Genomic DNA, 66,899 nt, shown 5'->3' with positions numbered 1-66,899 from the left:
GCCTGTATATTATCACCCTGTTTACTTAACTTATATACAGAGTACATCATGCACAATGCTGGGCTGGATGAAGCACAAGCTGGAATCAAGATTTGCTGGGAGAAATATCAATTACCTCAGATATACAAATGACACCACTCTTATGGCAGAAAGTGAAGAAGAACTAAAGAGCCTCTTGATGAAAGTGAAAGAGGAGAGTGAAAAAGTTGTCTTAAAGCTCAAAATTCAGAAAACTAAGATATTGGCATCCTGTCCCATCACTTCATAGCAAATAGATGGGGAAACAATGGAAACAGAGACTTTATTTTCTTGGGCTCCAAAATCACTGCAGATGGTGACTGCAGCCATGAAATTAAAAGACACTTGCTCCTTGAAAGAAAGGCTATGACCAACACAGACAGCATATTAAAAAGCAGAGACATTACTTTGCCAACAAAGGTCCGTCTAGTCAAGGCTATGGTTTTTCCAGTGGTCATGTGTGGATGTGAGAGTTGGACCATAAGGAAAGCTGAGTGCCAAAGAATTGATGTTTTTGAACTGTGGTGTTGGAGAAGACTCTTGAGAGTCCCTTGGACTGCAAGGGAATCAGTCCTAAATATTCATTTGAAGGACTGATGCTGAAGCTGAAACTCCAAAACTTTGGCCACTTGATGTAAAGAACTGACTCATTTGAAAAGACCCTGATGCTGGGAAAGACTGAAGGTGGAAGGAGAAGGGGATGACAGAGGATGAGTTGGTTGGATGCCATCATCGACTCTTGGACATGAGTTTGAGTAAGCTCCAAGAGTTGGTGATGGACAGGGAAGCCTGGCGTGCTGTGGTCCATCAGGGCGCAAAGAGTCGGACGTGGCTGAGCAACTAACATTTTCACTTTCATATGACTTCATTTTATTAATATTTTAATTACCTGTTTAAATGCCATACCTCCAAATACAATCAGATTCTGAAGAAATTATATTAGAAGTTAGGACTTCCAACATAGGAATTTTCAGGGAGTGGAAAGGGTAGGAATGGGGGGAGTGGAACACAGTTCAGCCCATAACTGAAATTTAATTTGGAGTGATCAGCAGCCTGGCCATTGCTGAAAACTCACGCAATTTCTTAGCCTTCAGGTAAGAGAGCCACTGGGCTTCCTGGGTGGCACAGTGGCAAGGAATCCGCCTGCCAACGCAGGAGACACAAGAGATGCAGGTTCAATTCCTGGGTTGGGAGGATCCCCTAGAGTAGGAAATAGCAACCCTCTCTAGTTTTCTTGTCTGAAGAATCCATGGATAGAGGAGCCTGGTAGGCTACCATCCATAGGGTTACAAAGAGTTGGACACGACTGAGTGAGCACACACTCAAGAGAGCCACTCCGGCCTTCAGGAAGGTGGGAGGAGGGGCTGAGACACCACGACAGCCCTGTGGGGGCTCCCGGCAGGGAGGGGAACGAGGTGCCAAGTGACACGCAGTGACCCCGGGCCTGGGGGAGGAAACATTTCAGGTTTTAGGTAAGTCATCCCCTCTCTGTGGTCAGATGCTGCTCTCCACCCTGGTCACACATTAGCATCACCTGGATGGTTGTAAGAAACCACGTGCATGTCTGGCCGTGCCCTCAGAGACTTAGGTTCCATGGACTCTGCAGAGCGACTTTGATCTCTTTTCAAAGCACGTGGGTGACTCTGAGGGACTGCCAAATCCCTGGGCTAAAGGATGTCCAAGCTCCCTTCCCGGTTCCAGCCATGATTCAAGCTGACTTGGGTTCTCCATTCCTGGGTCACCACATTCTCCATGACTTTCAGATCTTTTGAATATGCTTTCATTGAACAAAACATTATGATATAATTACCCTTTATATTTGCATAGCCCATTACTGTTTGAGGAAGTAATTTTATGAACATCAGCTCATTCAGTCCTCATGGCAACTCTTTGGGTAGGCAGCAGACATCACCAGTCCACCTTCCTTTTATTTTTCCCCAAATCACTTACCACCTTCCAACATGCCCTATCCCTGGCTTATTTATTTTTAGTGTTCTCCCCTCATATCAGAATGTCAGCTTCATCAAGACAGGGCTTGTTGTCTCTTTTATTCATTGCTGGCACATAGCAGGCACTCAGTAAATATTTGCATGGATGAATGAACCATAGAAGAGCAAACTAAACCCCAGAAAAGTTAGGAGATCTGCCTGAGGCCCCCCAGAAGGACGCGGAGTCGCTTCTTTGTGTGTGTATATTCCTTCTACTCCTGCTCTGGATTTCCTAGGGTGACTGTGATATTAGAGGGGACCAGGAGGTACCAGGGGAGAGCGAATCCAGCAGCAGAGAGAGATGCCGACGGGCTCGATGCTGCCAGGAAGTGCTCCTAGAATCCTAGATAACAAGACAGTTTCCTTGCCAAGGTGAGGAAAGGCAGCTTGCCCTGGCGGCCAAAGGGCTTCATTTACAGCCTCTCGTTTTCACTCTGGGAACAGAAAATTCTTCCCTGGCAACCAGTGAGATTGAATCATAGGGTTCCTAAAAATTATCATAAAAATGAGGAAGTTCTCAGGTGTGACATGGGCTGGCTGGTTAAAGGGACAGTCATGAGAGTCAAACTCACTGGAAGAAGCCTCAGATACAAAACAGCCCAATCTGCCATTTTAAGGATATATTTTTTAAATTTAATTTTATTTTTTAACTTTACAATATTGTATTGGTTTTGCCATATATCAAAATGAATCCGCCACAGGTATACATGTGTTCCCCATCCTGAACCCTCCTCCCTCCTCCCTCCCCATACCATCCCTCTGGGTCATCCCAGTGCACCAGCCCCAAGCATCCAGTATCGTGCATCGAACCTGGACTGGCGACTCGTTTCATATATATTATACATGTTTCAATGCCATTCTCCCAAATCATCCCACCCTCTCCCTCTCCCACAGAGTCCAAAAGACAGCTCAATTCTAGATGTCCAATCTGCCATTTTACAGACGTGAAAACAGAAGCCTCGAAAGACCAGGTGGCTTGCTGGGGGTTCCAGAAGCCTGGCTCAGTCTTGGTCACTCTCTCCTTTCTTCACCTTCCATCACCCAGATGCTCCCAGAACTCAAATGGGAATTAATCCAAATGCAGGACCACAGCTTGGGGGAATGGGTCCTGCCTCCTCTGGATCACATCTCTGGGTACCACAGAATACACTTTTTAAAAAATTTATCTATTTATTTGGCTGTGTCGTGTCTTAGCAGGGGCACGTGGGATTTTTGTTGCGTCATGGGATATTCACTGTGGCACGTGGACTCTTTAGTTGGGGCTCAGGCTCCAGAAGTTGCGGGATGAGGCCTCAGTGGTTGCAACTCCCAGGCTCTAGAGCACAGGGTCAGTAGGTGTGGCCCAGGGCATAGTTGCTCTGTGACCTCAGTTATGCAGATGATACCACCCTAGTGGCAAAAAGTGAAGAGGAAGTAAAAAAAATCTCTTGATGAAGGTGAATGAGGAGAGTGAAAAAGCTGGCTTAAAGCTCAATATTAAAAAACTAAGATCATGGCATCTTGTCCCATCATGACATGGCAAATGGGGAAAAATAAATGGGCAGGTTTTGTTTTCTTGGGCTCCAAAATCACTGCTGATGGTGACTGCAGCCATGAAATTAAAAGATGCTTGCTCATTGGAAGAAAAGCTATGACAAACCTAGACAGTGTATTAAAAAGCAGAAACGTTATTTTGCCGACAAAGGTCCATCTAGTCAAAGCTGTGGTTCTTCCAGTAGTCATGTATGGACATGAGAGCTGGTCCATAAAGGCTGAGCGCCAAAGAATTGGGTTCGAAATGTGGTGCTGGAGAAGACTCTTGAGAGTTCCTTGGACAGGAAGGAGATCAAACCAGTCAATCCTAAAGGAAATCAAACCTGAATATTCATTGGAAGGACTGATGCAGAAGCTGAAGTTCCATCTGATGCAAAGAGCAAACACATTCGAAAAGACCTTGATGCTTGAAAATTTGAGGGCAGGAGAAGGGGACAGCAGAGGATGGGATGGTTGGATGGCATCACTGACTCAATGGACATGAGTTTGAGCAAAGTTTGGGAAATAATGAGGACAAGGAAGCCTGGCATGCTGTAGTTCATAGGGTCACAAAGAGTCAGACACAACTTAGCAACTGAACAGCAACAAACGTGGGATCTTAGTTCCCAGACCAAGGACTGAACCCATGCCTCCTGCATTGCAAGGCAGATTCTTTACCACTGGGCCACCAGGGAAGTCCCCAAAGAGTACTATTTATATGGGCGACAGTCATATGGACAGTCACGCAGTGTGCACTGTAGATAGTTAAGAATCGTGGCTTCTGAGTCTTTCGGCCTTTGTTGCTGTCTTCATCCCCTTGGCTGAGAGGCAAGGCGTTGATTTCAGAATCAACGGGCCTGGGTATGTTTGCCTCCTCTTTTTTGTGTGCTGGCTGAGTCAGTGTGGACTTGGATGTCTCTGGATTCATGAATCTCTGTGCTTTGTCTCCCCTCGAAATTGCATTCTAATCCTCTGTGACATTTGTCTTGTTTCCCCAGCAACCATCTCAAAAGCCATAAATAGCAGATTAAGGCTTTGAGGGCAGAAGTGAGAGACTGCACAGTTCCAGCCAGGGGATAAAAACCCAGGTGCTCAAAGGCTGGTTTGCAGCAACACCCTCTGCTAACAAGAAAAGGAAGGTTAGCTCCATGCATTTGAGTACCTTCTATGTGGAAAGAGCAGTTTTTTTGTTCTTTTTAAATCTCCCAGAGCCTAAGGATCCATATGGTACATCTGAAACAGGGGTGGTTTGTTGGGTAATTTCATGAGCCATTTTCATTCACTTAGAAAACTGTTTAACATAAACACCATCTTCTCTACAGGGAAAAAAAGAACACGGAAAATCCCCATATTTTATTTACACTCTGCCAAACTCTTCAAATCTTCATCAGCACACGGACATTCATTTTATATACTTGTCGGGGTCTGCACGTGCTGTTTTTATTTTCTGTTTCTGCACTCATGCAAAAACGTACCCATATCTCCTGGGCTCTCAATATGCAGCTTTACTTCTGACACTTCTGGCCAGCAAATGTGTTTGGGGAAACGGGGCGGGGGAGGGGCAGGTAGTTTTCTTACACCAAGCAATTGTGTGACACCAGCAAATGCCCTACAATTTAACTCAGTTCTGACACTATCTCCCTGGAGATAGCATCTGACCCCACAGGTTAAGGGCTCAGTCCTACAAGACTGACTCTCACTGCAGATGCTAATTAATGGTCCAGATTATTACCTGTGCTTCTGATGACCTGGTGTAAATCAGAGGTTCCCAGGACCCTCTCCATGGGCTTGATTGATCTGGTACAATGGCTCACAGAACTCGGGCAAACTGTTTACTAACTAGGTTACCAGATTATTAGAAAGGATATTAAAAGATACGAATGAAAAGCCATATGTATAGATACACAAGGCGAGGTCCAGAAGGGTCCTGACCACAGAAGCTTCTGTCTCCATGGAGCCTGGGGGGCGCCACCCTCCCAGCATGTGAACGTAGTCTTCTTTGCCCACTGGGAAAGCTCTCCGAGCTTCTTTTGGGTTTTTTATGGAGGGTTCATTATCTAAACACAATTGATTAAATCTTGGCCACTGAAGATTGATTCGATCTCCAGCCCCTCTCCCCTCCCTGGATGTGTGTGTGGGGAGGGTGACACTAAAATTTTCAACACTTGGGGACTTCCCTGGTGGTCCAGTGTTTTAGGTCCAGACCCTAAAACTCCATGCAGGGTCCCCCGGTCTGATCCCTGGTCAGGGAACTAGATTCCACGTGTTGCAACTAAGAGTTTTGCATGCTGTAACTAAAGATCTCACATGGTGCAACGAAGATCAAACATCCTGCATGCCACATTAAGACTCGGTGCAGCCAAATAAACAAATACACAAGACAAATATTTTTTAAAAAATTCTAACCCTCTAATCACTCAGCTTGTCCAGCAACTAGCTCTCATCCTTAGGCTACTTGGAGGCCTTCCTAAAACCACCTGATCAACATAAACTCAGATGTGGTTGAAAGGGGTTTGTCGTGAATCACAGACGACACTCATTTCACTCTGAAGCTATTTTAGGAATTGAGGAGGAAAACCAAGTATTACAATGAAAGATGCCACTATTACCCTAATCACTCAAGAATCACAAGGTTTGGGGAGCTGTGAGCCAAAAACCATGGACGAATACTAAAATATATATTTCTTATTCTAAATCACAATTTCACACACACATGTCTCCACAGCTGGAAAGACCTGAGTCTTTTATACATCTGGCGCATCCATTACGAAGCACAATTGGCTTCGCATTCTCTTACCGTTTGGGATTGTGATCATTCTAGTTTTTACATGCAGAGTATCACTTGGTAGTCCATTTGCCTGCTGTGGCACCTGGGATGACCTGTTTGTGGTTTGCCCAAGGAATAAATCCAGGCCAGTGGGTCAGGCAGGTTCTGGACTGGGAGCTAGGGGACCTCTGCCTCTACCTGGGCACGTAGCCCCACCTCTCCAGGCTCTGTGGAGTAAGATCCAGGGACGACCTGAGGTTGCATCCAGCTTGGCAGAAGGAGGGGCAGCGATCCTGGTCATGGCAGCTCCATGCCATGCCTCCAGCTTCAGGGCATGAACTGACTTGGCAGCAGACAGACCACTACGTGGCCTTCTTTGAACCTTCCTCTCTGTCAGCAATTCTTGTCTGCCTGTCCTGCAGATTATATCTCAAATATGACCACTTCTTTCCTCTTCCACTGACACCCCCTGCTCCACACCACCCTCCTGCCTGTGCTCCCTTGATCTACTCTACTTGGGCAGCCAGGGTGATCTATTAAAAACGTAGGTTAGGGACTTCCCTGATGCTCCAGTGGTTAAGAATCTGCCTTCCAATTCAGGGGACACGGCTTTGATCCCTGGCCAGAGAACTTATATCCCATGGGGCAGTTAAGCCCACACACCACAATTAGAGAAGCCTGTGCACCACAGTGAAGACCCAGCACAGGCAAAAAAGAAAAAATAAACAAACAGGTTAGATCAGGCCACTGCCTTTCTTAACTCCCCATCCCATGGGTTTCATGGTTTGTGGAATGAAATCTGCAATGCAGGAGACCTGGGTTCGATCCTTGGATTGGAAAGATCTCCTGGAGAAGGGAAAGGCTACCCACTTCAGTATTCTGGCCTGGAGAATTCCATGGACTGATAGTCCATGGGGTCGCAAAGAGTCAGACATGACTGAGCGACTTTCACTTTCAAGACCTTAGAAGATCTGACCTCTGTCTGCCTCTGATCTCCTCCTGTCCACTCTGCCCTCCGCCCCTACTCCAGTCAACCATCTGACCTTGTGGGCTTTCCCTGCCTCCAGAACACTGCCCAGCCGCAGCTCCTCCTCCATCTACCTGCTTGTCCTTTCCATCTCAGCTCAGCTGTCTTCTCCCGGCAGATGGTGCTCACCCTTCCCTCTGTTTCTGAAGGAGTTCCTGCTGTCCCACCGATAATAATCAAAAACAGCATGGTACGTCTTTCAGGGGACTTTCCCAGACTGTCCTTCTCTTGTGTGACCATCTTTTGTGCTTCATGTCAGCTGTCCCCACAGCCCCTCTGGAAGGTGACGTCTACAGGATGAGGCAAGGCCCCCACTGATTCTGCCCCACCTTGCAGAGTGCCTGGCCTGTAGTGAACAGGAGGACTTAATAAATAAACTGAGAGAAGAAGTTTAGCTAGAGCCTTTTCATGCCTCTGCCTCGCTGAGCTTGGCTTGTGTGTCTGATCCTGGTCAACTCCTTATGAGGGAGGCTGGTGAGAGGAAGAGTTGTTACCAGACCGAACTTGAGTCTGCTCACGTGACACCAGCAGAGCCAATCTACGGACAACGGATTGTGCTGAGGGAAAGTACAGCACTATTATTGTGCTGGGCATCAATTATCGCAGGGCATCAAGCAAGGAGAACGGGCAGCTAGTATTCAAAAGACCTGAACTCCTCTGGCCTTTAGACAAGAGTTTTAAAAGTATTATAGCAATAGGGATAGGTCGCAGGGCACATGATCAGCTTATGGACATTCTTCTGATTGGCTGGTGGTGAGGTAACAGGGAGATGGTTTTTGAATCTCAAGCATCCACCTTCCACTTCCAACCAGTCTGGAGTCTGCATCCTTATGGTCAACATGTAATCACCAGTCACTCCAGTGAGTGGGGGTGGCTTAGTTTCTGCAGGACAATGCAAGGGTATGTGTCAGATTATCTACATGCCTTCAGGAGGAACTAGGAGTCCTTTGACTCTATTTTCTAATCGCTGACTACTTGAGTCTGCTGTTTGGAACTGGAGAAAGCCAAACAAGAAGTCAAGGACACAGAGGATCTTGTACCAGGCAAGGCTTTGCAGGGTCCTGCTGGGTTTCAGAGTTTCATCCCCAGATCCCTCATGGCAGGTGTGTGCAAAGCCATTCTGACATGGCAGGTGTCCTATGACTTGGCCGGCCTGGGTTAAAGGAGAAGCAGAGGGTGGGGTAGAGCCGTGGATGACAGAAGGCTGAAGATCATTGAATCCCTCAGAGGGGACTGTACCAGAGATGCTGAGGTCCCCTTGTGTCAGCATGTCCACCTCCCCAGCCCCTACCACTTAGCATAAAAATTCTTCCATTTATCTAGCATTTTATAAGCATTATCTCATTTTTAATTCTCACCACAACAATACTAGCGTAGGTATATTACCTTCATTCAACTGAAAGAAACTGAGTCTCAGGTTTAAAAAGGATTGGAACTTAAGACCATCTGACTTTAGAGCTCTTGACCCCCTGCACAACACAGCAAGAGCTTCTGGAAGCATCTTGAGGTGGCCTCATAGATCTCAGTTCTCAAGAACAGAGTGATTTTTCAGTGAACTCTCCCTGCCTTCTGCCTCTCCCATCACAGAGGAGCTCTCTGAAGCCAAAGACCCTGTTTCAAGTATTCACTGAAAAAGTAGAATCGCAGGTTGCTCTGACTTCCCATGTCCTGGGGCTACTCTTACCTTCTGAGATGGACAGCATCCTGTCTATGGAACGTGTCTCTTTCTCAATAAACCTGCTTTCACTTAAAAAAAAAAAAAGTAGAATGATAGAATTGCACTTTTTTTTAAATTGAAGTATAGTTAATGTATCAATATAAGTTACAGGTGTACAATATAGTGATTCACAGAATTTCACGTCTTAATCCTTTTTAATAAACATCACCAGAGTTTCCTATGAAAACACGTGGTTCTCTCTTAGTTCTCAGTCAACTTGGGAAGAAGTTATCAACGCTTTGACAGCATCTCATAGGCACCAGTGGCAAAGCAATAGGCCCCAAACCAAACACTTTCTAGAAATAATTTGAAAACACAGTGGGGAAACCTGACTGTACTCCTGGTTCTGTCATTCCCCTGCTATGTGACTGTGGGCAACTCAGTCTGCTGCCTGGGTTTCAGTTTTCTGTTTGTAAATGGGGACTCCCCTAAGATCTCTTCTCCTTTTCTATAAATATTGAGGGCCCATTGTGTGTCCATAATAGAGTGCTAGGCTTCATGGATCCAGCCACAAACCAGCCTGATGAAGGAGACTGCCAGATCCTACAGGGCAGAGCTTTTGAGACTCCCCAGCTGGCAAACCTCCCCCAAACCCTTCAGTCAGATTAGCATAATCCCAATTATTTCTTTATTTGGCCTCACCATGCAGCTTGGAGAGCTTAGTTCCCAGACCAGGGATGGAACACATGCTCCTTGCAGTGGAAGCGTGGAGTTCTGACCACCGGACTGCCAGGGAATTCCCCACACAATCCAACTTTAAAGACAGCTATACAGGTACATAGGCTGCGGTCCATGGGGTCGCTAAGAGTCAGACACGACTGAGCGACTTCACTTTCGCTTTTCACTTTCATGCATTGGAGAAGGAAATGGCAACCCACTCCAGTGTTCTTGCCTGGAGAATCCCAGGGACGGGGGAGCCTGGTGGGCTGCCATCTATGGGGTCGCACAGAGTCGGACATGACTGAAACGACTTAGCAGCAGCAGCAGCATACAGGTACAGCCACTACAGAGAATAGTATGGAGGTTCCTTAAAAAACTAAAAACGGAACTAGCATATGATCCAGCAATTGCACTTGTAGGCATAAACTCAGAGAAAATCATACTTGAGAAGGTACCTGCACCCTAGTGTTCATTGTAGCACCATTTACAATAGCCAGGACATGGAAGCAACCTAAATGTCCGTAACAGAGGACTGGATAAAGATAGAGCTCATATATTGCTCAGCCATTAAACAAGAAAAGAACAAAATTAATGCCATTTGCAGCAACATGGATGAACCTAGAGACTGTCACACTGAGTGAAGTCAGACTCAGAAAGACAAATATCATATGATTCAGCTTAATGCGTAATTTTAAAAAAAGGAGACTTTTTTGTAAATGAACTTATTTACAAACCACAAGTAAAGTCACAGATGTAGAGAACCAACCAAGGGGTAGGGGAATGGGGAGGGGTAAATTGGGAGATCGGAATTGACATATGCACACTACTATATATAAAATAGATGACACTATACAGATAAAGTAGATGACTAATGAGAATCTATTGTATAGAATAGGGAACTCTACTCAATACTCTGTAATGGCCTATATTCCAAAAGAATCTAAATAAAGGGCGGATATATCTATTTGTGTAATTGATCCACTTGGCTACATAAGTAAAATTAACACAACTTGGTAAATCAACTATACTCCAATAAAAAAAAATTTAAGGCCACAAATATTATTTTAAATAAAAAAGACACCTAACGAACTCCCTGCAGTTCACATCTAGCTAGCCTGGCATGTTTGTAAAGCTCCTTCTCCCGTTCGGCCCTGGCTGAAGTGGCCTTGGTGGACCGAGGGACTGGGCTGGGCGAACTGGAACCCCAAGAAGGGCCTGGACCGGGAGAAGCGTGAGGACACGGCCAGGAAGCGCCGCCCAGCCAGTGCCCCGAGCCTGGCGCCCCTGGGGCGGCCCCCAAGGCAGGGACCGAGGGGGCAACGGGGCCCCTCCCGGGATCACCTGCGCGCGATGAGGCGGGGCCGGGGGCGGGATCCCGGGGCAGCCGGAGCCCGGGCTGCTTCTGCGGCGCTGGCGGGAGGCGGAGCGGGGCGGCGGCCGGTGCGCGGGGCTCCCCCGAACAGGTAGGAGGAGCGGGAAGTGGGGGACCCCGAGTCTCCGGGGGCACGGGCGGTCCGGCTCGGGCGCGGCGGGTCACAGGCCACCTGCCGGCCTCGATCCTCGGAGGGGAGTCGGGAGAGGAAGGTGAGGGGTCCCCAAGTCCCACCCACCCCCCCTCCCCCTTCGTTGGAGGAAGTGCCTGGGGTCTGCTCCTGGAGGGCGGTGGGCTGTGGTCCGAGTGGAGAGGAAGGTCGGTTGTCTTTTTCGGGCTTTGGAAATGGGGACGGGGCACGCGTCGCAAGCTCGACCCTCACGGAGAAGCCTGCCTTTGGGGCGTGTTAACCCGAGCATCTGGCAGGCGAGTCGTTTCCTTGTCCCACCTCCCTCACTAAGCCTTTGGCGGAGGGGCCGAGACTCCCCGGAAGAAAAGAGACCCGGCCAGCCAGGAGGTTGAAATGATTTTAAAGCACTCAGGACCTCTGTTGGCTTCATCTGTGAAATGGGCATCTGGAAGGGTCGGCCCTGTGCGGAAGCCCCTCTTGGAGGAGTATCTACAATGAAAACTCACAGCTAGGAGGAAGAACCCAGGGTTCTAGTTCAGATCAGCCAACTCAGCAGCTCTGGAGAAAGGAGGCGGGGATACGTTCTGTGGTCTGGGTACCTGTCAGGAGGAGGACATGGGTGTGTCATATACTAGGCGGGCTTCCAAGAATCTAGGAATCCCTCTAGTCTGGGAGGAGAGTCGGGAAGTTTCCTTGGAGGAAGTGGGATTAAGTGGCGCTAGTGGTGAAGAATCGGCCTGCCAGTGCAGGAGCTGCGGGAGACATAGGTTCAGTCGCTGCATGGGGAAGATCCCCTGAAGAAGACTGCCTGGGAAATCCCATAGATGGAGGAGCCTGGCAGGCTACAGTCCATGGGGTCACAAAGAGTCAGACACGACTGAGTAACGAAACAACAGCCATGAAGAAAGAAAGCATAGTGCTAAGAGCTTCTGCTTTGGAATCAGTCAGCCTGGGCGTTGGAATCCCTGCTCTGCCCCTTAAGTAAGGGTTAGTCGCTCAGTCGTGCCCTACTCTCTGTGACCCTATGGACTGCAGCCCACCAGGCTCCTCTGTCCATGAGATTTTCCAGGCAAGGATACTGGAGTGGGTTGCCAGTTCCTTCTCCAGGGGATCTTCCCAACCCAGGGATGGAACCGCTGCAGGCAAAGTCTTTACCGACTGAGCTACAAGGGAGTCTTGGGCAGGACTTTGCATTTCTCTATTGTTTGCTTTACTCTGTAAACAAGGCAATTTCTTTGACAGATTGTCAGATCCTTATCTGACTATCTGACAAGTGCTTAGGACAAGGTCTGTATATTATAGGCACTCAGTAAAAATGAGCTATTAATTTCCACCAGACTGTAGCTTCCTGGAGTCAGGGGCCACGTCTCTTTGTTCACCATTATATGGTGCCCCATGGACAGAGGAGCCTGGCGGGCTCCAGTCCCTGGGGTCACAAAAGAGCCGGATACAACTTAGAGACTAAACAACAACAAAAACAGTAGGTCTCACCGCACATTTGTTGAATGAATGAACAGTAAGTGAGTATGTAGTACCACAGTTGGCGTGTGGCAAGTAGTCAATAAACAGTGAATTTAGAGATGGCCAGGCCCTAACAGATGGGTATGGATAGGAGACGGTGGTCTAGGTGGATGGAGCGGTGTAACAGATTAAGATAAGCCCAAAGCAACAGATTTGGGGCACCCCTTCTTGAGAGGGGCAAGGGAGTAACATGATAAGCTCAGCCAGAGCGCAGAGTAGGGGAAGGCACACAGAATGCTGGAATCCTGACCTGGTGGCTACATGGCAGTAGATGGAGCAGCTGGAACTCTAGGTAGGTCAGATGCCTTTCTCACATCCTCTAAGTGTCCATCCCCAAGTTGCAGGGGCCAGGGGTGCCAAGAGACAGCAAAGGACGGCGGGTGCCTGATGAGAACGGAAGAGGAAGCGGGAAAGGGGCTCCCGTGGCCCCTTCATGGCAGTGGGACCTTTCTCACCTGGTCCTGCCGTGTCCTGGCTGCTGGTGAGATAGCTGAAGGGGGCTGTGTGGGGCCAGGAGGGCCGACCCCCCCCCCCCCCCCCGCGTGTGCATGCTGAGCCAAGCTCATGGGGAGCTGGGCCAGGGGATCGTGCTGGGTCTCTGGGGAAATCTGCTCTGTGGGGAAAAGCTTATCCCCACAGCTTATCCCCACAGTCCTTTGTCTCCTCCTGTGGACCGTGGCCACTGCTGCCTCAGGCCGGGAGGGAGCTGTGTCCTCGAGGTGGAACCACTCTTAGCCAAGTGAGGAGCCTACAGCCTGTCTTACGTCCTGGCAGGCAGCCTGTTGAGGGTTCCATCTCCCTGCGGTGACTAGGAAAGCAGAGATCTGAACTGGAGGTGAGAGATTTGGGCAAACACATCAAGAGGACATGGGAAGCACTGTATCTCTCTCAAGAGCCAAGTTCAAAACATTTCCTCTTAGCACTTTCCATAATTGCTCATAATCATTGGATATCTGTGTTTCCCACTGACTTGTAAACTCAGGGAGTAAGCCTGCCGCCTTTCTCACCATATCCCTGCCTACAACAGTGCCCCTGCACATAGCAGGCATTCAGTGAATGTCTGTGGAATGCATGAACCCAGGCTGAGGACTGGGGCTCTTGGCTTTGAGAGGAGAGCTTTGATTTTCCAGAGAGAGCATCTCTTTACAGAAGTGATGTAGACACCCCAAATTCTCCCCTCCTAACCACCTCCTCACCGCCACCCTCATCTCCCATCCAATCCCTACCCCCTACCTTGAAAGGCATGTCCCCCATCACATCTTCTGAGCCTCTGCCTTCTCTCCTGCCACCATCAGGGTCTTTTCTCAGGGAAGAATCCCCTGCTGGTAGAATTTACACCTGAGGGACAGGCCTGGACACTGTGCTGCTTCTCCCAGCCGGATAGTCAGCCCTCTAAAGACCCCCTAGGCTCTGAGAGGAGGAAAGCAACATCCAGTCTGATCCCTATCCTGCAGGATCACAGGGTATAGGAGCTACAGTTCAATTCAGTTCAGTAGCTCTGTCATGTCTGTCTCTTTGTGACCCCATGGACTAAAGCATGCCAGGCCTCCCTGTCCATCACCAACTCCCGGAGTTTACTCAAACTCATGTCCATTGAGTTAGTGATGCCATCCAACCATCTCATCCTCTGTCATCCCCTACTCCTCCCACCTTCCATCTTTCCAAGCATCAGGGCCTTTTCAAATGAGTCAGTTCTTCACATTAGGTGGCCAAAGTATTGGAGTTTCAGCTTCAGCATCAGTCCTTCTGATGAATATTCAGGACTAATTTCCTTTAGGTTGGACTGGTTGGATCTCCTTGCAGTCCAAGGGACTCTCAAGAGTCTTCTCCAATCAGCTCAGTTCAGTTCAGTCGGTTAGTCATGTCCAACTCTTTTTGACCCCGTGAACTGCAGCACGCCAGGCCTCCCTGTCCATCACCAATTCCCAGAGTTCACTCAGACTTACATCCATCAAGTTGGTGATGCCATCCAGCCATCTCATCCTCTGTTGTCCCCTTCTCCTTCTGCCCCCAATCCCTCCCAGCATCAGAGTCTTTTCCAATGAGTCAACTCTTCGCATGAGGTGGCCAAAGTACTGGAGTTTCAGCTTTAGCATCATTCCTTCCAAAGAAATCCCAGGGCTGATCTCCTTCAGAATGGACTGGTTGGATCTCCTTGCAGTCCAAGGGACTCTCAAGAGTCTTCTCCAACACCACAGTTCAAAAGCATCAATTCTTCGGTGCTCAGCTTTCTTCACAGTCCAACTCTCACATCCATACATGACTACTGGAAAAACCATAGCCTTGACTAGACGGACCTTTGTTGGTTATTGATATTTCTCCCAGCAATCTTGATTCCAGCTTGTGCTTTTTCCAGCCCAGCGTTTCTCATGATGTACTCTGCATAGAAGTTAAATAAGCAGGGTGACAATATACAGCCTTGATACACTCCTTTTCCTATTTGGAACCAGTCTGTTGTTCCATGTCCAGTTCTAACTGTTGCTTCTTGACCTGCATACAGATTTCTCAGGAGGCAGGTCAGGTGGTCTGATATTCCCATCTCTTTCAGAATTTTCCACAGTTTATTGTGATCCACACAGTCAAAGGCTTTGGCATAGTCAATAAAGCAGAAATAGATGCTACAGGAACCCTTAAAGGTAATAGAGGGCTCCTTCAGGTGAGGAAACTGGAGTCCAGAAAGGATGAGATATACCCAGTGAAGAACTGTTAGGGGAGACTCAAGTCTCCTTATCCGAGTGCTTTGTCACTACAGTGATCTGGGAGATTCTCTGGGAATATGAATACTACAACACTTCCCTTTACTTTCCAGTCTTCCAATAAAATAGAATGGAAGGTTAAAAAAGGAAAGGTTAAGTGGATTTTAAGTTGCCCAGTAAACCCTTTTAATTAAAAAAAAGAAAAAAAAAAAACCTCATATATATTGAAAATAAAGACCCCAAGTTATATATGTTCAATTTACTTTTTAAAAGATATATGTTTGATATTGGAGAAAAATAATCCAAAGCAGGAATCTCTCTAACCTTGGCCAGGTATTGCTGGCCAAGCAGTGCCTGTGCTGGGGTGTACCCTGCAGGCTACCATGCCAGGGCCTCTGCAGGCAGCCCAGAATCAGTGGTGGGTTTGTTTCTCCTGGACTACCTCCAAGCACAGAGCGCACTGCCCTATCGGTTTCTGCATCTCCATCCATCCGGCCTCCTGATGCAGTCATTGGCATCTGGGTTTCTGATATCCCACTCTTTGCTTCGGGATCTGGCAGGGTGGATCCTGCTTTGTCTTTTTTCAAAGGAGTTCCTCATCAGGACGATAGGTCCTCCGTGGGCAGGAGGAGGCAGGAAGGGAGAAAGGGGACCAAGCCAAGGCCAGAGCCTGCCAGTCAGCAAGTCTCCGTGGATTCCTCAGCAGGGCTGGGTGTCAGTACAGTTGAGGGGTAGGACCAGAGCATGGCAGCTGGGCTGGAACCTCTCCTGTGGTTTGATGCTCCCGGGGCTGGTGGCTGTAGTTTGGCCTAAGGAAGGAAAAGGGGGTGTGCCGATCTCTAAAGACAGAAGAAGCCTGTTCTTCAGCCAGCTTCCAGGCCTGTGGTGAGGAGCCTCCTGCCTGGGCTGGACACTCCTGAGCAGTTGGGGCCCTCAGCAGGGCTGCCAGGTCCTATGGTACCCAGTGGGTGGCTCGAGGAGGTGGAGGGGGCAGGGTTGGAAGCTCCTGGCATGTCAGGGGTCCGTGCAGACCCTGGATGGCCAGGGCAGCCTCAGCCAGCAGGGAGAATGGGGCGCAGAGCAGGGAGGGAGGCCTCGGTTTTTGAGCTGTGGGATTTTGTTCAAGCCACATCACCTCCCTGAGCCTCGGTTTCCCAATTTATTAAAGGGGATGCTATCCAAGGCCCTTAACTTATAAAGATGAGTTTCCCTTCCCCTTCAGAGAAGCTTGTGTCTTGGTACCTACTGAGTCAGCTGTTCGGGCCAACGAGCATCAGGGTGTTTCACTTCTTCCACAGTTCACTCATCATTCATTCATTCACTCAGTCACTCACTCATTCGTCAAGACTAACACCTGCCTCTGGCCTGTGCTGAAAGTTCAGGGAGACCTCGTTTTCCTGCTGTGTGTCTAGTTTCTTGCAGAGCCCCCAGCACATGGGGCCTGGCCTTCTGCAGCTTCCATCTGTTCCTCCACCAGGGATCATCTCTTTCAGTCTGCTGTGCAATAAAAAGCAATAGTGTGGGGCTTCCCTGGCTGTCCAGTGGTTAAGTCACTGTGCTTCCAATGCAGGGGGCGTGGGTTTGATCCCTGGTTGGGGAACTAAGTTTCCACATGTCCCGTGGCACAGCCAAAAAAAATTAACCCTACGAGGACTTCCCTGGTGGTTCACAAGTGGTTAAGACTCCACTCTCCCAATGCAGGGGGCATGGGTTTGATCCTTGGTTGGGGAACTAAGATCCCACATGCTGCACTGCATGGCGGAAAAATAAATAAAATGAATAAAAAATTAAAAATGCAGTTGTGTAACTTGTTCCCTCAGCTGCTATCCCTGATCCCCTAACGCTCCTTCAGATATTCCTAAGGTTTTAGCCTTCAGGTCTCAGAGAGAGATAAATGGTCAGTGGTTAATTCCTGCTTGCTGAGGGTTTGCTGGGGCCCACACAGCACTAAATGCGCCACATGCCTCCGTCCCTTTCCCACCCACGGCAGCCCAGGAAGTGAGTGGTTTTCCCTCGCTCGCTGCCGAGGTTCACAGAGGGCTGGGTCACAGAGCTCACCCGGGATGCCATTTTGCCTTGGTGGGCCCCTTGCTCCATAAAAAACATTCAGTTATATTAATAACTGTATTGGTACATTAAAACATTTTCTTCATCCTAAAAGTTCCTGTTTTCTTCTGATTTTGAAAGAAATAAGAAACATTTTTATGTTTCCCAAAAGTCTTGTGAGCCCTGGGCACTTGGTCTCCTGGGTCCTGGAGAGATGCAGACCCTGAGGCTAGGCAGAAGCTAGGCTGAGATTCCAGGAAGTCCTAACCTCCTCCCTGTACTGCCCTTCAGCAATTAAGAAAAAAAAAAAAAGAACAGGCAAGAAACTGCAGAAAAGGGACTAGTTATCCAAACTCCTAATGCCTGTGGTGGTGTTAGTAGTTCTTTCTGGAAAATGTCACTTGGTTTATTTCCTCACCTCCCTCCCAACTCCTACCCCCTTTCTCACTATTTCTTGACCAAAACTTTTCCAAGAGCCAAGTCCACTCTGTCCTCTTTTGTGGAAACTGTAGATGCCCTACGTTGGTCTTCTCTCCAGTCTCAGACCTTAACGGTAACTGGTTTGCCCAGAGGACAAAAGAGGATTTATTTATTGTACAGAAGCAGCTCCATGTTCCTACCTAATCCCCAGAAACGATGTCATTGGTCATAGTAATAATAACAACAGCGATTCATATTTTTGAGAGCTCTCAGGGTGCTCGGCATTTGCTAATCATTTGTAATCACTTGGCATGAATTGTCTCCTGAAAACCTAACCCTATAGGAGAGTAGGGAGAAAATTGAGATATCTTGTCCGTCCTCCAGAAGAAAAGGTGGCAGAATGTGAATCTAGAATCAAGGTTGACAAATTTAGTTATCTTTAAGCATGAGGTATGTCAATTAAAGAAAAGCAAGATGATATTTTTTTCATCTCCATTTTGCAGATGAAGAAACTGAGGCTTAGAAAGACTAAGTGAGATGCTCGAAAGGCAGGACCAGGATGGGGACCTTAGTAGGGAACTAGGCTGAGTCTGTTAGTCTGCTATCAGAGCGTGAACCCCGCGAGGGCAGGGACCGTATCCCACGGTCTCCCCCATCATCTGGCACAGTGCCGTGGTACACACACTTACAGTGTGGAATGAGTGACTGACGTCTGCTCTGTTCTCTAAAGACACTTACCCGCTTTGGGTCCCTGCTCCTTGTCTTGGGACAGTCACTGCCTCCTGTCCCTGTAGTGCAGAAGTTGGCAGCTACAGCCCTGGGGGAGTCTGCTGTTGTTTTAGTCGCTAAGACATGTCCAACTGTTTTGTCACCCCATGGACTGCAACCCACCAGGCTCCTCTGTCCATTGGGTTTCCCAGGCAAGAATGCTGGAGTGGGTTGCTATTTCCTTCTCCAGGGGATCTTCTTGACCCAGGGATCGAATCTGAGTCTCCTGCATTGGCAGGAAAGTTCTTTACCACTGAGTCACCACGGAAGCCCCTGGAGCAGCTCAAAGCCCTGCTGAGATGAGGAATCAATCAAAACAGACCAAGGCTCAGGTATTCACTTGCCCATCAATGCCCTTCCAACCCCAGCCCCCACCCTAGTCTGTAGAATCCCTCCGAAGGAGTTGACCTCCTGCCAAGGCTGCTGCTCCCTGGAACTCAGAGATGAAGCCTGGCAGACACACAGGCAGCGTGCCAACCAGAAGAGAGTGGCTGAAGGAGTCTGTGTCTCTCTGCCCCCGGGCTCATTTTTTCTTTTCCAAGTGCCTCTGGCTCTTCCGCAGGGCATATTACCGGGCTGAGAGCAAGTATCCCCAGGGGAACCTGAATTCACTCACCAAAAAATTAGATGCCTAAGAAGTACAACTGTTATAAGAGACAGTAAATCAAGCAGCATATGTCATCTGAAGCAGAACGATTGAAGTAGATGGACCAAGATTTTGAAGTAAAGCATGATAATTTTATTATCTTTATTAAAAAGACAAGGGAAGACCTTTGTAGAATAATACAAGGACACGTCATAGGAGACAACCAAAGCACAAGATTAGCCATGAAACTTCCAGTTTTTGTTGGTTAACTGCTAAGGGGTGTCCCACTCTTTTGCTACCCCAGGGACTGCAGCCCCCCGGGGTCCTCTGTCAATGGGATTTTCTAGGCAAGAAGACTGGAATGGGTTGCCATTTCCTCCTCCAGGGGATCTTCCTGACCCAGGGATCAAACTGTGATGCCTGCTTGGCAGGCGGATTCTTTGCCCCTGTGCCACCAGGGAAGCCCATGGAAGATATACTACTTAAAATAAAGGACACACCTGGCAGAAGTCCTCGCCTCCCCTCTACTTAGCCTCAGGTCTAAGCACCACAGAGGAAAGCGCTCTGTTCTCACGTTCCGTAAACAGAACAGAGCTCTGCAATCCAGCCGGACCCTGTGCCCCAGCGACGAAAGAGACATTGCTGTCTCTCAGCCTGTTCCTTTCTCCACTTCTTCATTCAGAAATGCTTCACATTGCCTCATTATACGTTTTGGGCCAATATGGCTGTCAAATTAACTCTGAATCAGGCTCTGGCACAAAAGAAAAAAAAAACAAATTTATAGTGAAAAAAAAATAAAGGACACAATAGATGGTTAAAATATCAGGTTGGATACAACTGAATTAACATTTCCCAGCTGGTGCTAGTGGTAAAGAGCCTGCCTGCCAATGCAGGAGACATAAGAGACGCACGTGGGTTAGATCCCTGGGTCAGGAAGATCCCCTGGAGGAGGGCATGGCAATCCATGCCAGTATTCCCCTAGAGAATCCCATGGACAGAGAATCCTGGCCAGGCTATGGTCCATAGGGTCACAAAGAGTCAGACACAACTGAATTGACTTAGCATGCATGCATTCAGTAAAGAGGAAAATCAGATTGAGAACTGTCCCAGAAGGAAGCAGGAAAAAATAAAAAGATAACAAATGAAAAAGAAAATCAAAGAGAGACGGAGAGTAAAAGTAGGTGTCCTGAAAGGAGAGAAGACAAAAAATGCAGAATAAGGAAGAACTTAAGAAATAATAGAGATTAAATGTTTCAGGATTAAAGGAAAATGAATGAAATCAGACTGAAAGGACTCATGGAGTCGCCAACAGCAGAAAAATCCACACAAAATATCGTGATAAAATTGAAAATCTGAAAGACAAAGAGGAAAGGCAGAGAGAAATAGCCTCCCTTACAAAGTGCCAAGATTTAGACTGATGTTATACATCTCAATAACAACACTTGATCAAGGAAGTCAAAGAATAATGTTATTATAAGAATTGAAAGAAGACAGCCCTTTCAATCCAGAATTTTAAAGGCAGCCAAATCGTCATTCAAACATGAGGTCATACTAAAAATATTCTTAGACAAATAAAGCCTTAGAAGGTGGAACACACAAAGACCCACATTGAAAATACTCTGAAGGAACTACTTAAATAATAAAAGAAACAAACCCAGGAGCTGCTGCAGGAGCTGTCGGAAGTCAGGGGTCAATGCAAGAAACAGAAATAGAAATCAGCATTATTGGTAGGAAGGGATTTTATGCACCCGATTCTTTTAAAATATTGGAAAGGCCAGAGGCTTCCAAAACACTGCAGACTGGAGAGCTCTGGCACCTGCCATAGTCAGGAAGGCGAAGGAATCATGAAGCTTCGTGGAACTACTGAATTTAAGGATACATGACCACGGTCATGTGATCCAGGGATCCAGACGCTGGTCTGCTGTAACTACCTGGATTCTGAATCTCAGAGTCTGGCTACAACACTCACTCCATCTTTTTAAACAGAAGACCTGCCTTGGGACCAGACAATTTGGGAGGTAACACTGTCCAGCTAGAATGACATTGATCTGTTTCATCTAATTTATTTTGTTGCTTTCTATTGATGGCAAGTTTTCCATTTTCAGAAATAATAAAACATTTCTGTTTACAGGTTATTTTTTAATGTTTTAAAAGAAAAGTCGGTCCAGGGATCTCAAGCCATCATAATTGGTGCAAACAATTATTATAAGTAGTCAGAGGTGGAAGAGGTATCCTGGGGAGGAGAAGACAGTCGGGTGTCATGACCAAGGAAGGTTTAGATTGGGGTAGCATTGGGAAGACGGCACTGGAGGAAAGGCCAATGTGCTGATTGTCTGTCCCTGTGTAACCAGCTGCTCCAAGACTTAGTGGCCTGATAGCTCTAAGGTTGAGCGGACTCAGTGGAGAGGTCCTCACTTGGGGTCTGACACGTGGTTTCTGCCTGACATTCACGTCTCAAGGCTCAGCTGGTCTGGGTGTCTATGGTGGCTCACTCACGTGGTGGCTTAGTGACACGTGGCTGTCAGTTGAGAGCACAGCTGGGGCTGTCAACTAGCACATCTACCCATGGCCTCTGCACAAGCCTGGGGCTTCTCAGAGCATGTCAGCTGGGTTCCAAGAAGGAGCGAGCATTTTTAGAGGCAGGAAGCAGAAGCCTCCCTGAAGGGCTTTAACCCCAACAGCCAGTATCACTTCTGCCATATCCTAGGGGTCCCAGCAGTCATGGGGCCCACCTAGATTCAAGGGAGTAGAGAAACAGACTCCATCTCTTCAGTGGGGAGATAACTGTGCAGCTAGTAATAGCTTCCCAGTGTGGGAGGCACAGGTGAGGCATGGGTGAGTTTAGGGAGACAGGAAGTCACTCATTCCCTGCCTAGGGTTGGGAAGAAAGGGAGGAGACAGGTGCTGGTGGATAAAACTGGAAAAGGTTCATGGAAGACTTTGGTTGATAAGACAGAGAATGATGGTTTTATTCTGTGACCAGACAGAAGTAGATGGATAGTACTGGAATAAAAGAGAGACACCATGCAGAAGGCCAAGGTCTCAGCAATTTTTTCTCCAACAAAGGATCCCTAGGGGAGACAGTAGTAGCTTCTGTTTCTTTACAGTAGAATATCCCAGCAGCATGAAGGAGTGGAAAATACACACACACACACACACACACACACACACACACACACTGCCCTCAGTCCACTAAGCACTTGTTAGACAATTATTGTATGGCAAGTGCATGGCCAGACCAGGCACTGTGGAAAGAAGTCTATGATTCAGAAACCACTGGGCTGTCCTGCAAATTCTGCTATTTCTACATTCATTCTATAGCTTCTATTCTCCTCTTGGACTCTTCATTGCCCCTAAATCCTTTGCAAGGACAATGAAAAAGCAAAAAGATAGGACACTGAAAGATGAACTCTCCAGGTGGGTAGGTGCCCAATATACTAACACCCGGTTGAGGATATGACTGGTGATACAAGTAAAGTCTGATGCTGTAAAGAGCAATATTGCATAGAAATCTGGAATGCTAGGTGCATGAATCAAGGCAAATTGGAAGTGGTCAAACAGGAGATGGCAAGAGTGAACATCAACATTTTAGGAATCAGTGAACTAAAATGGACTGGAATGGGTGAATTTAATTCAGATGACCATTATATCTACTACTGTGGGCAGGAATTCCTTAGAAGAAATGGAGTAGCCTTCATAGTGAACGTAAGAGTCTGAAATGCAGTACTTGGATGCAATCTCAAAAATGACAGAATGATGTCTGTTCATTTCCAAGGCAAACCATTCAATATCACAGTCATCCAAGTCTATGCCCCAACCAGTAACGCTGAAGAAGCTGAAGTTGAATGGTTCTATGAAGACTACAAGACCTTCTAGAACTAACACCCAAAAAAGATGTCCTTTTCATTATAGGGAACTGGAATGCAAAAGTGGGAGAAGGCAATGGCATCCCACTCCAGTACTCTTGCCTGGAAAATCCCATGGACGGAGGAGCCTGGTAGGCTGCAGTCCATGGGGTCGCTAAGAGTCGGACACGACTGAGCGACTTCACTTTCACTTTTCACTTTCATTGGAGGAGGAAATGGCAACCCACTCCAGTGTTCTTGCCTGGAGACGGCAGGGCCTGGTGGGCTGCCATCTATGGGGTCGCACAGAGTCAGACACGACTGAAGTGACAGGCAAATTTGGCTTTGGAGTACAAAATGAAGCAGGTCAAAGGCTAACTGAGTTTTGCCAAGAGAACACAATAGTCATAGTAAACACCCTCTTCCAACAACACAAGAGAAGACTCCACACATGGACGTCATCAGATAGTCAATACTGATTTCGGACTGATTATATTCTTTGCAGCCAAAGATGGAGAAGCTCTATACAGTCAGCAAAAACAAGACCGGGAGCTGACTGTGGCTCAGATCATGAACTCCTTATTGCCAAATTCAAACTTAAATTGAAGAAAGTAGGGAAAACCACTAGACCATTCAGGTATGACCTAAATCAAATCTCTTATGATTATACAATGGAAGTGACAAATAGATTCAAGGGATTAGATCTGATAGATAGAGTGCCTAAAGAACTATGGACAGAGGTTCGTGACATTGTACAGAAGACAGGGATCAACACCATCCTCAAGAAAAAGAAATGTAAAAAGGCAAAATGGTTGTCTGAGGAGGCCTTAGAAATAGCTGAGAAGAGAAGCGAAAGGCAAAGGACAAAAGGAAAGATACACCTATTTGAGTGCAGAGTTCCAGAGAATAGCAAGGAGAGATAAGAAAGCCTTCATCAGTGATCAGTGCAAAGAAATAGAGGAAAGCAATAGAATGGGAAAGACTAGAGATCTCTTCAAGAAAATTAGAGATATCAAGGGAACATTTCATGCAAAGATGGGCTCAATAAAGGATAGAAATGGTATGGACCTAACATAAGCAGAAGATATTAAGAAGAGGTGGAAAGAATACACAGAAGAACTGTACAAAAAAGACCTTCATGACCCAGATAATCATGATGGTGTGATCACTCACCTAGAGCCAGACATCCTGGAATGCAAAGTCAAGTGGGCCTTAGGAAACATCACTATGAACAAAGCTAGTGGAGGTGATGGAATTCCAGTTGAGCTACTTCAAATCCTAAAAGATGATGCTGTGAAAGTGCTGCACTCAATATGCCAGCAAATTTGGAAAACTCAGCAGTGGCCACAGGACTGGAAAAGGTCAGTTTTCATTCCAATCCCAAAGAAAGGCAATGCCAAAGAATGCTCAAACTACCACACAATTGCACTCATCTCACACGCTAGCAAAGCAATGCTCAAAATTCTCCAAGCCAGGCTTCAACAGTACATGAACTATGAGCTTCCAGATGTTCAAGCTGGTTTTAGAAAAGGCAGAGGAACCAGAGATCAAATTGCCAACATCTGTTGGATCATCAAAAAAGCAAGACAATTCCAGAAAAACATCTACTTCTGCTTTATTGACTATGCCAAAGCCTTTGACTACGTGGATTACAATGAACTGTGAAAAATTCTGAAAGAGATGGGAATACCAGACCACCTGACCTGCCTCCTAAGAAATCTGTATGCAGGTCAAGAAGCAACAGTTAGAACTGGACATGGAACAACAGACTGGTTCCAAATAGGGAAAGGAGTACGTCAAGGCTGTATATTGTCACCCTGCTTATTTAACTTATATGCAGAGTACATCATGCGAAATGCCGGACTGAATGAAGCACAAGCTGGAATCAAGATTTGCTGGGAGAAATATCAATAACCTCAGATATGCAGATGACACCACCCTTAAGGCAGAGATTGAAGAACTAAAGAGCCTCTTGATGAAAGTGAAAGAGGAGAGTGAAAAAGTTGGCCTAAACTTCAACATTCAGAAAACGAAGATCATGGCATCTGGTCCCATCACCTCATGGCAAATAGATGGGGAAAGAGTGAGAGACTTTATTTTGGGGGGCTCCAAAATCACTGCAGATGGTGACGGCAGCCATGAAATGAAAAGATGCTTTCTCCTTGGAAGAAAAGCTGTGACCAACCTAGACAGCATATTAAAAAGCAAAGACATTATGCCAACAAAGGTCCTTCTGGTCAAAGCTGTGGTTTTTCCAGTAGTCATGTATGGATGTAAGAGTTGGACTATAAAGAAAGCTGAGCATCGAAGAATTGATGCTTTTGAACTATGGTGTTGGAGAAGACTTGAGAGTCCCTTGGACTGCAAGGTGATCCAAGAAGTCCATCCTAAGGGAAATCAGTCCTGAATATTCATTGGAAGGACTGATGCTGAAGCTGAAACTCCAAAACTTTGGACACCTGATGTGAAAACTGGCTCATTTGAAAAGACCCTGATGCTGGGAAAGATTGAAAGCCGGAGGAGAAGGGGACAACAGAGGATGAGATGGTTGGATGGCATCACCAACTCGACAGAAATGAGTTTGAGTGAACTCCGGGAGTTGGTGATGGACAGGGAGGCCTGGTGTGCTGCAGTCCAGGGGTCACAAAGAGTCAGACACAACTGAGCGACTGAACTGAACTGAGGACAAGTGTCCTGAGTTTTGACTAAAAAATTGTGGTACAAGTGCAAGTACAATTATTTAACCTTATTGTATAAATAAATCAGGCATTTATGAGGGTTTTGCATGCATAAGGCATTTAGCAGTGCTTTTCAAGCCTCTAGGAGAGTGACTGATGCTTGTTTTCCAGTCGCTAAGTCATGTCTGACTCTTTGTGACCCCATGGACTGCAGCATGCCAGTCTCTTCTGTCCTTCACTGTCTCCCGGAGTTTGCTCAAATTCATGTCCATTGAGTTGGTGATGTTATCTAACCATCTCATCCTCTGCCGCCCCCTTCTCCTGTTGCCTTCAGTTTTTCCCAGCGTCAGGGTCTTTTCCAATGCATTGGCCTTCGCATCAGGTGGCCAAAGTATTGGAGCTTCAGCCTGAGGCATAGTGGACTAATAATAATAAGTACTAGTTTCCTCCTCCAGGATCTGTCCAAAGTCTCCCCCGGATCTCAAGTAGGTCAGTCTTTTCTGAGAATTCCCAGCACCTCTCAGGTACTTTGCTTATAGCACTTATCACATGAAAGTCTTATAATTAGCAAACAGGTCTGTCTTCCCTTCTATTTTAGGACCTCCTTGGGAAATGAATTCATCCACGCATAGAGGCTGCATGGAAGACATGAGTCCGATTATTATTAGCAATGATTATCTCATTTGATTATTGCAACCAGGAAAAAGACAGGAATCACCAAGTCTAGTTTACAGAGGAGGAAACAGGCTCAGAGAGCTTAAGTCACAAGCCTAAAGACACTCAGGTCAGAATTCAAGCCCATTGTTGTTCAGTTATCAAGTCGTGTCTGACTCTTTACAACCCCATGGACTGCAGCGTGCCAGGCTTCCCTGTCCCTCACCCTGTTCCGGAGTTTGCCCAAGGTCATGTCCATTGCATCCGGATGCCATCCAACCATCTCACCCCTGTCTCCCTCTTCCCTTCAAGCCCATGTCTAACTCTAACCCCCCACCTCTGTCACCTTCACCACACCACCATGTCAAAGAGAGGAGAGGACTTTCCAGGAGAGAGACAAATCCTATGGGGTTGTGGGGGACTCAGTAGTCCAAGGTTAGGGGCATGTCGGTGCCAAGGGGGAATGGGGGACCAGACAGGAGAGAGACGGGAAGAGCTTCGAATGCCAGGCCTGGATGCAGGGAGCAGTCTGGAAAGACCTGCCCGAGGGTCCCAGCATTCCCCAGATCACACCGTGATCTCTCCTCCCAGCTCACTAGTCGCCTGATGTCCACGCCCTCCCAGTCAGGACTGGGCCTGGAACACAGGTCTCCTGACTCGCAGCCCTGAACTCACCTCCCCCTAGTCGCCTGATGTCCACGTCCTCCCGGTCAGGACTGGGCCTGGAACACAGGTCTCCTGACTCGCAGCCCTGAACTCACCTCCCCCAGCTTCCTCCTTGTCATGGCCTCCCTTTCAGGCTGTGGTGTTTGCTCAGAGCCCAAGCCCGGGGCAGAGAGCAGAGAAATATTTATTTATGTCACCACCAACCCTGCCTCCTGGAGGCCCCCAAGGGCTCCCTCACAGAGAAGTTCAGTTATGTAACCCCAAGTTGACACAGCAGGAAGGAGAAGGACATAAATTATAATTACTCATTTTTCCGCAGTCTTGGACGCTCTTTGGATAGCTTGACACTTTGGATACCTCCCTTCTTCCTCATCGAACTGACCTGGGGCCTCCAGGGGGAACTTGGTGGTTCTCAGCCGATTTTAGCCTCAATTGGGGTGAGCCTGGGGCTTTGAGGAGACCTTCCTAGAGGCTGGGGAAGGGAGAGAAATGAGATCTCAAAGGGCTGCTTTATTCCGAGCACTCTGCCAGGGGCTTTATATTCATAACCTCGTTTTTGCCTCATGAAGAAGGTCCTGTTTATTACCTCCATGGAGCGGGAAAGGGATGGAGGCTCAGACAGGTTCAGTAACTTCCCAAAGGGCGCCCAGCAGAGCCAGGTCAGGAGCTCTGAGGCTCCTAGTTTTCAAACAGCTCACGTGGAATCTGCAATGTAGGGATTCTGGAGAGATTAAAGTGTGCTAGCATCTGCCTGTGCAGGAAATTCTTCCCTAGCTTAATCCCCAAACATCCCTCACATTCACTCTCCACTGTGACCTTCCCTGAACACTCAGCTCCTTTGTGCTGGGACCCTCACAGCCCCACCCGGCTCACTGCCCCACCCACCTCCCCAGTCTCACACTTCCCTTTCTAAAGTGTTCATCCTCACCCCCATCTCCCAGTCTTCATGCCCACTGTTCTTCCCAGCCACAATGTCCCTCCTCCTTTCTCCACCTGACAAAATCCTAGCAAAATAATAATAATAATGCACCTTCATAGAGCAGAAGGTGTGGAGTGGAGTGGTTAAAAGAATGAACTCTGAAAAGAGTTAAAAGAATGAAACTCCAGCTAGTTAAATCACTTTTGCTGGCTGTGTGACCTCAGGCAAGTTAGTTAACCTTTGTGCACTACAGTTTCTTCACTTGTAAGATGGAGATAGTGATACCCAGCTGACCTGGAAGAAGGAGAAAAAATGGGATGAAATGAGTTCTAAAAATAAAAAAGATACAAATAAAAGCTTCTTTGTGAATTCCTTAGAAAAGTTCTTGGCACAGAGTAAGTGATCAAATGCTCTTTCTGATGGTCAGCCCTTTGAAATGTGGAGCAGACTCTGAAGTCGTGTTGCTTGAGTTCACATCCCACCTTGGTTGGTGACCTTAGACCAGTTAGTTAATCTCTCTGGGTCGTGGTTTCCTCTGTAAAAAAATTTCAACAGCAATGTGCTTTCCACTTAGGGTGGAGGAGACAGTCAAATAGACTTACAGTGCCAGAGGATTTGGCACTTAGTGACAGGTAAATACGGGGAGCCCTTGTTTAATTAAAACCTTGTTTAATGTTAATTAATGTTAGCTTCCCTGGTGGCTCAGATGGTAAAGAATCTGCCTGCCATGCAGGAGACCCGGGTTTGATCCCTAGGTTGGGAAGATGCCCTGGAGAATGGAATGGCAACCCACTCCAGTATTCCTGCCCGGAGAATTCCATGGACAAAGCAGTCCATGGGGTCGCAGAGTCAGACACGACTGAGTGACTAACACTTGTTTAATGACCACATGGCGCCACTCAGCTTTTCCCTCCCTGTGCAGCTTGCCCTGTTCTCTGGTCCCCTGCTCAGCACCCTCTCCCACACTGAGCTCCATAGCATTCACAGCCTGTCTGTGTCTTACTGTCTCATTACTGGTGCCCACTTGTGGTGGAAAGACTCAAGGCCTATGACCTGTGCTCGGTCCTTACTGGATGCTTTGGTTCAGCCAGAAGCTATTAAACCCCTAGTGCTGTGAGGGTGCACAGCATGGGAATTTGAAGTGATGCTTGGGTTAAAGTATCAGAAGTGCCAGGAGGTGAGGAGAGAGTGCTCTGGCATATGCAAAGTTCCCGTGGCCACAACAGGACAGAGTGACAGAGCAGAACTCAGACAGGGAGGCGACTGGAGGGGTCTGCAGAATCCAGATCCTGTACAGAGGACTTGCTGACCATCGTAAAATTCTAGTGTGAAGTAGACTTGGGGTTTTTAAAGATCACTGCAGCTGCTGTGGAGGACTGCAGGGACGCAGAGCAGAGGCAGTCCTGGCCCGCTGGGCAGCAGTGGCAGCATACAGGTGAGAGAAGACAGAAGCCTGGACCCCAGCAGGGATAGGGATGCTGGAGGAGGTTAGTTAGGAGATGTGTAGGAAATGAAGGTAGATCTGAAAGGGCTTGGTGATGAGGGTGGCAGACTGCTGACAGGCAATGACTTTAGTGGGTTTCTGGCCTCAGAGGCTACGTGGATGGCAGTGACATTTCCTGCCACGGGGAACTCTGGGAGAGACTAGATTCTGTGAATCGCTGGGGCATGACAGAGCCCAAGACACTGCCCAGGCCTTCAAGAGGGGGAAGGCAGACATATAATGGTGATGGTGGTGACCACAGTGGCTAATTGAGTGCGGATGTGAACCCAGTGGTCCGACCCCAGAACCTTTGTTATAACACCCTGCACCATTTGGCCAACAGGCCATCATCTTATTTTCCTTTTGTTTTTTTTCCTTTTGGCTGCCCTGGGTCTTTGTTGTGGCACAAGGGCTTAGTTGCCCTGAAGCATGTGGGATCTTTTCTTTTAATTAATTAATTTATTTATTTTAATTGGAGGATAATTACTTTACAATACTATGATGGTTTTTGCCATACATCGACATGAATCAGCCATGGATGCACATGTGTCCCCCCATCCTGAGCCTCCCCCCCACCTCCCTCCCCACCCCATCCCTCTGGGTTGTCCCAGAGCGCCGGTTTTGAGTGCCCAGATTCATGCATCGAACTTGCACTGGTCATCTATGTTACATGTGGTAATGTACATGTTTCAATGCTATTCTCTCAAACCATCCCACCCTTGCCTTCTCCTACAGGGTCCACAAGTCTGTTCCTTAACATCTGTGTTTCTTTTGTTGCCTTGCATATAGGATTGTCATTACTGTCTTTCTAAATTCCGTACGTATGCATTAATATACAGTGTTTGTGTTCCTCTTTCTGACTTCACTCTGTATAATAGGCTCCAGTTTCATCCACCTCATTAGAACTGACTCAAATGTGTTCCTTTATAGCTGAGTAATATTGCATTGTGTATATGTACCACAACTTCCTCATCCATTGATGGACATCTGGGTTGCTTCCATGTCCTGGCTATTGTAAACAGTGCCGCAGTGAACACTGGGGTACATGTGTCTCTTTCAATTCTGGTTTCCTCAGTGTGTGTGCCCAGCAGGGGGATTGCTGGGCCATATGGCAGTTCTGTTCCCAGTTTTTTAAGGAATCACCACTCTGTTTTCCATAGTGGCTGTACCAGTTTGCATTCCCGCATGTGGGATCTTAATTCCCAGATCAGGGATGGAACCCAAGTCCCCTGCATTGGAAGGTGGATTCTTGACCACCAGGAAAGTCCCATCTTCATTATCTAAGTGCCTACTAAGTGCCAAGGACTGTACTAGGCACTGGGATGTCATCTCTGAACAACAAAGACAAGTGCCTGCTCTCACAGATCTTAGGGTCTGGAGGGTTGGATGGGTCACAAATGAGATAGTTTCTGCTGGTGGTTGATCTAAGAAGATTGAAGAGGGTAAGTGAGACGGTTCCAGGGGTTGGGGGAAGGGGGCATCTTAGAGTGATCTTAGACGTTTAAACTGACACAATGGTAAAAGTGCAGAGTCACGGTTAATAGTTCAGAACCCCAGCAGGGACTGGGGGTAGGAGTGAACAAACTGCATGAGGTAATTCTTTTTTAACCGAAACATTTGACTTAAGTGCTTAAAGTGTTGGAAGGTTTGGGTTTTGAAGTATAAATAGGAATTCACCAGGTAGACAGGATTAAGAAGTCATTTTACAGAAAAGCATGAATATGAGCAGCAGCAAGTAACCCTATGGGATATATGTGTGTGTTGTTCAGTCATTCAGTTGTGTCAGTCTTTGCAATCCCATGGACTGCAACATGCCAGGCTTCCCTGTCCTTCACCATCTCCCAGAGCTTGCTCAAACTCACGTCCCTTGAGTCAGTGATGCCATCCAATCATCTCATCCTCTGTGGTCTCCTTGTCTTCCTGCCTTCAATCTTTCCCAGCATCAGGGTCTTTTCTAATGAGTCAACTCTTCGAATCAGGTATTGGAGTTCAGCTTGGAACTATTCTTGTATAGTTGAAAGTTGTATTGTTGAAAGTATTGGAGCTTCAGCTGCAGCATCAGTCCTTCCAATGGATATTCAGGGTTGATTTCCTTTAGGATTGACTTGTTTGAGCTCCTTGCAGTCCAAGGAACTCTCAGTAGTGTGTAGGATACAAGTATAGTTCATAAGCTCCATGTGAGCAAATGCCAGGCCTATATTCTTTCCTCATTGCCTCTAGTGTTTAGCATATGGTGAGTCGGACATGACTGAAACGACTTAGCAGCAGCAGCACTGAATGAATACATGCATGAAGAAATGAACAAATGGGGACTCCCCTGGTGGTCCACTGGTTAAGACTCACATTTTCACTGCCAAGGTCCCAGGTTCAATCCCTGGTTGGGGAACTAACAACCAATGTGGCATCGCCAAAGAAAGAAGGAAAAAAAAGGAGCCAATGAATAAGCTAATGTGGGTAGGAGAGGCAGCAAAGAAAGGACAGAATATAAATAAGTGTAGTTCAGTACATTATGAGCCACATACGTAATTTTAAATGTGGCCACATTAAAAAAGTAAAAAGAAACAGATTAAATTTTGATAATATATTTTATTTGACCCAATATATGCGAAGGGCCTATGACTCACTGGGGAAGACTGAAGGCAAAAGGAGAAAGGGGTGACAGAGGATGAGATGGTTAGATAGCATCACCGACTCAATGGACATGAATTTGCGCAAACTCCGGGAGATGGTGAAGGACAGGGGAGCCTGGTGTACTGCAGTCCATGGGGTCCGAAGCGTGGGACACGAGTTAGCGACTGAACAGCAACAACAATCCCAATATTAGCAAACGTCTAATCAATATTTTTTTTAACTTACTAAGATAAGCAAGATATAAATTACTTAGCTCTTTTATTATGTGCTAAAGTCTTTGATGTCCCACGGGTATGTTACACATATAACACATCTCAATTCAGACCGGCCACATTTCAAGGACTCCACAGCCGCCTGAAGCCAGCGGCTACCACATGTCTGAGCACGGGTCTACATGCTGAGGGGTTTGGACTTCATTCATCTTAGCTGGTGAGATGTCACTCAAGGTCTAAGCAGAGGTGACCAGAGTCAGATTTGTTTCTAGAAAGCTTGCTCTCTGGGGTGGCCGTGAAGCTGATGATTTTTTCTTTTATCCTGGTTGTACTATGTGGCATGTAGGATCTCAGTTCCTTGACCAGGGATCAAACCCATGCCCCCTGCATTGGGAGCAAAAGAGTCTTAACCCCTGGACAGCCAGGGAAGTCCCTAGCTGATGGTTTTTGAGTGGAGTGAGCCCTCTCCAGCCTGTCCGCTCTGGGTAGAAAGGTCACACTCAGGGTGTACCCCATTCCCCTGGCTGCCGTGTGACTGGGTGGAGACAGGCGCCCTGCTCCCAGCAGAAATCTCCCTCCTCTGGCGAACGTCAGAGCCGGAGCCCCCAGCCTGCAATCCTCCTCGGTGACTCTGAGCTCCTCTTTCAGGGGCGGTGCTCCCTGAACACACGGGATCTGCCGCGGTGTGTGCGGAAACAGGTGCGGCCCTCCACAGTTCAGAGAAAATAAAGTGCCTACAGGCGTGTCTGGCAGTAGCCCTGCCTGGCTGAGTTTCTTGCCGGCTCAAGAAATCAACACAGAGGCAAAAGCTGGCACGCTGGCCCTGCCTCCTTCCCCTGCTCTGCCCACCACCCCCAGGAGGTGTCCCTGGCACACTCAACCCCTGACACACCTCTCACACCCTTCCTGGCACTGCTCTCCTGCTCATTTTCGTATTTTCTTGGACCCCAGGCTCACACTGCCTTGCCACGTTCTGCACACCCTCCAAGCCTCTTCCCTGTTCCCGTTGAGTCTTCACAGATGGCGGGGTAGGTACCGGGAGGCCCCTGGTTTGGGAAGTTGAAGACTGGATGCTTACCCTGCTCTGTGACTTTGGGTGAATTGCTTGACGTCTCTGAGCCTCAGTTTCCTTGGGTATCAAGCAGAATGGGTGTGACGAGGGGTAAAGGAGATCATGAATGTGAAGCCCCAAGTACAGTGCTAGACACAGCTGCTGCTGCTGCTGCTGCTAAGTCGCTTCAGTCGTGTCTGACTCTGTGCGACCCCATAGATGGCAGCCCACCAGGCTCCCCCGTCCCTGGGATTCTCCAGGCAAGAACACTGGAGTGGGTTGCCGTTTCCTTCTCCAATGCATGAAAGTGAATAGTGAAAGTGAAGTCGTTCAGTCGCGTCCGACTCTTAGCGACCCCATAGACTGCAGCCTACCAGGCTCCTCCATCCATGGGATTTTCCAGGCAAGAGTACTGGATGGGTTGCCATTGCTTTCTCCGGCTAGACACAGTTCAGTTCAGTTCAGTCGCTCAGTCGTGTCCGACTCTTTGCGACCCCATGAATCGCAGCACACCAGGCCTCCCTGTCCATCACCAACTCCCGGAGTTCACTCAGACTCACGTCCATCGAGTCAGTGATGCCATCTAGCCATCCCACCCTCTGTTGTCCCCTTCTCCTCCTGCCCCCAATCCCTCCCAGCATCAGAGTCTTTTCCAATGAGTCAACACAGAGGTGGTCCCAAAAGGGACGAGTGGTGATTGTGAGTGTTAAGTGCCCATCACCCCAACCCCAGCTCCTTGAAAGCCAGGCTGACCTACACACCCAGGGCCTCTGGACTCTCCCTGCTGCCACACCTGCTGAGCTCCTGGGACCCGACAGCCATGGGCAACAAGGCTCATATTGCTTTGAAACAAAGATAATGGCAAAAACAAACGCCCACAGGCTCAGCTCTGGGGGGTGGGGGGTAGGCGTCAGTGACCCACTAGAGCTGCTTCAGAGATGGCACTGGGGGCCCTTCCTGGGACAGGGCAGCCCGGCCAGGACCCTGACCCAATACCAGGCCGACTTACCCACTGGGCAGAGCAGATACAAGGCCATCTAAATGTTTTAATTTCTTTTAAAATCGGGAGGGGGGTGGGAATCCATTTTAGGGTGGAAACAGCCTGCAGAAGCTACACCGCAGCCCTGACCACATCTTCATTCATTCAACCGCATATCCTGGGCAGGGTACTTCCTGTTGGTTCTTATTTGATCCTTATGATCTTGTCTGGCGGCACACATATCATTTTTCTCCCTGAGATGAGGAAGATGAGGCTCCTGGAGGGTAAATAAGTTGCCTCCAACTTAGATGTGACAGAGGTGGGATTTGAACCCAGGTCCCCCTGAGTCCAAATGCTTTTCTTCCCTAGACCACGCCCTTTGCAAGTTCATCATCTTATTTGATTTACAGCATAAGGTGGGATAATCAGTCCCAAGTTTTTTGGGGGTTTTTTGGACTGCACCATTCAGCTTATGGGATCTTAGTTCCCTGATCAGGGATCAAACCCACACCCTCAGCAGTGAAAGTGTAGACGCCTCACCACTGGACTGCCAGGGAATTTTCAACCCCATTTTATTTTCTAAGATTTTTTTTAATGTTGACCATTTTTAAAGTCTTTATTGAATGTGTTACAATATTGCTTCTGTTTTATGTTCTGTTTTTTGTCCACAAGTCATGAGGGATCTTAGTTCCTCTACCGGGCATCCAACCCACACCTCCACCAGAGAAGTCATCTGACCCCATATGAAAGCGGAGGAAACTGAGGCCTGAGGCGAAGGGGACCCCTTGCTCACCGGGTCCTTTCCTCGTAGTCAGTGAGGGTGGGGAACGAGCCCCCGATCCCACGCCCCTCCCTACGTACGGCCCCTGTCTGGTCCAAAGCCCTTTCCTGCACCCCCACGGTGCCCACCCGCTGCCCTCACTGTGGGCACCCTGTCCACGTGGCTCGCCTGCCTTTCTTCCCGCCTCCCTCTTCCTGTCCAGTTTCCCAGCCCTTAGAGGAGCTGCCTACATCCCACCTCCTACCAAAGCTGCCACCTGAGAGGGAGGGAGAGGAGAGCACGAAGGTTCAGATGCAAACCTGGGTCCCCCAGACAAATGCCCCTCTGTATCTTGGGGCCCGTGGTGACTGGCTGCGGGCCAGCGCTCCCTGCGGGCGGGCGGCTTGAATGGCCAGGATTGTTCCCGCACCTCCTGTCCCTGTCTGCTGCCCAGCGCCTGCCAGGCCCCCCCGCACAGACAGGAAAGGGGAGGGCCGTTCCTTCTGGAATGGAAGGTGTGGGAGGCAGGCGAGCCGTGGGGAGGGTGTGGGGGGTGCTGTGTCCTGAACCAAACTGGGGAGGCAGGAGAGTCGCAGGATGGAGGGAGCGTGAGAGGGAAGTCACCGTCCCAGCCTGAGCTCTCTGCAGGAGAGCAAACTGAGGTGCAGACAGGACAGGTGACTTGCCCAAGGTCGCACAGCACGGCAGTAACAGAGGTAAGACTCGAACCCTGGACGCCTAACTTCCAGCCCAGGGTCCCTGCCCTCCCACGTCAGGCCTCACGCTGGGGTTTGGGTGGTGAGCCTGCTGAGCCGGTGAGGTGGTGAGCGCCATAGGCTGGGACACTGAGCTGCAAAGGAAGAACGTCACGTAGCGGCTGCACAGCACCAGGTTTCCTCTCGTTCTGTAGTCACGTGCAGATGCTGCAGACAGCGTTCATCCTTAACTCCTTCATGACAAAGACTCGGAGGTTAGCCAAGCCCTTGCAAAAGGTGGAGGAGAGACCATGCATCAAAGGCAGACCTCTGAAAAGTCAACATCAGGGATAACCTCAGATGATTGGATTTTGTAGGACGGCACTGGCCTGGGTTCTTAAATAAGAAGCAGCTAGCTAGGGGCATTGGAGGTCAGGGCACCTGGTTCTGAAGAGACTTGGGTTTGGTTTCTTCTCTGCACTCCCAAGCCCAATTTATTTTCCTTCAGAGGTTCACAGTGGCCTGCCCACGGTCTACACACTGTTACATCTCTGTGTTCTTGCTTCAGTGGCAGCAATGAAAAGTAACTCAGAAGCCTCAGTTGGTGTGTTTTAGAAACGTGGCAGTTACCAGGCAGGGTGGCTGAGGGCAAAGCTGAGGGGGGAACACTGGTCCAGGTGGGACTTAAGTGCACTCACCGGCCAGGGTTCCTTTGGGTTGTCTTTGGTTCTTGCTATTGTTGTTACTGATCTTGTCTTGAACGAATCAGAAAGGAGTTCTGGAAAGAGTACCCAGTGAACGACCAACGCACCTTCCTGTCTGTGTGCCCTGGGCCCCTCGCTGGCCCCTAGCTTTCTCGTTTGTCAGGAGAGTTTTCAGAGTGGCTTCCACCAAATCCACTGATCATGGGCGCTGCCTCCTAGGATCACCACAGAAGGTGTGGGGAATCAGGGAAAGAAACCTTGTGGGAAGAGGAGTGGAAGGGAGGTGACTTTTGGAGGAGCTGGATTTTCCATCATAAGTTCATCCCCCAAACTCTCCCGCAGAAGAGTGGATCTCCTTTCACTCTGAACAAACACATAGAAAATCGACCAGTTTCACTTTTTTCTTGACTGGCAGAATTCTCCTGCACCTCCCTCCTCCTCCTAGTCAGACTGGCTACCCCTGGCATCATCTGGGCGCCCCCTGGTCCCTGGGTCCTTTGAGTGTCTCATGCAGTTCACGCCTCCGCCTTCACGGGGCAAATCCTCCAGGAAAAGGTGCATGAGGCGGGCTGGATTTTTTGTGTGAAGCTTCTTCTGCCCCTAAATGTTGTTCTTCTACCCTTCCACTCAATATTTAGTTTGGCTTCTGTCCACTTCTAGGCTGGAGATAATTTTCCCTTAGAATTTTGGAGAGTTAGCTCAGAGCTTCAGGACTGCTGCTGTCAAATCCATGGACATTCATCTGAGTGTTGGTTCATCTGGTTTCATCTGAGTGTTGATCCTTTTCTGGATATTTGACCTTGCTATTTTTTATAATTGATAGATGTGTGGGACATTCTCTTTACACCCTGCATTCTGGGAGGTAATGATGATGAGCCCCGTTGTGCGTCTTTTTTATTCACTTTTCTGGTGAGTCCACAGTCTTCTCATTCTGAAAATTCATGTCATTCATTTCTGGGAAATTTCCAGGTATTCTTTGGTAATTGCTTCCCCTTGATTTTTGTTCCACTTAATCACTTCTGACATTCTTATCATTAGAATGTTGGACCTCCTGGAGTAATTTGTTTTTGCCTCTTTTCTCTCTCAGTCTTTTTTGGTTCCACTTTATGAGACATTTCCTCAGCTGTCTTCGAATGCTTCTATTAAACTTTTACTTTTGTCATATTTTAAATTCCTAGCACTCTTTCTTGTTCTTAGAATATTCTTTTCTTATAGTATTCTGTTCTTGAGCCTCAGTCTCTTCCCCAGACCGGGGATCGAACCTGTGTCCCCAGCATTGGCAGGTGGATTCCTATCCACTGCTCTACCAGGAAAGTCCAAATTTGTGTTATAAGTTGTAATTTTGTTATGGCAGCCGTAGGAAACAAGCATCCTAGCTCCGCTATATACTAGCACTGAGACCCTGGATGGGTCACTTAACCTTTCTGAACCTCAGGGCTTTTTTATCTGGAAAATAGTGATAATGTAGGTGAGAAGATACATACAAGTGTTTAGCGTGGTAACTGACACATGGTAGTCACTTGCTAAATGACAGCTGCTGTGTTTGTGGCCACCACCATCATCACCCTCATCCTTGATGTTACCGGTGGTCTACCCACAGATGTCAGTACAGATGGGACCTTTCCTGTTTGTCTAGACCTTTTTGAATAGAAAGGCTAGGAAGCTGTTATGAGACAAGCCTATAGCTCTCCTCCAGTAGTTCTCAGCCAGGGGCGATTTTGCCTCCCAGAAGACACTGGAAAACGTCTGGAGACATTTTTTGTTGTCGTAGGTGGAGGATGCTACTGGCATCTGGTTGTAAAGGCCAGTCCCACAATGCACAAGATGCCTCCACAACAAAGAATGCTGTGGCCCAAGGGTACACAGTGCCAAGGCTGAGAAACCCTGCCATTCTCTGAGTTCTGTGGTACCTCCTGGGCTCAAAGTATCAACACGTAGTGTATCGCTGTTCGCACTGTTTGCGACGCCAGTTGTCTCGCTGTATCTCACTTACGCGAATGGTTCGTTGAACCCCGGTAGACAAGGTGCAAGCGGGGAAGCTGGAGGAAAACTCAAGGAGCTGTAGGAATTGCTGATGGGTTTATTCTCTCCTGGCTGGCACCGCGGCCGAGGCAGCACACACGCTACATTCTCTTTTCTCCTGGCTGACCCCACGGACACAGCTGAGTCGCCGCCGTTTTCTAGGCGGAGCTCACGCAGGCCTACTGCACAAAGTAGCACGTGACCAAGTATCTCGTGATGCGCATGCGCAGTGCTTTAATGCGCTCAGCTGTTACACAGTCATTATTTACAAAACGTGGGGTGAGAGAGCCTGAACATGCCATCTTGGCTAATTTCCTCTCTCCCCCCACGTAGTAAAAATACTAAGAGTCCTGCCCCAGCAGGGCCACTGACCCTCTGAGTAGCCCCAGAAAAATCGCTTACCTCCTGGAAGACTAGGCAGCCACTCCAGTTTGGAAGTAGATCTGAATTTAAGATTGAGCATCTCACTCATTTGCTGTAAGACTTTAGGCAAGTCCCTTAACCTCTCTGAGCCTCCATTCCTTTTCAGGAGAGTGGAGATAAAAGACCCACCTTGTCATGTTGATTAAGTGAGAAAACACGTGAATGCATAGCGCCTGACACTTCATTAGCATCCCCTTAAATGTTAGTTTCCTTTCCTTCCTGATCAGAATGTTGGGGTCGAATTATTTTCCTCTGACATATTCACATAGAGCCATCAACTCTTTACCCTTGTGCCTTTTTTCCCTTGGGGACAGTGGGACACCTGGAGATTTATATAGAAGCTCAGGTATATTTGAGGACCCTTGGAAGTTGGGTCCTTGGCTTGAGCCCAAAGACTGAGGGGTAAATGGAAGGCATAGGTCACATTCCGGCTCTCAGTCAGTCTCAACCAGGACGCCCACTGGTCTCCTCCTCCCACTGACTCCTGGCACACCCTATGCCTCCCATTTGGCACCAGGCATAAGTCCGCCTTGTGACCACTCTCGTCTGGATTTCCATCTGTAACTTTGTACATGGAACTTAGACTTGCAGGTCTTGGGTGGGAAGCTCCTTGCGGCATCTTTCTATATAATGTGGGCCACAAAAATCAGAAACACAGGATGTTCAAGCCTGAAATTGACAGGTGGGTAAAAAAAACTTAATAGATGTGGTAAACCTAGAACCCAGACTTCCAGATCCACAGGCCACTGCCTTTTCCAAAGGACTTCAATGTGATGTTAATCAGCTACCTCTCTATGATCAAGGCTGGACCAGGCAAGAGGGGGATAACCCCCCACTAACTACTGATAGAAGGAAATTTTCTTAAAAGAAATGTTCTCATCCTCTTTGCCTGAGCTGTAGAGACATGATCCCCATGGCCCCTCTTTGAATCATCTCAGAGCTGTGTACATGGTGGATGCTGGGTGAATGAATGACGGAAAGTGGACAGAACAGGTGGGAGAATGAGTGTGTGCACAGTGGGTGGGGGGGGTGGGTGGATGAGTGGATGGGAGGATGGAAGAGTAGATGGATAAATGGAACAAGAAATGGGCTTCCTAATTTCTGAGAACCAACAGCAAGGAACATATTCAGTATGTAATTGTGGGGGGGGGGACTAAATTCAAGGTAGCATTATGCCAACTCAGCCTCACCTTTGGGACCTCTGACACACAAGGGGACAGAGCCAAGTACAGGCAGAGCAATTAGAGTGGGGTGAGATGATATGGAACCCAACAGGAATGGAGGGTGTAGGAGGGAGCCAGTCTGGATTCAGGCAGACTGGGATCACCATGTACTCAACAAAGCATTTGGAGGTTCCTATAACACCAGGCTATGGTAATTTAGGTTTAAAGTCTCCTCTGTGTTGGAAACAATTAAATCATACTAAGGATAATCAGTCTAGTAACACTAGAAAACTGGGCTATGTGCCTTATAGACAGTGTTGCCAATATATAATTTCCCTGGAAGATAAGATTCTACAGAGTAGACTAAGTCAGATGACCTGAGATATACTGGGCTACATCTAATAGAAGCTCTTAACTTAAGTCTTACTTGTGATTTTACTAATACTGCTGGCTATGTTATTTGTTGCAGAAGGAAATGGTAACCCGCTCCAGTATCCTTGCCTGAAAAGTCTCATGGACAGAGGAGCCTGGTGGGCTGCAGTCCATGGGGTCGCAAAGAGCTGGGCACAACTGAGCGACTAACACTTACGAACTTACTAAAGGGTCCAATATGCAATCTGCTGCCATGTCAAACCCCTCTGTAGAGTTCTCCTCGTTTTATTACAGTCCCAACTACCTTCCAGGAAGGATTCCTGCCTTCCATCCTGACTTGTACACACTGTCTTCCCTCATCCAATATCCCCCGAGTCGATAGCTACAAAGAAAGATGAGCTTTAGGAAGACACAGGTTCTTGAGATCAGCTATGAATGGCTGGTCCATACCCTAGAACCACAGGTTGGAAAGGCCGTTAGACATCGTCTCCAAATTAGGCCATTTTGCAGGTGGGAAAATCAAGGTCTAGGGAAGACGATGACTTTCCAAAGTGTTATGGCAAGTGAGTAGCAAAAGGAAACCATGTCTCCTGATTCTCACCCCAGATTAAGAATTCTTTAATGCTTTTTCCCGGCACACCCAGCAGCCCCCAGGCCCTACCAGTCCTATTAGGACTTTTGCCTGCTTGGGGTTGGTTTCACTCTTTCCTCTGTCTCTGCCCTCGGTGGAGATGGAGGAGAAGGTCAGTGTTCTGGATGTTCTGCTGAGTCTCTCCTCAGATCCCCTCCTTGGGATATCAGCCTTTACAGTCTGGCTCCCTGACTTCTTTGTTCATACTTGAACTCGACCAAGCACAGCAAACACTACATCAGGTGGAGAACTGGGGGCTCCAAGAAGGGCAGGGTGAACACAGACTGGGAGACAGGAGGGGAAAGAGAAGAGGAGCTAGGATGAGCGTTCACCGATCACCCACCATCCAGCAGGCACTGTTCATTGTTCCGTTGCTCAGTATCTGACTCTTTGCAACCCCATGGACTGCAGCACACCAGGCTTCCCTGTCCTTCACTATCTCCTGGAGTTTGCTCAAAGTCATGTCCATGGAGTCAGTGATGCCATCCAACCAACTCATCCTCTGTCACCCCCTTCTCCTCCTGCAGGCACTGTGCTGGGCAGTTATAACATCTCATTTATTCTCAGAACCCCACAAGATAGGAAATGTTTTATAAATGAGACTGTTTTTCCTGTTTTATAAATGAGAATGCTGAGGCCTAGAGAAGTGGTTTGGCTTGTAGAGCTGGTCAGCCGGGATCCCAAGATTAAAACCCAGGACTCCCTGACCCCAAAGCCCCTGCCAGGTCCGGAGCTCCCAGACCACGTGCTTTGTCACAGTAACATCAAGAGTTCTCGAACCACCAGCAGGAGCTGGAGTTTCTCTCCTAAGGGCCCAATCAACAAGGTCAAGGCTAACAGGAATCAGTGCAAAGTCCTGCACATAAGTTCAAAAAGACAATTGCCTAAGAGTGTCCTGGAGGTCTGGTTACTAGACCGCAGCTCATCATAGGATCGTCACCAAGTGTAATACAGCTGTCATTGCCTTCTAGTTCCAAAGGTCTCTGAGTGTAGAAAGTCCTAGGCTTTGACAGAACATAAACAAGCACAAGATAAATGAAGAAAAGGTTTGGGGGTGGTGTCCCAGCAGGGTGTGTGGAGCAGTGGGCTGTGGCTGCCTGAAAAGCTAAGGAGCTATTTGTTTGCATTAATCCAGTGTAATATAAATAGTTTTGTGCCCAGTCCCTGTGCTAAATGTATCACATGTTTTATCTCATTTAATTCTCACATGACCCCGTGGAGCCTATAATTCTTATTTTGGATCAGAAAACTAAGAAGTGAAGAAAGTTGACCAAGATCACGCAGCTAGTAAATAACTGAATTCAAGCTCAGGTCTGATCACTGTCAAGAAAAATGTCATTCTGGACAGTTCAGGTCCCCTTTGGAGTCAAGCATCCGCTTTGGGGTATTTTATTTAAGGAAGGTACTGACACATAGAGAAATGAGGAACCTATTCATGAGGGGTACTAAAGACTGTTTGAAGAAGCTGAGAATATTTATCCTGGAGAATAAAATCCTCAGAGAACATATAGTTGCTGTTTTCAAGGGCAGAAAGCATCTCGACTTAGAAACAGGTTGGATTCACGGGACATTTGTACGTGCTCAGTCATGTCTAACACTTTGCAACCCCATGGACTATAAGCCACCAGGCTCCTCTGTCCATGGAATTTTCCAGGCAACAATACCGGGGCAGGCAACCATTTCCTATGCCAGGGGATCTATCAAACCCAGGGACTGAGGCCCCCGTCACCTGCATTGGCAGGCGAGTCTTTGCCACTGAGCCACCTGGGAAGCCCAACTGGACGTCTACCGATGATTTGTTGGTTAAGGTCAGAGGAGCATACTAAGCCGACTGCTGTTGCCGCCTACTGGTAGAAGGTGAAAATGACATGCTGATTTCAGCTACCATCACTGTTCCATTCATAGAACTTTAACTTTTTGTACGTGTAAGGGCTTTTAAACATGACCATTGTCATGTGTAAGAGGTAATATAGGTTACTTCTGTGGGAAGAGAATTAGGACCAATGGGTTAAAATCACAAGGGAAGAGATTTTGGTTCCAAAATGAAAGTTACTTTTCTGACAATTAAACCATACCACTAACCTAAGGGACAGCTTGGGAGTAGTTAGGTTTTTGTGGAAGAAACCAAGTCATGCTGAATCTCCCATCTCTCAGATGAATGAGAGAAATCAATCCCAGTGTCTTGGCGGGTCTCAGGCATTCATGGCTTCCCGATTCTGAGTTACAGTTGGCCATTTGGGTAGCGGTCTGCCAGGCTTGATAGCATCTGGGTTTTCTTATCCAGGGAGGAACATCTAGGCTAGGCCAGACAGAGGAGGATACCGTGGAGGCAGAGCGGAAGGGAGAGGGATATTCTGGACAGGTGGGGTCTGGCAACATTGATCCTCAAGTTATGACCTTATGGACTTGCCTGGTGGCTCAGACGGTAAAGCGTCTGCCTAAAGTATGGGAGACCCGGGTTCAATCCCTGGGTCGGGAAGAGATTCTGGAGAAGGAAATGGCAACCCACTCCAGTGTTCTTGCCTGGAAAATCCCACGGACGGAGGAGCCTGGTGGGCTACAGTCCATGGGGTTGCAGAGAGTTGGACATGACTGAGCCACTTCACTCACTATGACCTTATACCTGACCAAGGAACAGAAAAGGATGGTTCAGTGAGTAAATGGTCATGACTCTCCATCTCTTCCCAAACTGACCTCCCACATGCAACCATGTGTAAACAACCCTAGGAAACAACAGCTCCTTGTAGATTCTGTAAATATGATTAAGGCTCTGCTGGAGACAAAGGTTCAGAGTATAGGCAAGGTCAGGGACCAGTCTGGGTCAGGGTTAGATTAAGAGCTCTGCCCTCTCTTCCACAGCCTGTGAGGGCCTTCTCATCAAAGCCCTACATTGATTTGGCCCCCAGATGCTGGCCATTGCACCTTGTGCATTGTCTGGGGACCAGTCTAGTGAGAGTTTATGGAGACGGGGCGGTGAAATTAGACAAACCCTAGCTTGAATCCTAGCATAGCTACATATTAGCCTTGTGAAGTTAGATTGATGTCTTCTCTGATCTGAGTCTCAGTTTCCCCATCTGTAGAATGGGCACAGTGACTGTATTCTAATCAGACAGATATGAGGATTCAATGAGACCTCTCACATAGATCACTGAGTACAGTGCCTGGGGCACATGGTAAATTATTATTAAATTAACCTCTGTCCATAAAGTTCAGCCTCACCTCCCTGTACACTCCCCCATTTTCTGTGGCCATGGGCCCTGGTCATGGACATACTTGACACTGACATCTCCCTGCTGGACCTCACTTGGTTAACAAGAATCACAGGGGCCCCACACATAAAAACACCCACACCCTTGGCTATCAACACTCCACCACCCTCCCTCCCACCTTCTCTGATGTGGTAGGAACAGAGATGTAATTGAGAGCCCTTGGCCCTTAGATGAGGCAAGATATGCTCTGGGATTACTCATTCTTCTCTCAGAAAGAGGAGCAGCCGGGACCATCCAAAAGGGAGTCCCTCCTGGAACCCAGCACCCAGGAGGTCACCCTGAAAGGCCTGCGGAGGAGCCTGTGCCCTGGTGGCCCTAGACGGCTCCGTCACCGGTCAGTATGTGTCTGTGTGCACGTGTGCGGGTTCCTGCAGTGACTGGTCTTGAGCCCCTGCCCCCACCCCCGGTGTGTGCCAGGGTCGGGTGGTGCAGAGGGAAGGATACAGGCTTCGAAGTTTGCAGTGCTGGGTTCATTTGCCAAGCCTGCAGCACTCAGGCCATAAAGTCTCAGGGTCCTTGTTTGAAACAAGGGGAAGGAAGACCTAGTTTACATGGCATTTGCTAATGAAATCAGAGGATGGATAAAAATATCTGGCACAGGGTCTTCACACATGGCGGACGCTCAGATGATGGCTTCCGTCAATTCTGTGCTTGTTGGTTTAACGGGGAATGAGTCCACGACAGGGTTTAGTTTATCTAGTGATTATGCCATCTCTCTCTCCTTAGGTGACCCTTGGTCAACGGCCACGTATTTGCCTCTTTTTTCTATTTTTAAAAGGAACTGTGGGTAATTCCCTAGTGGTCTAGTGGTTAGGACTCGGTGCTTTCACTGTCATGGGCCTGGGTTCAATCCCCGACTGGGGAACTTAGATCCTGCAAGCCGCAAGGTGCAGCCAAAAAAAAGGGGGGAAATTGTGAGAAAGCATTACTGGTGAGTGTTCTCAGCTTGATATTGGTGGAGACAGAAGCAGAGAGTTTAGGCAATGCATATTAAAAGTCTTTATGTGCCAAGATAGCGGTGTGTGTTGCGGGAGGGAGCAGTTCCGCTACCTCTCCCTGGGAGTAGGAGTTGGGGGTGGAAGGTTGGGGAAGACTTTTATTCCATGTTCTCTTGTTGGTCCATACTTGTTTTTATAAAAAGAATTTTTTTTTTCCTGTTTTGAGCCCCTGTCTCTAATTAGTTTGGACTTCCCTGGTGGCTCAGATGGTAAAATCGTCTGCCTACAAAGTGGGAGACCTGGGTTCGATCCCTGGGTCAGGAAGATCCCCTGGAGAAGGAAATGGCAACCTACTCCTGTACTCTTGCCTGGAAAATCCCATGGATGGAGGAGCCTGGTAGGCTACAGTCCACGTGGTCGCCAAGAGTCGGACACAACTGAGCGACTTCACTTTCACTTTATCTAATTAGTTCAGCCAATATTCACTAATACCCGCTGAAATCCTAAGGGATACCCCTTATTGAGCACTTAAAAGCACTTTCCATACTTAACCTTGAACCCTCAGTTCCCTTGGGAAAAGCTGCCTCCTTTTACAAACAGCAAACCCAGCTAGGAGAAGTTCAACCACTCACCCAGGTCCTTCCACCCACAAAGGTGAGGAAAGCCAGACTCTTTTTATCTGAAGGAGGCAGAAAGATGTGGGAAAAAAGCCAAAAGCAGTCTCAAGGGCCTGACAATGAATGCAGAAAGTTGGCTGCCAGACCCAGAACGGAGGCACGGGCCGTGGCAGTGCATCTTTGCTGAGCGCTGCTGTGGGAGAGCAGAGGGCAGGAGGGTGGATTCCGTCTGGCAGGAAGTCTTCCTGGAGGTGACCGGGCTGAATCTGGAAGCTTCCTTTTGGAGGGGTAGTGGGCAGCAGAGCATGGCTGGCAACCCAGGCCTGTTTAAGGTGGACTGGAGACAGGAAGCTCAGCCAGGCCAGAAGGTTGGCCAGTGTGGGGATGTCAGATAGCGCCACAGAGGGGTCCTTCAGGGAGCCTGAGTCATCCAAGTCCTGAGTATCTGGTTCGGGGGAGGAAGGGACAGACAAAGCGGGGCTTGGGTCTGTGACTGAGGCAGGACTTCAAGACTTAAAGGAAGGCAGAGACGGGGAAGGCAGAGCCCATCCTGTGGATCAGCAGGCCCAGCCACACGGGGTCATTCTGTGGTTGAGAATGGGAGGGCTGGCTGGGAACGGGTCGTAGCCACCAGAGCCACCAGCCCGGCTGCAGGTGACCCCAATGGAGGGGGTGCTGGCCCCTGTTTCCATCACGAGCTGGCACAGGTAGGAGACCTGGGGCGAGCCAAAGCCTGTAGCCACAGCTCAGAGACAGCAAAGACCGGGAGTGATGTGGGAGGACGGAGTGGCCCATTGTCCCAACGATTTGACAGAGGTTGGTGTGGGGAGCCAGGAGGCTGAAAAGGAGGTTGGAAACAGCCAGTGAAGGGCTTTCACTTCCAGACATTCAGGTGTGGGTACTGGGGAGATGGCTTGTTTTTTGAGCCTGGGAATGCCATGATCAAACCCAGGGTCTCTCACGCTCACCAGAATGCGAGCTTCTGGAGGCAAGGAGTTGGCCTTTGGGCCAAGTTCCACGTCTCCCTAGCTGGGGGACCATGGTCGAGTCACTCAGCCACACCGAGCCTCAGTTAGTTTCCCAGCAGAAAAATGCAATGATTGAGAGCATTAAATGAGCTGACAGATGCCACATGTGAGGGCACCGACAGCAGCCTTGTGCAAAGAAGATGCCCTCTTTGCTTGGAGGGTTTTGCGAAACCAGCTGCCTCTCACCCCACCCCCAGCCCAAACCATGCCCATCCTTCAAGGCCCATTCAAATTAATCGTCTTGAAGTCACTCTTCACAACCCAATAGCTCATCTCACTGACTGCTTATATCATACATCATAGTTAGTTTTTTTAGCTGCTTCCCCCCACCCCCAGCTTACATTGTAAAGATTTTGAAACCGGGAGCAGCATCTCAGGCATTGTTGTAGGGTGGTCAGAGTCTCACTAGCATGGGCAACAGATGCCCTGGGTTCAGTTCTCCTGGGTAACTTGGGGCTCCATGTGGTATGGGGGGCTTCAGTTTCATCAGTAAAATGGCAACAATAACCTTCCTCACACATTCTCCAGAAGATCAATTTAGATACTCGGTGTGAAACATAGTTAGGAGGAGTTGAATAAATATTGTTGAATAAATTGAAACTGCTTTGAAAAATGGAATCTTTAAAAATGTCAAACCTTATTTTTAACTCTCCATTGTTCATTGTTCAGTTGCTAAGTTGTGTCCCACTCTTAGCAACCCCATGGACTGCAGAACACCAGCCTTCCCTGTCCTCCACTATTTCCCGGAGTTTGCTCATGTTCAGATCCATTGAATCGTGTTGCTATCCAACCATCTCATCCTGCCGGCTTCTCTTTTTATCTTCAATCTTTCCCAGCATCAGGGTCTTTTCCAATGAGTTGGAACTCCCATGCTGCTGCTGCTGTCGCTAAGCCGTTTCAGTTGTGTCCGACTCTGTGTGACCCCATAGACGGCAGCCCACCAGGCTCCCCCGTCCCTGGGATTCTCCAGGAAAGAACACTGGAGTGGGTTGCCATTTCCTTCTCCAATGCATAAAAATGAAAAGTGAAAGTGAAGTGCTCAGCTATGTCTGACTCTTCAAGACCCCATGGACTGCACCCTACCAGGCTCCTCCGTCCATGGGATTTTCTAGGCAAGAGTACTGGAGTGGGTTGCCGTTGCCTTCTCCGTGGACCCCCATAGTATATAGTAAAAGGCCTGATGTTTACTTGCTGCTAAGAGAAACTTGCCAACAAAGGTCTGTCTAGTCAAGGCTATGGTTTTTCCAGTAGTCATGTATGGATGTGAGAGCTGGACTATAAAGAAAGCTGAGCGCCGAAGAATTGATTCTTTTGAACTGTGGTGTTAGAGAAGACTCTTGAGAGTCCCTTAGACTGCAAGGAGATCCAACCAGTCCATCCTAAAGGAAATCAGTCCTGAATATTCATTGGAAGGACTGATGCTGAAGCTGAAACTCCAACACTTTGGCCACCTGATGCGAAGAGCTGACTCATTGGAAAAGAGCAGGATGCCGGGAAAGATTGAAGGTGGGAGGAGAAGGGGACGACAGAGGATGAGATGGCTGGATGGCATCACCAAATCGATAGACCTGAGTTTGAGTAAACTCTGGGAGTTGGTGATGGACAGGGAGGCCTGGCGTGCTGTGATTCATGGGGTTGCAAAGAGTCGAACACAACTGAGCAACTGAACTGAACTAACTGAAGAGAAACTACATGCTTAAATATTTTCTCCAGTCACCCAGATGAAGACCAAAAGAGGCATCATACAGGGATTATAAAATAACTGGTTTTAACCAAAATTTCATCTTCCTTCTCAGCACATCGAGATGACCACAGCCACCCCTTTGGCGGGTAACACCATCTTCTCATTGAACATGACCACCAGAGGAGAAGACTTTCTGTACAAGAGTAAGTCAACTTGGCTTGGCGGCCAGGGGATCGAGGGTGGGACAGAGTTTGTCTTTAGCTCCTGCTGTCAAGGTCAAGAGCGTGGCCTCTGCAGACAAAGTGCTTGGGTCTCAATAATGCCATTTGCCAACTGCGTGAACCTGAGCACGTGACTTCACTGCTCTGGGCTCGTTTCATCATCTGTGCTGCTGCTGTTGTTTAGTTGCTAACTCGTGTCTGACTCTTTTGTGACCCCATGGACCATAGCCCGCCAGGCTCCTCTGTCCATGGGATTTCCCAGGGGAGAATACTGGAGTGGGTTGCCATTTCCTTCCCCAGGGAATCTTTCTGACCCAAGGATCAAACCCAAGTCTCCTTCATTGGCTGCTGCTGCTGCTAAGTCACTTCAGTCGTGTCCGACTCTGTGCGACCCCATAGACGGCAGCCTACCAGGCACCCCCGTCCCTGGGATTCTCCAGGCAAGAACACTGGAGTGGGTTGCCATTTCCTTCTCCAATGCATGAAAGTGAAAAGTGAAAGTGAAGTTGCTCAGTCGTGTCCGACTCTTAGCGACCCCATGGACTGCAGCCTACCAGGCTCCTCCGTCCATGGGATTTTCCAGGCAAGAGTACTGGAGTGGGTTGCCATTGCCTTCTTCCCTGCATTGGCAGGCAGATTCTTTAACACTGAGCCACCAGGGAAGCCCTTCCTCATCTATACTATGGGAGGATTAATGATCTGCCACATAGGTAGGTGTGAGGACTACAAGTGCTAATCCGTTTGAAGAACTTAGAATAGCCTCCATGCCCATGAAACACGTTGTTTGGTCACTAGGTCGTGGCCTGATGGACTGTAGCTCACCAGGCTCCTCTGTCCATGGGATTTCCCAGTCAAGGATACTGTAGTGGATTGCCATTTCCTTCTCCAGGGGATCTTCCTGACCCAGGGATCGAACCCATATCTCCTGCATTGGCAGGTGGATTCTTTACCCCTGAGCCACCAGGGAAGCCCACCTAAGTACTTAATGAGTATTATTATTATTATTACTACTACTATTACTTTTATTTTCATTATGGAGTTTGGGGGCTTAGAGGGCAATGGAAACTTGAATCTCTTGTAAGATAGCCCTGGATGGGACTTCCCTGGTGGTCCAGTGCTTAAAAATCCACCTTCCAATGCAGGTGATGGGGTCCAGTCCCTGGCCAAAGAACTAAGATTCCACATGCCACAGGGCAACCTAAGCTCACATGCCACAATTGAGATGTAATGCAGCCAAATAAATAAATAAATATTTTAAAAAATGGCCCTGTGCAAGTCACCTTAACATGCAACTACTTTCATATTTTCTTTGGAAAGCGAAAACATCCTGTCAATTTACAAAGAAGTTAATGAATGTAGGTGGGAAGAGCTAGTCCTGGGGAGACCTTTGCCAGGAACAAGAGGCCCCCAGAAGGAGAAAAGTGAGGACCACTCCTCAGAAAGCCCATTGATTGTATTAGGTGAAGTTTGGGTCCGTTTTGTACATGCGTGTGTGCTAAGTCATTTCTCTCATGTCGGACTCTGCCACCCTGTGGACTGTATCCTGCCAGGCTCCTCTGTCCATGGGATTCTCCAGGCAAGAATGCTGGAGTGGGTCACCAGGGCCTCCTCCAGGGGATCTTCCTGGCCCAGGGATTGAACCTACATCTCTTTCATCTCCTGCATTGGCAGGCAGGTTCTTCACCACTATCACCACCTGGGAAGCCCCCCTATTTGGTTCATACCTCTGAGAATGGAACAGGCCTCCCAACACGCATGGAGCAGTGATGAGCGGTGACAATCGGCTCCAGACTGTGGTACTGGCAGGAAGCTGGATTCGTGGCAGGGTGTGTCTCTTACATGGAGACCCAGAGAGAGTCGCTCTTGGGATGGGGTCTCACGTGTTAGCCTGCTCTTTGCTGGGTGCAGAGACCTACAGAGGCCTGCTGAGGAATGTCTCAAAACAGTTCTGAAGGGAAATGCAAAGCAGATAGAATTACTGTCAGCAAGGTGGGAATAATACTGTTTCATGGTTCTCAACCAGGCAATTTTGCCCCCTAAGTAGGATTGCCAGATTGAGAAAATAAAAGTACAAGTTACCAATCAAATTTGAATATAAGATAAACAATTAATAGATTTTTAGAATAATGATATATCGTGTAATATTTCAGATGCATTTTGAAATTTGTCATTATTTATCAGATATTCTAATATACATGGGTATCCTATATTATATCTGGCAACTCTACCACCAGGGATATTTGGCAATGCCTGAAGACATTTTTGCTTATTCCAACTGGGGGTGTGTGGAGAGAAGTGCTCCCCGTATCTAGAGTATAAGCCAGGGATACTGCTGAACACCCTACGGTACAGAGGTGTTTCGTCCCCATGACAAAGAATTATCCAGACACTGGTTGAAAAACCCACTGGACTTCCCAGGAAGGAAAGGAAAACAAGTCACTCCATGATGGATTTCCCACCCCCTCCTTTTTTCCCTCCCAGTCTTTCTTCCTATGAATAATTGCACAGGTCTTTTTTTTTTTTAAGTAAACTTTTTTTGGCCATGCTGTGGAAGGCACGTCGGATCCTAATTCCTTGACCAGGGATCAAACCTGTGCCCCCTGCAGTGGAAGTGCAGTCTCAACCACTAGACTTTCAAGAGGAAAGTCCAAAAGTAAACTTTTTATCAAAGCATTACATACATGCAAAAAATTGCACACATGATAAGTACACAGCTGGATGAATTTTCACAGAGTGCACACAGCTGTGTAACCAGCACCCAGATGAAGGAGCAGACCACCATCAGTGTCCCAGAAGCTCCAGTGCTCCTTGCAATCATTAACCCCTGCCCACTCAAAGGAACCCACTTTTTTCTAATTTCTACCGCCATAGATTAATTCTACCCTGGTTTTGAACTTTGTATACATGGAATCATGTATCTGTATGTTTTGTATCTGACTTCTTTTGCTTAACGTTATGTTTATATGTACATATTTTAATGGTTGCAATATAATGTATATATATGTAAAAGTGGATATGTGTATAGTATCATATTCTATTTTCCGCTTTTACATCATCATAAGTGTTCCATGTACCAGAGTCTTCATAATCATTATTTTAATTATAGTATAATACTTCAAGGGATAGGTATACCATATCTTTTTAACCTTCTCCATATTTAGAATATTCAGAATGTAATAAGCATTTTCATTTATACAGCTTTTTCTTTATTGGGGATTACTGCCTATGATCAATTATCCAGAATCAAATAGATTGGTTTAAAGTGTGAACCTTTTTTATGATTCTTGATACTTTCAATATCAAATTCTGGCAAGGATATTGATCTTGAACCTAAAATTAGAAATTGACATTAGGATTGGGCGCTGATATTGAAAGTAGAATCTGAGATATCAAGCTACAAGGACATTCATTATAGCTTTGTTTTTAATAGTGTAAAATTGAATGCAACATAAATATCCTCAATAAAGAATTGGCAAATAAATCATGACTAGCCAACCAATGGAGTACTATACAGCCTTCAAAAGTCATGAAGACAAATATATAGCAATATGATCAAGATATTTTGTTATAACACAGTTTATGGAACATGGTTCCATTTTTATCAAATGCATATTTTTCCATATTATAAATATTTTCTTAAGATAGACTTTCAGACATAGGATTATTAAATTATTCAAAAGGTTATGGATATTTAATATGTATATATGCAAAAATATGATCACATTGGTAAATGTATACATATGTAGACTCTCAGTGGTTTTTGGGGCAATGAGGTCTTATCCTCCCCTCCTTTTTGGCTTGTATTTATATTACCGAATTACCTACAGGGGCTTCTCTTGCAGTCCAGTGGTTAAGACTTCACACTTTGAATGCAAAAGCATGGATTCAATCCCTGGCCAGGGAACTAAGATCCTACATGCCGTATGGTACAGTCAAAAAATTATATAAATCTACAAAAATGGCATATTACTTTTGTATTATCAAAAAGAAGCAAGAATGTTTTGTTTCATGCAAGAAGTTTGAAGTTATGTTGGGGATGATAAAAGCAGGACTGGACCTTCAGCAGAATTTTGGCAGGTAATGTGCTGAGGGCCCTCACACACACAGCAAGTAGAGGTGCTCTGCCACTCTGGAGCGATTCTCTCCTGGGGTCCGCAGTGAGTGTTCCAGCAGTGAGTGTGGCATTCTGTCCTCTCCTGGACCCAGGGAGGATGCAGGGTGCCACCATATGGGTCCTGCTCCCACCTTCCACATCCTTCTTTGGACTCCCTTTGCACACTAGCCTGGGCTTCCCTGGTGATTCAGACTGTAAAGAATCTGCCTGCCATGCTGGAGACCCAGGCTCGATCCTTGGGTCGGGAAGATCCTCTGGAGAAGGGAATAGCTACCCACTCCAGCATTCCTGCCTGGAAATTCCCTGGTGTGCTGCAGTCCATGGGGTCACCAAGAGCTGCACATGAGTGAGCAACTAACACTTCCACGGCACACTGGCCATCTCCACTCCTCTCTTCCTCGTAGGTTCTGGAGCCATCATTGCTGCCGTTGTGGTGATTGTCATCATCATATTCACCGTGGTTCTGATCTTGCTGAAGATGTACAACAGGTATGGGACGCCCTGGGCTTTAGAACCATCTGGTCCCCTCAGCGATGCTAGAATGGAAGCTAATGCTTGTGGTTGCCTGTTACATGCCCAGCAGTATCTTTGAGTCCATTTTCAAATGCTCTTACCTTTTGTGGGTCCTTTTTGGATGTTTATTCTACTGGAAGAATAAACTTGCCTGGTGGCTTGGACGGTAAAGTGTCTGCCTGCAGTGTGGGAGACCCAGGTTCGATCCCTGGGTCGGGATGATCCCCTGGAGAAGGAAATGGCAACCCACTCCAGTACTCTTGCCTGGAAAATTCCATGAATGGAGGAGCCTGGTAGACTACAATCCATGGGGTCACAAAGTCAGACAACTGAGTGACTGCACTTTCACTACTGGAAGAACTTCACAGTGACCATAGATTTTTATATTTGGAGAAGTATTTTCGATATACAATAATGATAATGGCTGTTTTTTTTTTTTGGCTACCCTGTATGACATACATGATCTTAGCCCAACCAGGGATCAAACCCGTGCCTCCTGCATTGGGAGCGTAGAGTCTTAACCACTGGACTGCCAGGGAAGTCCCATGATAATGATCTTGAGCTCTGTGATAAACTCATGTAATTTACAGATAGGAAAGTGGTGTTTCAATCCTCTTCTGTTGGAGAGCCCTCTGTGAGGTTATACTGAGTGGCCCATGTAAGTGCTTGGTGTGACAAACACTGAAATGTGCATACCTGCAACTTTACTTTCTGGGATCAAATAAGAGGAAATAAAATAATATAAATTGATTGCAAAAAGAATAAATGTTGTGTTATCACCTCTAGTCACAACTTTGCTAGAAGGTTGTTCTTTTGAGGGAAGAAATCAAAATAAAAAGACTGCATTCATTTACATCATAGAAGACCCAGAAGCCATTAAAAAAAAAAAAGTTTTTATAGAAATGTATTTATTGATGAGAAAAACTGTTTACAACATATTGTCAAAATTTGCAAGGCAGTAGGTATATCATGATCATATGCATGGGTTGCACACACACACCCAGGAAAAGTTCAAATAATACACAGCAAGGTATTAACAACTGGTATGTCTGCATAATGGAATTTAGACTAGGTTAGTTGGTAGGTTGGCTTTTGCACGGTCAGGGGGTGCGCTTCTTGATTTCTGCATTATTTTTATAATGACAATGTTATTTGTAAAGGTAGCTAACATATATTGATCTCTTACTATAAGTGAAAGTGAAAGTCGCTCAGTCATGTCCAACTGTTTGCAACCCCATGGACTATACAGTTCATAGAATTCTCCAGGTCAGAATACTGGAGTGGGTAGCCTTTTCCCAGGGGATCGTCCCAGCCCAGGGATTGAACCCAGGTCTCCTGTATTGCAGGCGGATTCTTTACCAGCTGAGCCACCAGGGAAGCTTACTATGTGCTGGGACAATTCTAAGCTCCTTACATGTATTAACTCAGTTAGTCTTCATAACAGTGTCAGAAAGTGGGTATTCTATATCCCCAGTTTTATACTTTTGAAACAGGCAGGGGAAGATTAAGTGACATGTCCAAGTTTCAGTTCACTTCAGTCGCACAATCATGTCTGACTCTTTGCAACCCCATGAATCGCAACACACCAGGCCTCCTTGTCCATCACCAACTCCCAGAGTTCACCCAGACTCACATCCATCGAGTCAGTGATGCCATCCAGCCATCTCATCCTCTGTTGTCCCCTTCTCCTCCTGCCCGCAATCCCTCTCAGCATCAGAGTCTTTTCCAATGAGTCAACTCTTCACATGAGGTGGCCAAAGTACTGGAGTTTCAGCTTTAGCATCATTCCTTCCAAAGAAATCCCAGGGCTGATCTCCTTCAGAATGGACTGGTTGGATCTCCTTGCAGTCCAAGGGACTCTCAAGAGTCTTCTCCAACACCACAGTTCAAAAGCATCAATTCTTCAGTGCTCAGCCTTCTTCACAGTCCAACTCTCATATCCATACATGACCACTGGAAAAACTATAGCCTTGAGTAGACGGACCTTTGTTGGCAAAGTAATGTCTCTGCTTTTGAATATGCTATCTAGGTTGGTCACAACTCTTCTTCCAAGGAGTAAGCGTCTTTTAATTTCATGGCTGCAGTCACCATTTTCAGTGACTTTGGAGCCCCTCCAAATAAAGTCTGACACTGTTTCTACTGTTTCCCCATCTATTTCCCATGAAGTGATGGGACCAGATGCCATGATCTTCGTTTTCTGAATGTGGAGCTTTAAGCCAACTTTTTCACTCTCCACTTTCACTTTCATCAAGAGACTTTTTAGTTCCTCTTCACTTTCTGCCATAAGGGTGGTGTCATCTGTATATCTGAGGTTATTGATATTTCTCCAGGCAATCTTGATTCCAGCCTGTGCTTTTTCCAGCCCAGCGTTTACTCAACCCTGATTGATAGAGTTGGGATTCAAACTCATCCATCTTGTTTCAGAGAAAATATTCCTACCATTACACATATAATAATAATATTATTATTTCATATGTTATTTTAAAAAAATATTTACAATTTGGGTCTATTTCAAACCAAGAAGTGGCATCCAACCCCAAGGTCTACCTATCATTCTTCTCCATCATTGCTGGAACTCTGAGCCCCTTTCTAGGTTGAAATCCAGATGGAGGCTCTGCTCAGCCCATCCTACTTACCATGATGCCTGAGCTGGGAACTGAGAAACCTGGATTTGGTCTTAAGTCTGTCAAAAGCAGTCAAGTTACTGAACCTCTCCATGCCTTGATTTTATCATCTTTAGAGTGGAGATGTCTCTAAATAGACATTGCTCCAAAGAAAACACACAGATGGCCACACTCAACATGACTGAATGTTAGAGAATTGCAAATCAAAGCTATAATGAGGTCGAGTTACAGATATATCAGATATACTTACGGTTGCCAGTTGGTAAGGAGAGAGGGACAAATTGGAAGATTGGGATTGACATATAAATAGTATTCTATATAAAATAGATACTTAATAAAAACCTACTGTATAGCAGAGGGAACTCTGCTCAGTACTCTGTAATACCCTCTATATGGGAAAAGAATCTAAAAGAGAGTGGATATATGTATATGTATAGCTGATTCACTTTGCTGTACAGCTAAGATTAACACAATATTATAAGTCAACTATATTCCAATAAAAATTTGAAAAAAAAAACCACCTATAATGAGGTATCACCTCATACTGATCATTATAGTTTAGTGGTCCCATTTGTGTTTTTGAATATTTTTAATTAAAAGTACTTTTAAGAAAAAATAGCAATTTCCCTTTAAAAATGTGGTGGCCCAGTATCACGTGGTGTTGCTTCCTCCAGGCACTGCAAGTTAAACCATACACAGATTAAATTGGACAAGAGAAACATGTTCAGTGTGTGGAATGAAAAAATACACATATATTTATTGGAAAAAAAAATTTTAAATCTGCAAATAATAAATGCTGGAGAGGGTGTGGGGAAAAGGGAACCCTCCTGCACTGTGGGTGGGAATGCAAATGGTACAGCCACTGTGGAGAACAATATGGAGATTTCTTAAAAATCTTAAAATGAGAGTAACCATGCATGAGTGCTAAGTTACTTCAGTTGTGTCCAGCTCTTTGCAACCCCATGAACTATAGCCCACCAGGCTCCTCTGTCCATAGGATTCTCCAGGCAAGAATACTGGAGTGGGTTGCCATTTCCATCTGTTCAGTTCAGTCGCTCAAGTCATGTCCAACTCTCTACGACCCCACAGACTGCAACACACCAGGCTTCCCTGTCCACCACCAAATCCTGGAGCTTGCTCAAACTCATGTCCATCGAGTCAGTGAATCCATCCAACCATCTCATCCTCTGTCATCCCTTTCTCCTCCTGCCTTCAATCTTTCCCAGCATCAGGGTCTTTTCCAATGAGTCAGTTCTTCACATCAAGTGGCCAAACTATTGGAGTTTCAGCTTCAGCATCAGTCCTTCTGATGAGTATTCAGGGCTGATGTTCATATGAACTAGCAGTTCCACTCCCGGGCATATATCCAGAGAAAAACCATACTTCAAAAAGGTACATGCACCCCAATGTTCATAGCAGCACTACCTAACAATAGCGAGACATGCAAACAGCCTAAATGTCCATCAACAGATGAATAGATAAAGAAGATATGGTATGCATACAGGATGGAATACTACTCATCCATGAAAAAGAATGAAATAATGCTATTTGCAGGACATGAATGCACCTAGAGGTTATCATACTAAGTGAAATAAGTCAGAAAAAGACAAATATCATATGATATAATTTATATAAGGACTTCCCTATAGCTCAAACGGTAAAGAATCTGCTTGCAATGGAGGAGACCAGAGTTCGATCCCTGGGTCAGGAAGATCCTCTGGAGAAGGGAATGCCAATCCAATCCAGTATTCTTGCCTGGCGAATCCCATGGACAGAGGACCCTGGCGGGCTACAGTCCATGGGGTCGCAAAGAGTCGGACACGACTGAATGACTAACACACACATCATTTGCATATGGGATCTAAAATCTGATACAAATGAACTTATTTATAAAACAGAAACAGAGGCGTTCCCTAAGTGTGGCTAAGATACCACACTTCCAATGCAGGGTGTGCACGTCTGATCCCTGGTCAGGGATTCTTTTTGGCAGTGTGGCCAAAAATGAAATAAGTAAATAAGATAAAACTGAAACAGACTCATAGACATAAAAAACAAACCTATGGTTACCAAAGGGAAAAGGTGGGGTCAGGGGAGAGGAATAAATTAAGAGTTTGGGGTTAGCAGATACTATATAGAAAACAGATAAACAGCAAGGTCCTGCTGTATAGCACAGGAAACTATATCAATATCGGTATCTACATTAATCTCCTCGATGGAGCTGTGGTTACAGAGCCTGTTCCACAGGGCACACACGAGGAAGACTCAGCCTTATGTGGGTGTCTCCTTACAGGAAAATGAGGACGCGACGGGAGCTGGAACCCAAGGGCCCCAAGCCAGCTTCCCCTTCTGCCCTGGGCGCAAACAGCAACAGCAGCCAGCAGCCTGCAACGGTGACCTTCAGCCCTGTGGATATCCACGTGGAGACTCGGTGACTCCCTCACTGGTGCTGTCTCGGCCACTGTCCAAAGAGCCTTCAGTCAAGACCAAGAAGCACATTTCTCCTCTGGCAGCTTCACGATGAGTCCCTTCTGGTCAGGTTGACGGGGGCATCTCTTACTCAATCCCTTATGCTTCTGGCGACCCCCAACCCCATCCTGCCAGGCCCCAGCCCAACTTCATCCGTATCCCTGCCACCACCCTTCCTAAAAGTTCTGCTAACGTTGGGAATCCTCTGATGTGGGTTTAGCTGTCTCCCCTAAATGCAACAGCTAGACAGACAGACAGGTAGGCAGGCAAGCAGATAGCCTGGGCCTCTTCTGGTTAGGAGTCAGGAGTCAGGACATGCTCCTGAGTGGGTCTGCCTGGGGTCATATCAGAGGAAGGGCCCTATCCATAGCTTTGCAGCCCAATACTCGATCCCATAATCAGGCACAGGGGAACTAACTGGGACTAACTAACCAAAACTCAACTTGTTCATATATAACTTGTTTTAGGACTAAATGAATGCTAGCTAGCTTCTGACAACTCATCTGCATATTTCTCCATCTTCAAGAAAGGTTATAGAAAAAACTGAATTCTCCAAAGGTGTCTACATCTTTAGTAAAGAGTCAAAGTCAAGGACACAGGATGACCTTAGGAAAACATGGGAAGAATGGCCAATGGGATGAAAGCTATTGCAGTGTCCACGGCCAAGAATGAGCCTGGAGACTGGCCAGGGCCCCTCCCTCCCCAGGGGGTGGTGTGGCTGGGTTAACCTGGACTCGGGCTCATTTCTTGGCTTCCCTGTATCTGGATTCTGAGCAGTCCTTACTCTCCAGTTACCACCTTCCCTCCAAGGTCAGGTATTTGGAGACTGATTAGATTTCAACTCTATTAATGTTACCTCTACCCTTCCTGGTCACTTTACAAAGATTCTGGATATATTCAAAGTACCATATTCACAAACCATTCCCCTGGACAGAACTCATCTCTTTGACTCCTTAGCCTGGAGAACAGTTGAAAAAGGAAAGAATTGGGATTAAAGTGACCTGTTTTCTAAGCCCCACTTCCTGGTCATGAGACCTTGGGAGAGAGACTCGACTCCTCCCTATTTTGTTTCCTAACATGAAGTGGAATAATGTCTGCCCCACTGGGTGACCATGACAAGTCAAGGACCTAGGAAAGTAGCTCAGGTGGTGCCTGGCACCCAACAGATGCTTTCCAAATGGGAACCACCATTATTATCATGAATTTCTTCATTGCAAGACATATGCTTGTTCCCATTTTAATGATTCTGAAGTCAGAATATGTTTTAAAATTGATGGGTCCATTAACAAAGTTGTATTTTTTTCCTCTCAAAAAGCTGTTTTTTAACCAATTGTACATTTTATAATTGACAACATCTTGGAAACAAGGTAATAAATCTGTATTCTGTTACAGAAAGTAACACACTCCAACATTTAATCTTAAATTCTAGGAGGTAGTCATATATCCCTTTTGAGGGAAAACTGAGGATCTTGGAAGTAGGAAGACTGACCCAGAGTTATACAGCTCCTGTCATCCCACTATAAAAATGCTCACTTCAGTATGTCTGGAGAGGGACTTCCCTGGCAGTCCAGTGGTTAATACTTCACACTCCCAATGCAGGGAGCATAGGTTTGATCCCTGGTCAGAGAACTACAATCCCTGAGGGCCATGTGGCCAAACAGACACACACAGACACACACACAAGAATACGTCTGGAAAAACACTGCCAAATTCTTTCTTTCCAGACATCTCTTCTCCATCCTGTGTTTAAATATCCACTAGACACTTTGCAAGGTGCGTTCATGTAAGTTTTCTCCTGGGATTTACCTTTCGCAGTTACCCTGGGAAATACTATTTTTTCCATTTGCCATTGAGAATTTCAAACTCAAAGAGAAAAAATACTTGCCAAAAGTCTCACAGCTAGTAAGTTGCAAAGACAAGATTCAGATCCAGGTCTCTTTGACTCCAAGGTCCATCTTTGTGTTGTATTACACTCTTCCCTAACATCCTGGCTCAAAGTATGTGGATTCTTCTGTGAGTTCAACAAGAGGAGGACAGGCTTATCCACATGTTTGAGTGGAGGTCAGGGTCTAGCTTCCACAACAAAAGTGGGGTAAATTCACTTTGGTAGCTTCTTTGGGCTTCTGTAGCCAAGGGGGCCTTTTCCAAGTCCATTCAAGATCTAAGGAGTCCTGCTTCATTCCCCCTACCACTCAGTCTCAAGGAGCAAGGCATGAGATGCCTCAAAGCAGGGCAAAGCCCTTTAAGGACTCAAACCCACACAGATATGTTTCCCAAAAGTATTTTGCTTAAAAAATAAATAAATAAATAAAAGTTGGACCATAAAGAAGGCTAAGCACCAAAGAACTGATTCTTTCGAACTGTGGTGTTGGAGAAGACTCTTGAGAGTCCCTTGGACTACAAGGAGATCCAACCAGTCCATCCTAAAGGAGATCAGTCCTGGGTGTTCATTGGAAGGACTGATGTTGCAGCTGAAACTCCAATACTTTGGCCACCTGCGAAGAGCTGACTCATTTGAAAAGACCCTGATGCTGGGGAAGATTGAAGGTAAGAGGAGGAGGGGGCCTCAGATGATGAGATGGCTGAATGGCATCACTGACTCAATGGACCTGAATTTGAGCAAACTCCAGGAGATAGTGAAGGACTGTGTGCTGCAGTCTATGGAGTTGCAAAGGGTCAGACACGACTTAGCAGCTGAACAACAAAAACAACTCTAAAACCAAACTCTTCTGCCCACAGTGGAATCTTCCAAGAAAGAAAAGCATATTCCTCTAGTATAAATGAAGGTTTGGAAATGGAAAAGGCAGGTAGAGAGGTGAGGGGGAGGCAAAGAAAAAAGGATTGTTGTGTTTGGGTTTTCACTGATGAGGGTGAACTCAATAAACATCCTTAGGGCTCCTGTGTGCCAGGTGAGCTGTCACTACACACAGTCAGCATGGTACCTGCTCTCAGGGAGTCTGCAGCTGGCCTCCTGAGACAGGTGTCTTGCAACACAGTTGTATTTTGTTTCTGACAGGTGCCTTTCCGCACTGAGCAGATGGTGCCTTATTTGGCCACTGAATCAATGAAAGATATTAAATGCTTAAATGTCTAAAAATAAAAAATGTTTAAATCAAATATTTGTTGAGTTGATTTCATTTTGGAGCTAACAAATACCTTTTCTGGAAACTTCCTTTCCTTGACAATGTAAACAGGATCCTGAGGGAAGGCCAGAGCTGTTTCAAACATTGCACTCTCAGTTCGAAAGGATGGTGGAAAAGATGAACTGCTGTGTGAGCCAGAAAACTTGTTAACTTCATTAAATATTACAAAGGGAATTCCATTTCATAGTAGGCTGAGAGGCCAAAGTTTGGAGACCGCTAGGAGTGGAGGAGACATTAGAATGGAACCGAAGTCACCAATAATGATGTTTACCGTTAATTAAGCTCTTCTGTGTGCCAGGCATAGGATGAGTCCCTTCTACCCACTAGCTCCTTTAGCCATTACAGCTCCCATGCAAAGGGTGAGCATTGTTTCTATTTTTTGGATGAGGAAACAGGTGCAAGTGAAACAGGAGGGAAGGGGGCAGGGCACAACTTTTAAAAGAACAGTATAGTCCGAGGACATGACATAAACTTATTAGAACTAAATAGGTTCAAGATGGTGGATTTATCAACTTCCGCTAAACCTGGAGCCTCGGTATGCATTCGTTGTAACACATCAGCAAGCTAAATGACACACTCAAAGGAGCCACGACAATTCCCAGGCAGACCTTAAAGGTCAAAAAGTGGTCGACGGCCCAGTTCCTGGAAATCTCCACCGCTTCCCCAAAAGAGCTGGAACACTTCTTCCACACGTTAGCCTACGAAGTTACCCAGCCCATAAAAGCTAACCACACCATATTTCAAGGCCACTCTTGCCTTCTGAGATGACTCACATCCTCTGTGCGGAATGTGTTCCTCTCTAAATAAATCCACTTCTTACCTATTACTTTGGCTCTCATTGAATTCTTTCTGCCATGAGACATCAAGAACCTGAGCTTCTTTAAGTCCGAAAACCAGGTGTGTGATCTCAGTTGGGAGATCATGGATTTTGGCTGGATTTGAGCCCCCACACATGAGTTCAAGTCCTAATCTGAGACGAACAGTCTCAATATCATTGACATTTGTCCTCTTGGTGATGTTGAGTTCATTTGGCTGGTCTAACGATTAAATCGACACAAGACAGATTAACAGGAGAAAAAGATTAATTCATACGCACAGAGGTCAGAAATGAGACCTCTGAATTGAACAAAGTAGGATGTTTATGCAATATCATTTTTGGTTCATTGTGATGGGATTCCCTGGTGGCTCAGATGGTAAAGAATCTGTCTGCAATGCAGGAGACCCTGGTTAGAACCCTGGGTCAGGAAGATCCCCTGGATAAGAAAATGGCAACCCACTCTAATATTCTTAACCTGGAAAATCCCATGGACAGAGGAGCATGGTGGGCTACAGTCCATGGGGTCACAAAAGAGTCAGACATGAGACATGACTGAGTGACTAAACAACAGCAACAACAATGAAAGAAAGAGGCTTGGGCTTGGAGTAACAGATGAATGAAGAAGTGACAATATTTGTTTATACAGGTTTATTAGCCTTGAATTCCCTAACTCTGCTGATAAGGATGCTCTCTCTCCTGGTACAGGAAGGATACCTTCACATGGGAGATTTATTTCCCACTATCAAGGAGAGAAAGGGATGTTGCTGCTGCTGCTGCTAAGTCGCTTCAGTCGTGTCCAACTCTGTGCAATGCCATAGACAGTAGCCCACCAGCCTCCCCCGTCCCTGGGATTCTCCAGGCAAGAACACTGGAGTGGGTTGCCATTTCCTTCTCCAATGCATGCAAGTAAGAAGTGAAAGTGAAGTCGTGTCCGACTCTAGCGACCCCATGGACTGCTGCCTACCAGGCTCCTCCATCCATGGGATTTTCCAGGCAAGAGTACTGGAGTGGGGTGCCATTGCCTTCTCTGGAAAGGGATGTTAGAGAGGTTTTTATAAATATCATTTTTTTTTCCACCAGCTGTTTCTCAAGCAACCTTAATTCAAAATAATCAAGATGCCATTGTGGCATATCTTGGGGCAGGCTACTCTGAGCACCAACAGTGACCATTCTTGTGTTTGGGAAATCTTCTACTTAAAAAGAGGCAGGACCACCTCCTGATATAAAAGCTGGAAAGGCCAGACGCTCATTTTCTCGGAGTCCCTTGCAGCTAGGGAGACGTCACATGACCTAGGCTCTGCTAATCAGACACTCCTGCCACAGACTTTGAATCCAGAGTTGGCAGCATCAAGGGATAGGAACTGTGCAGAATCTGCTCCAGAGGCAAGTGTTGGCACCCTACACAGGGGCAGCCACGTCCGGGATTCAAGCCGCCACACTGGGCATTCTTTTCTTTTTTAATTTTCTTTGTTTTATTAATTAATTAATTTTATTTTTGGCTGTGCTGGGTCTTCATTGCTGTGTGTGGGCTTTCTCTAGTTGCAGCGATCGGGAGCTCCTTTTCATTGTGATGCATGGGCTTCTCCTTGTGGTTTCTTTTGTTGCAGAACATAGACCCTAGGCACACAGGCTTCAGTATTTGTGGTGCACGGGTTTAGTTGGCCCAAGTGAAAAAAGTGAAGTCCCTCAGTCGTGTCCGACTCTTTGCAACCCCATAGACGGTAGCCCACCAGCCTCCCCCGTCCCTGGGATTCTCCAGGCAAGAACACTGGAGTGGGTTGCCATTTCCTTCTCCAAAGCGTACAAGTGAGAAGTGAAAGTGAAGTCGTGTCTGACTCTAACGACCCCATGGACTGCTGCCTACCAGGCTCCTCCCTCCATGGGATTCTCCAGGCAAGAGTACTGGAGTGGGTTACCATTTCCTTTTCCAGGGAATCTTCCCGACCCAGGGATCAAACCCAGGTCTCCTGCATTCCAGGCAGACGCTTTAACCTCTGAGCCACCAGGGAAGCCCAGTTGGCCCAAGGCATGTGGAATCTTAGTTCGTGGAACGGGGATCGAACCCATGTTCCCTGCATGGAATCCCCTGAACAGGCAGATTCTCAACCACCAGACCACCAGGAAAGTCCCGGGGGCATCCTGGAGTCCAGCCCCAGTGCCCATTGGAGCTGGCTGTGTGAGCTCAACCACAGCCATGGGATCTGTGCCAGACTGGTTCTGTAGTGTAATTTTAAGCATCATGCCGGGCATTATGCCTCTGAGCCTGCTTCTGGCCTTCTAGGAATTCTGGCAACTACCTGATTCCTTTTTCTGCTTAAATCAAGAGTCACTTCCTGCTGCTGTGGCTAAGTACCGTGTGGCTGTGGGGGACTTGTCTATGGCCACCCACATGGGAAGTGGCTGGCAGTAGAACCCAGGTCCCCAAAGCTCTCGCTCTTTCCATGCAGATGCTTCCAGGTGTGTGATCAAAGGATCCCAAAGTGCTATGAGATCATAGAGGAGGTAGATCAGATCAGTCACTCAGTTGTGTCCGACTCTTTGCGACCCCATGAATCGCAGCACGCCAGGCCTCCCTGTCCATCACCAACTCCCGGAGTTCACTCAGACTCACATCCATCGAGTCAGTGATGCCATACAGCCATCTCATCCTCTGTCGTCCCCTTCTCCTCCTGCCCCCAATCCCTCCCAGCATCAGAGTCTTTTCCAATGAGTCAACTCTTCGAATCAGGTGGCCAAAGTACTGGAGTTTCAGTTTTAGCATCATTCCTTCCAAAGAAATCCCAGAGCTGATCTCCTTCAGAATGGACTGGTTGGATCCCCTTGCAGTCCAAGGGACTTCTCCAACACCACAGTTCAAAAGCATCAATTCTTTGGCGCTCAGCCTTCTTCACACTCCAACTCTCACATCCATACATGACCACAGGAAAAACCATAGCCTTGACTAGACAGACCTTAGTTGGCAAAGTAATGTCTCTGCTTTTCAATATGCTATCTAGGTTGGTCATAACTTTCCTTCCAAGAAGTAAGCGTCTTTTAATTTCATAGCTGCAGTCACCATCTGCAGTGATTTTGGAGCCCCCCAAAATAAAGTCTGACACTGTTTCCACTGTTTCCCCATCTATTTCCCATGAAGTGGTGGGACCAGATGCCATGATCTTCGTTTTCTGAATGTTGAGCTTTAAGCCAACTTTTTCACTCTCCTCTTTCACTTTTATCAAGAGGCTTTTTAGTTCCTCTTCACTTTCTGCCGTAACGGTGATGTCATCTGCATATCTGAGGTTATTTGTATTTCTCCCGGCAATCTTGATTCCAGTTTGTGTTTCTTCCAGTCCAGTGTTTCTCATGATGTACTCTGCATACAAGTTAAATAAGCAGGGTGACAATATACAGCCTTGACGTACTCCTTTTCCTATTTGGAACCAGTCTGTTGTTCCATGTCCAGTTCTAACTGTTGCTTCCTGACCTGCATACAGATTTCTCAAGAGGCAGATCAAGTGGTCTGGTATTCCCATCTCTTTCAGAATTTTCCACAGTTTATTGTGATCCACACAGTCAAAGGCTTTGGCATAGTCAATAAAGCAAAAATAGATGTTTTTCTGGAACTCTCTTGCTTTTTCCATGATCCAGCGGATGTTGGCAATTTGATCTCTGGTTCCTCTGCCTTTTCTAAAACCAGCTTGAACATCTGAAAGTTCACGGTTCACATATTGCTGAAGCCTGGCTTGGAGAATTTTGAGCATTACTTTACTAGCGTGTGAGATGAGTGCAATTGTGCAATAGTTTGAGCATTCTTTGGCATTGCCTTTCTTTGGGATTGGAATGAAAACTGACCTTTTCCAGTCCTGTGGCCACTGCTGAGTTTTCCATATTTGTTGGCATTTTGAGTGCAGCACTTTCACAGCATCATCTTTCAGGATTTGGAATAGCTCAACTGGAATTCCATCACCTCCACTAGCTTTGTTCATAGTAATGCTTTCTAAGGCCCACTTGACTTCACATTCCAGGATGTCTGGCTCTAGGTCAGTGATCACACCATCGTGATTATCTGGGTCATGAAGATCTTTTTTGTACAGTTCTTCTGTGTATTCTTGCCATCTCTTCTTAATATCTTCTGCTTATGTTAGGTCCATACCATTTCTGTCCTTTATCGAGCCCATCTTTGCATGAAATGTTCCTTTGGTATCTCTGATTTTCTTGAAGAGATCCCTAGTCTTTCCCATTCTGTTGTTTTCCTCTATTTCTTTGCATTGATCGCTGAAGAAGGCTTTCTTATCTCTTCTTGCTATTCTTTGGAACTCTGCATTCAGATGTTTATATCTTTCCTTTTCTCCTTTGCTTTTTGCTTCTCT

At 47.0% G+C, this 66,899-nt stretch overlaps 1 protein-coding gene across 3 annotated transcripts; it reads left to right on the top strand.

Annotated features, from left to right (window-relative positions):
- Positions 1 to 11,054: 11,054 nt before the first annotated feature.
- Positions 11,055 to 61,707, top strand: NCMAP (non-compact myelin associated protein). 3 transcript variants are annotated; one of them, XM_005203312.4, is made up of 4 exons: positions 11,055 to 11,152; positions 48,765 to 48,855; positions 53,392 to 53,476; positions 58,415 to 61,707. In XM_005203312.4, exons 2-4 carry the CDS (start codon positions 48,774 to 48,776, stop codon positions 58,554 to 58,556), a joined length of 309 nt encoding a protein of 102 aa, XP_005203369.1. In that variant the 5' UTR covers positions 11,055 to 11,152; positions 48,765 to 48,773; the 3' UTR covers positions 58,557 to 61,707. The 3 variants fall into 3 exon arrangements, with proteins under 3 accessions (XP_005203369.1, XP_005203370.1, NP_001289872.1); XM_005203313.5 differs by lacking the exon at positions 11,055 to 11,152 and adding an exon at positions 35,504 to 35,822; NM_001302943.1 differs by lacking the exon at positions 11,055 to 11,152 and adding an exon at positions 44,611 to 44,719 and having other exon boundaries at positions 58,415 to 58,962.
- Positions 61,708 to 66,899: the final 5,192 nt, after the last annotated feature.

Source organism: Bos taurus, chromosome 2, assembly GCF_002263795.3.
Source record: "Bos taurus isolate L1 Dominette 01449 registration number 42190680 breed Hereford chromosome 2, ARS-UCD2.0, whole genome shotgun sequence".
NCBI lineage: Eukaryota > Metazoa > Chordata > Mammalia > Artiodactyla > Bovidae > Bos > Bos taurus.
This window is presented reverse-complemented; position numbering and strand designations above follow the sequence as displayed.

What these genes read in the sequence shown, in the direction of transcription:
- NCMAP (XM_005203312.4), top strand. Translation starts at nt 48,774, where the DNA reads ATGACCACAGCCACCCCTTTGGCGGGTAACACCATCTTCTCATTGAAC. An exon ending in AGAAGACTTTCTGTACAAGA is followed by an intron (nt 48,856 to 53,391) that starts GTAAGTCAACTT and finishes TCTTCCTCGTAG; the next exon opens with GTTCTGGAGCCATCATTGCT. An exon ending in TTGCTGAAGATGTACAACAG is followed by an intron (nt 53,477 to 58,414) that starts GTATGGGACGCC and finishes GTCTCCTTACAG; the next exon opens with GAAAATGAGGACGCGACGGG.